The 72089-nt window shown below is 45.4% G+C and overlaps 1 protein-coding gene across 2 annotated transcripts; it reads left to right on the forward strand.

Annotated features, from left to right (window-relative positions):
- Positions 1 to 38144: 38144 nt before the first annotated feature.
- On the forward strand, positions 38145 to 56689 carry serpinh2 (serine (or cysteine) peptidase inhibitor, clade H, member 2). 2 transcript variants are annotated; one of them, XM_030088388.1, is made up of 5 exons: positions 38145 to 38269; positions 38578 to 39188; positions 45302 to 45394; positions 45898 to 46130; positions 55977 to 56689. In XM_030088388.1, exons 2-5 carry the CDS (start codon positions 38585 to 38587, stop codon positions 56280 to 56282), a joined length of 1236 nt encoding a protein of 411 aa, XP_029944248.1. In that variant the 5' UTR covers positions 38145 to 38269; positions 38578 to 38584; the 3' UTR covers positions 56283 to 56689. The 2 variants fall into 2 exon arrangements, with proteins under 2 accessions (XP_029944248.1, XP_029944249.1); XM_030088389.1 differs by having other exon boundaries at positions 38161 to 38275.
- The last annotated feature ends 15400 nt before the right edge of the window (positions 56690 to 72089 follow it).

Here is a 72089-nt window from a genome sequence, read left to right on the forward strand (position 1 = left end):
ATCATCCACCGGCACCACTGGTCCGGAAATCCAGGAAGCTCCTGTCTGTCTCCAGAGACGGCTAAAAATATCGACTTCATATCCCCAAGTGGTGGTTTATATATCGCAGGCCATTTCCCAATCACACTTCTCATCTATACCACATGTTGTAGGGTTTACTAATATCGTGCCATTCATAAAAATTGGGTATTAGGAGCAGTGTTAGACTCTTCAACAGGTAAAATCATGAAAAGTGGGTCTAATGTTTTGCATGGGGACTGTTACTTGGGTTTTTTGGGGTTGTTTGTGGAGTCTCTGAATGAACGTATGGTACCAAAACGCAGGTACTGACGGAGTCTGCTGCAAATAAGATACCCTCTCTGTAAATCAGTCTGGTCTTTTCAATGATAAATCTTGATCCATCCATCCATCCATCCATCCATCCATCCATCCATCCTCTCTCAATCTCGATCCAGTCCAAACTCATTGGATCCAATGTTAGACTCATGCCACTCGAGACGGAGGACGGTAATTCTTTCTCAGTAGGCAGAGTTTGGCCCTTCTTTTCTTTGTGTATTAGATTGATACCATTAAGCTAGACAGAATATGATTCAATATTCAGACTGTAATCAGGCACGTTAAAAGCACAATAGTAGTTACAATTACTTTCCAAAAATGCCTTTTTTCCCCATTTTGGAATCTAATTTCGGGCTTGGCTTTGAGCTGACATTTGGTTTTGTAGTCCCACTTTGCAAAGAACAAAAAAAATTGAGGACAATTTGAGATGTACTCACTGTTCTTCAAGCCTAAATGACTCTGTGTCCTTGCAATTAAACTGCTAAATGCTTGGAAATGTTATTACTTGACGAAAGCTGTGCGCCTGCAATCAGCAATTTCGCTGCTATTGCTTGACTTTGCTTGGCTTTTCATTAAGTGACCACATTTATTTTGTGTAACCGTTAAGGTTACAATGACAGCTCGAAAACAGCTTTAGAGTGAGATTGCCATCATTGTGTCTCAGTTATTTCTTTATTTATTTTCCCCCATTGTGTGAACTCGGCTGCGGCTTTCACAGTAAGTGTCCAGTAGATTTAACACAAGCCGGGATAAAATGAACGTCGGCAGCCAGAAAGACCATCGGTTTTAGCTTCTAATGTCAAGCAGCTGTAGTCTTCCATCTTTTCTTCCTTGATCTTCCTCTCTCCTCCTCCTCCTCCTCCTCTTCACGCTCTCTGCTCCCTCCCCGCTCGCCTCTCGCTGAAGATCCCGGCTGATTGCCGTGGTTGATGACTGCGAGGAGAGGACGGAAAGAGGCGAGATGGAGAGGGAAGATGATCGGGTGCTGTGAAGAAATGACGGGTTGCCGTTCGCCCCCCCCCACCCTCGCCCCCGCCCGCCCGCCCGCAAATTCTGGATTTGGGGTTGTCAGATGTTCACACCATCACAGCTGCGAGACGGATGAGGGGAGAGAGAGAGAGAGAGAGAAAGCGTGGTTGCGGTTGCTCGGTGCTCTCGCCGTCGTTAGCGCCACTTTCGGTCGTTGTTCCCGCAGGTAGCGTGATTCCAACTCCTCCTCCGACGGCTTCGATGTTGCGATCGCCGGCCCTCCGTGTTGCTTTTCAGCCGTTGGCAGTCTCCGCCGACGTCCCCCGGTTGTTTGTATTTGTTGTTTTCGTTGGCGTGACTGCTGTCATAGTCATGCTCGCTGTTGTTGCTGTGACGCTACTATTTTTCATCCGTGTTGATCCAGCCAGCTGGCTGCTCATTCTGTGGCCCTGTGTCAACAGATAGGCCTGAGATGGATGCCCACTGGTCTTTTGTTGAAGAGGAGAGAGGGAGGGGGGGGGAGGAAAAAAAAGAGCTGGAGAGACCCTCACTAATGCCTCCCCTCCCTTTAGCATTTTATGTTTCTCTCTCTCTCTTTTTTTTAACCGTCTCCCCAGGTCCTTTCAGTCTTCCCGCTGCTGTGATTTGTGGCGGCGGGCGGCGGCGGCGGGGAGGAGGTAACCGCGGGGTGGGCTTGCATTAAAGGAGAAGAAGGGATAGAAAGAGAGGCGTGGAGGGACACAGGGCACATCGCTGGGTAAATAAAGGGATGCGAGTTGGGGAACAGCAGTTTGTCAGACCGCTCATTGTGCCAGCTTGTGTGTGTGTGTGCGCACAGACTTCTGCTAAGTCAGTAAATCTGCATGAAGCACGCATGTGTGTGTGTGTGTGTGTGTGTGTGTGTGTGTGTGTGTGTGTGTGTGCGTGTGCGTGTTTGTTTGTGCTCATGATAACACACACATGCTCTGCTGTGAATCTTCTCACAGATGGACCGCCGCAAACACACACAGCAGACCTCATTCATATTAATGAGCTCAATCTATACAATGAAAATTTAATGCCAACAATTTGTGACTTGCTGCCCAGTGTACATCAGTGCGCACAATTAGTGGAGGGATTGGTATGGATGAGTGTGCGGGGGCGCGTACAGATGGGTGAAAAATTAAACGCAGAGCCATCATCAAGGTCCCCGGCACCCGGTGCCGCAAAAGCAACGCCAACCGCAGCACAAGTATCTGCTTGTTTCAAACCGAGACACTCGTCATTTGGCCGTCCCACAACAACACTGTTTAAATAGCAAATGTACTCAGGTCCATCTGTGCACCCACGAGCGCGCTGCTCCAAAAAAAAAAAAAAAAAAAAAAGGCAGAGTGGTCAGGTGCATCGCTGGTGTTCATCTGTTTGCATATTAGTGGAAATTAATGGCATCTCTGACTGTGTTGGGAAGCCGTGCCCTTTTTTTTTGTTGAGTTAGCATGTTCTTAATGGACTTTGGTGTTCTCCTGTATGGTGGAATCTTCCCTCATTCAAAAGATATTCATCAAAATTATCCAAAAGCGTGAATGTAAACATGGGTAATGTGGATAAATGTCTTTTGTGGCCACCTTGTGATCAAAACGCGACTTGTTCATGGTGGGTAAATTCTCTTGTTGCCTCTGGCCCCACGCAGTCCTCCTCCAGATGATATGAAAGAGAGGATTGAATTGGCTCTAGTCTGTAGGTTACACACAGAAATGTGAAAAATTCAGGTGGAAAACAACATAAATGGTTCTAAATGTGAAATGCACCTGTGATTGGCATGTTGGGCTTAAACGATAGCATATTCAACTGGATTGGTGTTCCAGTGCTAATTTGCGAGAGTCACAACAAACATATCAAGAGGAAATAGAGAGAGTCGAACTGAAATGACCCTATAAGTAAGTGGAAGGACACTGAGACGTAAAACTTAAATGTGTACTGTTAAACGCCGCTCCACTTCCTGTACCACTGGTTCATAAACTCATCAAAGCGCTGATTGACATTTCGGGCCCTGCATTGAAGTATCGGCAATTGGTATGCTTCTCCACTTCAACTTCCTTTAATTTGTCTGCCATTTGAAGCTTACAGGCTATGAAAAACTCAATTGAGAGTCCCCCTCGAAGATAAGAAAATGTATGTTGAGAGTCTGTCTTTTTTTTGTGTGTGTGTGTGTGTGTGTGTGTGTGTGTGGGCTGAAGAACAATTTGATTAAATAGTCGGCAATGCGATGTGGCGTAATGTTGTGATCAGACAAGACATGTTTTAATTTCTGCTCACAAAGGTTCAAAGAGACTCTGTCAATCCACTCCATGCAATTCAACATGAACTCTTATCTGAGAGAGAAAAAAAAAAAGCCACCACTCTGATGTGCTAACAACAAGACGCTGTGTGCACTGACAGACTGAACAGCCACGCTGCTGCTCTCTAAGTGTTCTTGACATTTTTCTTTGTTTGTCTTTGAGAACTTTGCATGTGAAGCAGAGGAAGCTGTGGAAATGCGTTATATATATATGAAACATTAAACCTGAATGCTGAGATTTTCTGTTGATAAAGTTCAAGCTGAAAGTTGCTCATCTGAAATGTCTGGAGATGTTTGTAGGTTGCTGTTGTTGTTGCTTCTTTCTGGACGGATGTCCTGTGGCGTTGTTTGTACTCTGGTCTGCCGATGTGTCAAACTTGTCCCTGATCACCAGAAACAAGTCAAAACTGTTTTCTTTTAAAAGTACTGAATGTTGTCAACGGATCAACTGAGTGGAAAGTTTCAGCTTTCATTGGCTGCGTATACGTATGATCGAACCGCCAAACATGCATTTTCTGTGATTCGCGGCCTCTCGTGGTCGTAGGACTGATGACGGGGGGTATGACTGGTCTTCTTGGACCAAGAGTTTACAACTTGTGGCCCCGGATCCTCTTTGTAACCTCTGTAACAAAATTACACGACATATAACAATCTTAGTTTTAAAATGTTGCTGCACAGAAGACAATCTTCGGAAGGGAGTCTTATCTTAACACTTGAGCGGTTCGGTGGTTTATCAGCTAAAATGTGTCACATCCTGATGACGCAGGCGATAAGATGTGAGTTTCCAGCCACACCTCCTGGCAAGCTTGAATAAGTCCGAAAAGAAAGAGAAAAGTTCAGCATAGAATAGTTTTGTAGGTCTTTGATTATTCTAGTTGTGTGAGGGCCTCCGTCGTCGATGCAAAGCAGACATTCAGAGAGGAGTCGACTCTTATCGAAGGCTGGAGGAGAGTCGTGTTTAAACGGACTGAATTCTGCATCAACACACACTTCCTGTGCAGAGAAAGCGGCTGCTGTTCCACCATTAGTGTGTACTCGCTCTTTCTTTATTCCGTCCATCCATCCAGCTTGTATCCCGCTTCATGTTGTTCTGAGCCGGAGGGCGAACATACAGTATTCACCATACTGCTCCGGATGCAGGAAAAGCCCTCCTTTTACAACGCTACACACTGAAAGAAAGATGAAATCTTAATCTCGGACGCAAAGTATTGCGTCACATGACCAACTTCGGATGTTTTTGCATAGCAACCTTAACGTTAGGCATTAAATTTCAATTAAAGTTACAATTGGAATTCATTTTTTACCTTTTCGAAGTCATGAATAAAGCAGTAATCTTCAGGAGCCCAAAGAGCTCATCTTTTCAGGTAAACACCGAAAGTGCTGACCTCAGGTGTTCCTCCTGGTTGTACACGTGCACGCGGGTTTGTGTGTTTATTTGTGTACATGTGTGTTTACACGCCTGTGTGAGAATTTCTTGTGTTTTCTTGTACTTTCCCACCAGGCCGCTCGTCTCTGTGTCACCGCCGCCGCCGTCACTGTTTTCTCCCCCTTCCTATTCAACAATAGTTCCGAAAATAAACTGTCAGAAAGTTGCTCAGATGAAGGAATGTGAGCCAAAAATGTTCCGTGCGTGCGCGTGTGTGTGTGTGTGAGTGTGTGTGTGTGATTGTGTAAGCATCCCACCTGCGTTTGTTCTCGGGGATGTGTCACACCACAGTACACTTATGCAGTTATTTGGCAGAGACGGTTGCTCCCATGTCAAAACTTGTGCACACACACACACACACACACGCACACACTCGCACACACACACACCTACCTCAACACCGGTGTAAATGAGACAGGAGGGCCACTCGAACACTGCGTGCACGCAGCTCGCCGTGTCACTGTCACCGCAAGAGGAGCGAGGGCGAGGAAGCAAGAGTCAACAAGACAGAGAAGGAAGGGTAGAAAAGAGAGAGCGGGAGAGGCGGGCGGAGGAAAGCAAGGGCAGAGAAGTGGATACTGCTCATTGCCATTGTTATTCCCCCCTGAAGAAAATGGCTACCTCCATTAAGCCACTAATGATCCCTGCATTGTGCCATGGCAGTGTCGGGGAGAGAGAGAGAGAGAGAGAGAGACCAAAATGTCTGAGCGGCAGAGTCTGGGAGTGATTCGGAGCAGAGGTGAAATTATGGAGTGAGTGATGGAGAGGGCGAGGAACCGGGAGTGACAGAGGACGAGGAAAGAAAGGAGAAAAAGAAGTAGTGGCAGGAAAGTACGTGGAGGAGGAGGGGGGGAGAAAAAATGGAGCGAAGGGGACGATGAATGAGAGCGGAGCGGAGCAGGGTGAGGGATGGCGCTGCAGCCAGATGTGGATGAACCGTGCACTTTTCCGCACAGCATGGCTCCCCTAACCTCGGCTGCTCTGTCCCCGCCCCCCCCCGGCTCGGCGTCGTGCCGGCGACGGCGTCGGATCCATCATGTCACTCGCCCGCCGCCGCCGCCGGAGCGTGATGTTAATGGGCGTGCACGCCGCAGACAGGCACACTTACTCACACAAGAGGCACAGACATGCACGTGCATTTTTCAGACAGTCCTCACATGCTCACACAACCCTTGAGCATGGCATGTTCTCCACATGGTGCAGCACTCACCAGTATTACCACTATAGTGCCGTGCCACTACTGAATTCAGCTGTCACAGCGGACCACGTGGATTATTCTAGTTGGTAATCTGTATTTTTTTGTGCTACTTTATGCTGAATGTTAGTTTAGTGAACAGGAGACAGTTATTGCCGGCCCATCGTGACAGTACCGGCCATTACCGTCGTATAGGAGTCCTCCATTCTATATAACCCCAAGGTATTGCAGCCTTTTCCTCTGCTTTTAAAATGGTATTTTTTCCTGAAAAACGCCGGTGCCGGTGTATTTTCTTGGACAGTTCCGAGGTATTTCCGTTAAGTGAGCTGTTGTCAGAGTTGGTTGGTTTTTCAGCAGCTCTGCAGCCGCCGGCTAACGTCGCCCCGGTCCTGAAGTGAACCCGTTTTATTGCAATATTTTGTCAATATCTCAAGTTACTACAATGGTCCTCTGAAATCCGATGGTCCATCTTTATCTTCTGTCATTTAAAATGACCGCTGCCAGTTGATTTAACCCAAATTATATCATTCTTATTTGCAATTTTGCAATAGAAATTCATTATTTGCGTGAATTATTGGCATACAGAATAGTTTGTGTTGATTTTCAAACAGCCTGACTTCCTCGAACTCGACCAGGTTTTTTGTGTTCACCTGTGTGCTCGCACCCCCCCCCCAACAAAACACCGTGGAATTAATCTCCTCCCTGCATGCCTCAGCGAACAGCGTAGTCATGCAGCGCCGTCCTCGAGCCAATCACCGGAGAGATCTGCTTACCGCGGAGCGGGCGGACGCCGCGGCTAGTTGTTTGATTTGAATTTGAATTTTAAAACATCTCCCTCATTACATTTTCCATTATTTAATCAATTATTCATGAAATCGGCAAATGAGCGAGGGTGCTCGGGACGCCGAGCAAACACTTGGACAGAACCGAAACTCGATTCACTGTTTCTCCTTCATAACCTCTAAGTGTCTGAGCCTCTGCCTCATCCACAAGTGTCTCCTGAGGACACTCGGAGGCGGAGGAGGACGAGGAAGGAGGGCGAGGACGGCTCGGGCGATGGGAGCCGGAGCAGAAGGAGAAGGCGAGGAAGGGTGGCAGATGGAGGAAGATGAGAAGTGGGGCGCTCGGGAGAGGCAGAAGGATTGGAGGGGAGACGGAACGGCGAGGAAGGGAAGACGCAGACACGAAGAGGAGGAGGAGGAGGGAAGACAGACGGCGAGACAGAGGGCAGAGCGAGTTAAAGGCAACCAACGCAACCGGCGGCATCTGTGATCAATAACATGCCGTCCAGCGTTTGATCGGCGGAGCGCCGGTCCCGCTCGGGGCCTCGGGCGTGTTACATCACCGCCACCCACGGCAAAGAAGCGCACCTCACGGCGCAGGAGATTGGGTTTAGAGAATAAAACGGATTCCCAGCCTCCCCTACCCTTCTTCTCCACATCTACTGTTTCCTCATCCGTCTCTGCACTGGCAAGATAAATAAGGAGATGTAATGAAAAATCTTAGGACGCTGTGCAAAGCGGCCATTGTGTTCTTATATTACAAGTCGTGAATAGTAAAAGGCCCTCGCTGTCTTGGTCAAGTCCAGACGAACCGAGTGAAGACAAATAGGCGCTGGGATAAAATAAAAGGTTGGACGGGGGGGGAGCTCCGAGGATATTGAAAAAGCAACAAATGACCTTCTCCAAGTTTCATCTCTTCGCCCCTTGTCTTTCTCATTCTCTCTCCGCCGCCGCCGCCGCCTCGCCATCTCCCTCTTTCCCACTCACTCACCCGCTAATGGTTATTTACCTTGCTGGAAAGGGCTCCGCTTTCTCACCGGAGAGCTCGGCACAACAGGTTCGTGAGCAACGGCGGCGCGGCCTCGGTAAAGAAAGAGCAGCCGGACGGCGGAGACAGAGCGAGGAATATATCATTCACGCCGGTCTCCCCGGCGACACCGACTCAGCCTCCTACTCTCCCTCACAGCTGTAATGGAAGCGAAGGTCCGGAGAACAGAAGTGGGGGGGGGGGCACGACAGAGGAAAGAATTACATGTCAATATTTGTTCCCGCTGGCCGCCCGGATAGAAACAGATACATTACATGCTCTTAGTCGCCGCCGTCCCCCCTCTCCTCCCGAAGCCAATTGAGAGCGCTACCTTTGTTTGGGATCGGGGGGACTTCAGGGGTCTCCTGGGAAAAGAGTGAACACGGCGAGATGGAGAACAAGGCGACCCAGGAAAAGGTATGAGGCCGAGAGGATGAGTAACACTGACAAACAGAGTTTTTTCTTTTCTTTTTTTTGTTTAAGACTACAGTAGGAGAGGAAGCTCAGGGTGGACATTTCCCATAGCAAGTCTTTGCAATATAAACAATGAGTCAAATCATTGTTCTGAGCCTCTTTCCCTCCATCTCATTGACTCCAGGCTGTATCATCAGTGTGAACAGTTATTGCTCTGGAGCCACGGGGCGTCCCTCTCTTGGAAATTGCGCCGGCTATAAGAATAAACATTTTTTTCTCTTTGTCTTCAGCCGAGAGAGGACGCGTCCTCGTGTTGGTTTTCCTGCACTTCAGTATAAACAGCAGGGCGAATATCACACCTGCAGTTTGCTCTCCGTCACAAAGTTTGCTTTAGGAAGGCTTGCTTCTTCTTTTTTTTTTTTTTATTTTAAGGTCAACGAAACCTCATTACCTGAAACCCATGTTTACAGCGTCCCTTTTTTAGCAATTACTCTCTGCTTCCAACCAGCAAAGTGAACCCACAGATTGTTGCCCTTTGCTCGGGAAGCAGAAATAATACCTCCGTGTTGAGAACCAGTCACACAGATTCATGGCTTTTTTTTTTTTTTATGGGACAGCTGCAGCGATCCATCATCCAGATCCAGCAGAGGTTTTGGCTCGCGCTGATGGACCTGTCTGCGCCCGCTGCCAAAAGTGCTCATCTTTGGCAGTGACACAAGTTGTGAAAACATGTGGAAGCGCCGTGACACAGTCGCTGGTGCAAACATTAGTTTCTGAATTGTGTAACGGCTATGAATGTCGGCTTTAACGCACCGCAACAGTTTTATTTATTTACATTTCACAAAGCCAGCTTTGTCTTTGGAATAAAGTCTGAAGTCTTTATGAATAGCAAGGTGGTTAAAGACATGTTAAAGACTGACTCAGTATGTTTTCTTGTGTGTGTGTGTGTGTGTGTGTGTGTGTGTGTGTGTGTGTGTGTGTGTGTGTGTGTGTGTGTGTGTGTGTGTGTGTGTGTGTTCGCCATGGTTTAATAAAGTATCTTGAGTTGTTACTTCGTCATTGTTGGTGTCTGACTGAGCGTGATTGAATTTTTAAAGCACTTCCTCCCTCTAAGGTGAGAACGTGCCTTAAAATAGCCGCCGATCCTTCATTTAAAACGGTATTACACTCTAATGTTTTAACCGATCTGCTCTATCACGACGGGGGTAATGTCTCCTGAAGAACTGCGATCCCTTACCCTGCTCCTCATTTTCATTAGGATTATTACAACCCATAGATGCTGCTGTATTGTGGATTATCCTGAGCTAATGAGACACTTTAATGAAGCATATTATGAGTATTGCCTCTTTTTTTTTCTTTTAATGTCTCAATTTCAAAGCATTGAGCATCACAAACAATATTTCATTCATTCTGGGACTGAAAACCCTGAAAAATGCAACAAAACAAAGAAATGAATGAAAACGTGGTCATTTCTGAAGGGTGGACTGACCTTTGAGCACAGGTCTGCGTCCCCGGCACCCTCACGGCGAACAGGCCTTCAGGCGATCAGTTTGCATTTTGAGTGCAAGAAAATGAAGTTTGCAAATCTCCTTGGTGGTGATTTGTGCGCGGCTGCCGTTGTCCTTATTTAGCGGCGCCGCGGTTTTGAATGGCATTGTTGCGACCGAGCCAAACAAAGCCGGCCCGGGCAGTAAATTCCGCCGCTCGGGGCTTGTAGAATCTGACTCATCATGTGCGCACGAGCTCATTTACCACAAAAGAAAGAGCAGCAGCAGCTAACGCCCGGCTAATGTCCTTCTGTGTGTAACAAATTGACAGGCTGACAATGTCACTTTCAATATTTCATTATGTTAATACTTACTCCACGAGGCTCCGGAGCTTGTCGAACAGACTCTGTAAGTCGGCGTGCGTGTCAGGCCCGATGACATGTGTGACACCAAGTAATTAATTGGCCAGAGGCAAGTCAGGCCTTCCCGTCCAGCCCCGAGTGGAAAATGCTTTTAAACAGCGCTTAGAGATCAATGCGGCGCCGTCGGCCATATTGAATGGGACTCGTGTTGTCGAGGTCATGTACAGTTCGTAGAGCGGGAGCTTTAACGGCGCGTCCCTCCTGCGCCGAGCAAACATTCGGAGCGGCGGTTAAAGTTATCTGGAGCACAGAGGAAGTCAAACTGCTCGGGTCGCGTGTCGGATCTCCGTCACGTGTTTGACCTCGCGCGGCGTCTCCGCCGCCCTTCCGAACTTTCGATCGCTCTCGGGTTCGTCGCGTCCCGATCAGACAATGATGCTGATTGTCACCCGGGCGTCGACGTACCTGCAGCGGTGAAAGCATCTGATTGAGAGATTGGAGTTGAAGTCATTTAACGCAACCTGAATGGAGGTTAATTATAGCTGCAGATAATGATTAAAAAAAAAAAAAAAAAATTAGCATGGCATTCAAAATAATCTGTTTGGAGTCAGTTGTCTATCCGGCATCGTAATGATTCACTCCTTGCACAGGACCCGCGTCACCTCAGGCGGGATTTAGAATAATTGCACATTCTTCTTAATCCCAGATAAATCTGCAGTGTCTGTAATCTATAAAAACCATCATCAGCCTGTTTTTCCAAACACTGAGATCATTTGATCAGTCCCCCAATCGCTTTCATTCACTCGATGCTTATTTGAAAATCTTGTAGAATTTCCACTGCCTGCTGTTATTCCTGTTGTCTTCAGTGTAAATTACTTATAAAGTCTTCATAGCAGTTCCGTGTTTATTAGCATTTGCACGGTTATACATGAAAGCGGTTTAAAAAGGTGAGAAAACTGCAACAAATTGTGCGGCTGGTCCCCAGAGGTAGCCTCTGTGATTAAATTAGAGCTTGTGTGAGCGAGTGCAGGTGAACACAGGAAACACAGATGTGGATTAGATTGCTAAATCATCCTCCAGAGCAAACAAGGGCCAAACATATGGAAAGTAATCAGATTATGCGGCAGATGCCAACCTTTGCAGCAAGCAGCCCGAATGTCACTGAGGCTACTTCAGTTGTTTTTGTTTTCTCGATCTCAGTCGATAGCTTTGATACGAACTTCCTGTTTGGGACGAAGTGAAAGTCTGAAGTTCAAACCGAGTCGCTCACCTCCGGCGTGAGTTGGAGCAGCTGGCCACAGTCCTGCGTGAGGCACGCCGTTCCCGAAAGCCCTCCGTTCCCGGACAGGGTGCCCTTTTTAAATAATGTAACCTTCACTGTGTGAGAGGTGACCGGTTGCGCTGTTCACTGTACTCATTTTAAACGCTCACTTCAAAACATGGCCCCGGGGGCTTCATTTGAGTATGGACAGCGCTTCACAGCCAACATTTGACCTTTAAAGCCTCAAATACCTTTTTTCTTTTTTTTTTTTTCCTGCTTTCTCTCAGCTATTTCGCTGTTGCATATGCACGCTCTCCCAGAGGATATGGATTGCAGATGGCAAATCGCTTTTTTGGATGGTTTTCATTTAGAACCCTGAGTCCAGTTCAGAACTTGATCTGCAGCCTACTGTTTGCGGAATAACACACGACAAAAGAAAGGAGTTTCTTTTTTTTTTGTCCAATTTCAGAAATCGAGCCCTGCGAATCGTCATTCGTCTCGCAAGTTTGTGTGTTTGGCCGTCACGTTTTGTTTTTTCCATTTTATTCTGTGTTCGCTCCCTGTAATGTCCTCACATCTGCTCAAGACGACCATGGAACAACAAACAGAGCACCCAGCACACACTTTAACACACTCTTTTCTTAAAAAAAAGGAAAACATTGCGCCTGGGTAATGGAGGGAAATCGTAATCCTGTCTCGAAGTTGGAGATAATCATTTTTTTCGTGTGTGTTGGAAGGAAGCAGATTGACCTCTCGGACCCTCCCTGGCATTTGGAGGAAATAAGCTTTTTTTTTTTTTTTTTTTTTTTGGGCTTATCACCTCTGCCCTGGAGAGATTTGCACGCTACTGAGCCATTGCAAGCAGATGATTTCAATCTCCCTCAATGCAGTGATAGAAATCGTGACCAAAAGAAGCAAAACATAACATTTAATACGGCAGCATGCTGGAGCAATCGCACAATAATATGAGATGCATGTTGGGGGGGAAAAAAGCAATCATCACAAAGGGGGAAAAAAAAAAAGTTCTCATAAGCAAAGAAGGTGTTTATTACAGATCAGCAAAGAGAAAAATGGATTTCGAACCGCCGCGGACCGAGTCTGGATGCTAATTTGCCTGGGAGTGTTAACACCAGGCGTTCCCTCGGATTCCTCCAGACAAACAGCCGCCTTCTCCCGGCGGCCTTGATGTACGACGTACACACACATACACACACATACACACACACACTCCTCACAGCAAAGGAAGGGTTCACCAGACGGACACGCGGATATCAAAAGCAGACCCCGAACACAAAGCCGCAGAAAATTACCAAACACACCGAAATACGTTCCTTTGATAGCCGGGGAGGGCTTTTCCAGACGCGCCGCCCGTCACGTGGACGGAGGTGTGTGAGGAGTCGGCCGCAGACGAACAACAAAGGCGGGGTCGGTTCGCGGAGATCACACACACTCTGCTTCTCCGCTGCACGGATGCACAATAATGTCATTTTATGTGCAAATGTGTAATTCACAGGACATTAGTAGAGCACGGAGGAATTCAAACCGGATTAAAATAAGAAGCATCGTTTGCAATTGGCCGTGGTGAGACGGGAGAAAACTGATGCGAAAAATGACAGCTATGCTGTCCACTTTCAGGATCAAACTGCTCATAACCTGCAAAAAAAGGCTTCTGTTTCCGAGAAATGCAATCTTATTTATTAAGTTATTACATTTTTCTAATGCTACTTGAATCATGTTATTGCATTACTGGCAATATGCAGCTAATGGATCAGATACATTATTACACCACTGGCGACGTATTACATAACCGGCTTTATTACATTTCTAACAGCCTGGATCACATTATTGACAGGTATTATGTAATTGGCCATTATTACATTATTGATTCGATGTGAGGTAATTCTGACTCATTTGAAATAACTTTTGGATGTAAATTGTGTTTGAAAATATATATATCATTTGTATTGTTCTAAATATTGCTTGTCATTTAGAAACTAATGTCCTTTTCTGCTGGCAGACTTTAGACTCGGCACTCAGCGAACATAAACTACTCCACTTCAGACTTTAGACACTGTTTTGAAAAACAGAAGCCACTGTTTCCTATTCAATCCCCTCCAGAGTCGTATACATGTTGTTGAGCCGTTGAAAATTAGGTTCTTGTGCACTAAACCAGATAATGGCGCACCTACTCGACTGACGCGTGAATAAATGCTTCCTCTAATGGGTCTTCACCCTGAAAAGCCACCGAACTATCTGCAGAATGACATCCCCATGCAGGCTTCCTGCTTCCGCTTCATAACTAAGACGGCGTTGATTGTCTTTGAGACTCTTTTAGTGATTCTGTTTTGCAGATTTTGGAGATTTAATGTGATTCTTGAAATTTGGCTTCTTTTCTATTCTATAACATTTGGTGATTTTTTTTGCCAACTTGTCTCAAATTAGAAAAAGCTTATTTGTAATATTGGGTAGCTTGACCCTTTAGTTACAGGTCGGTGGCTTTGGTGAAGCCTGGCGCATTGATTTGTCGGGCCTGTCATTAAGTTCAGGTGCCGCGGGACAGATGACTGATTATGATACATTCGCACCAACAAAGCGTCGGCGCCTGTCGGGCGACGCTGATTGGCAGAGTTATAAAGAAGCTCAGGTGCGTGCCGCTCCCGTCCCTAATGAACGGGTTAGAGCGGTGTCAGATGCCCGTCAGGGCACAATGGCGGGGGGCGACGGGGGCCGGGCCGTCCCATCAGTCACAGAGCAGCGGGGGGTCAGAGGTGACCCTGGCACCCCATCTGGTCGGGAGGAGAGGATGTTGGGGGGGGGGGGGGTTTCAAGGAGCTGCGGATGTTGCCGGCTGTCAGGTCAGTTCATGGGGAGACGCTCAGACATATGGAGCCTCCTGGAGGCGCACCAACGCAGACACGTTCACTGGTACATCTGTAGTGTGTAACAAGAGCAGCACACGCACACACTTTCTCTCTCCGTCTCTCTCCCTCCCGGCGGGTTGAGGTCAAGGGTTGTCTGTCACACAACGCACCTCGATTGTAACAGATGGACGCTCACACACACACACATACACACAGACACACACACACACACACGCCGGTGTCCCGGAGGCTGGCAGGGTCCTGACCTGCGTGATCAGACTGGGAGGCCATGCAGGCATATGGGCCAGGAGCACCGGCGCAGTGAGACGGACAAAAGAGCTGATTGGCAGCGCTGGAAGATACACACACATCGTTTACCCAGCTTTTAAGTCAGGAAATGAAGTTTACACACCTTTTTTTTGTGTGTTTTTTTCCTTTTTTTTTTTGTACAACAAATTGTTTCTTTTGGAGATAACTCCTCAGCTGTGGCTATCGAGCTCCCGCCTGCTCCGCGCGGCCATTGTTCGCCTTGAAAGGAGAGCGTCAAGCAGAACCCTGATATGAAAATGTTTTGGTTTGGTCCGGGCGGGAGCCGGGAGGAAGCAGGTGCCGCTGGAAGCCTGGCATTGTCGGCTTGGCCGGGGAAAGACATACACGGGCGGGCATGGCTGGCTCCGAATCGACACGGCCGGCGCTCGAGCGCTGCAAACTGTGTAATTTATATCCCACATCAGTGCGTCTAATTCCTTTGTACTTATTTTATGTATAACCATTTTGTTTTTGCCTTGGGGCGGCGGAATTGGCAGATGGCTGGAAGCCGCGCTCGCCTGTTTTCTCGCTAGTGTTTCTCCAGTTAAAGATGCATAAGCATGGATACAACAGCAGTTCCTGTTGGATTTATCTGAGATATCTTTAAGCGACAGGAAAGTAGATTATGCAGGTCTGGGGAGGCTAGATTTCGACGGCAGCGGTTTCAGTCTGAGAAAAGAAAATCCTACAATGTTTCAAATGGAGGAATGAGCAAAACTCTCCGGGAAATTCAAATCCCTGTTACGTACGAAAGGACTAGAGGTAAAGCCACATCGTTCACCCAGTTTGGGATCATATCACTTGTCTCCGTCATTTAGTACCAGAATCTGCCTTCTCATGGTTTTGGTGGTTGTTTTCTTTTCACAGAACTCTTAACACTGGATTTTAATTCACTCATTTAAAAACTCCCAACATTTTCTCAGCTCTTTATTATCGCAGGCTTTCCAACATCAAGACAGCTTAATTGTAAATGAACGCCAGATAAGACCAATCAACATGTTTTACCTCCAATTTGGACGCTTAAATACTCACATTATGGGAATTATAACATCCCTACAATGCAGCTCATAAAACTGTGAGAAGATGGACAGCCGTTTGTTACACATGAAAGCATGAACAGATGTGATCGATTTATCTGGATGTGTCGATGACATTAATCTATTTTATTTGGGAAGCAGAGAAAAATCGGGACTTTAATCAAAAGACGTGCAAACGGATTGACTTTTGACTGCTTGTATTTGATGTTTTTTGGTCCACGTTCTGCTAATCGCTATGCAGGGTAGATAAATTTTTACGTCCCTCCCGTGATAGAGATGATTAAGCCGAATGGGAGGATAAGGAGTGTATCCCTCCCATCCCCATTCAGCTAATTGCACCCTGGGTTCGATTAGAGGTTCGGACGAGGCTCGAGGAGTTCTGGTTTCCCTGCAGAAAAAAACAAAAACAAACCTTAGTCAATGCAAAGAGCACTGGAGTGATGGTAAGGCAGCGCGTGTACAAGGTAACATTCAGGGTTCGGACTGTATTATGTCAATGAACGGACACTTTAAGCCTTTAAATTGACTTTTTCCTGTTCTTCAATATTCCATTTAAAGACTTAAAGTTTTGACTTAAAATATTTGTCAGACATTCGGGCTTTCCCCAGATTCAGTGTTCGTTTACCTGCTTTCATTTGTACATTTAGTGTCTCGTGTTCAAATTCTTTTTTTCAGGAATGAAGTCGGTCTATCTTCCGCTGATCAATTCTACATCAGCGACCTTCACCGGCGATCTTTCCTCTCTCGTCGATAGAGATTAGCCTTCTCCTCACATTAACCCCTTTATCTCGGCGTCCATTCTGCATCTCTGCGCCACAAACACGCCGATTCCCCACACCCTTAATTCTACATGTGATATACACAGTCGAAATCTCTTCACTCCCTGTTTACTTACACTCCGTGCACGCGTGCAGTGCACGCACGTACACACACTCAGACCTGTGAGATTGCACGCGGGAACAAATCACCAGCTGCCAGTCGCAAATGAAGATATAACCACTCCGGGCCGCCGCGTACCTGCAGTGGCGCCACTTAATCCCCCCGCAGGATTTAATGTGGATGGACACTCAGTGATGGAGAGAGACGTGCGCTAACAAACACATCCACTCCGGCTAACGGTGACTGACACGGAGCCGCCTGTCTTTTAACACACGGTCTCACACACACAGAAATACACAGCAGCTTGAGACGCAAACACAAACACACGTCACAGAATAAGGGCCTTTTGTTGTAAAGTTGCACCGATTTCTTTTTCCTCAGCATCTCCCAGATTTTCCCAGAATGCCTTCTTCCCTCTGATTTTCAGCCATGTTTTCTGTCGTGTTTTAGCTTTTAGCGAACTGTTTTCTTGTGGGCTTGTGCACCAGCTAGAATTCAAGCAAGTGGGAGAAGAGGAAAGGGGAGCGAAGTTGAATCCATGTACAAAGACGTTCATTTGCACATTACTCGTCACCGAGGCCCAGTAATTGACATGATGCGTTCCTCAGCCCCTCAGCCTGACTCTAATCCTCAATTTAATTCAATTATATTTATAAAGCACCACAGTCATCTCGGGGAGAATTCTGCTGAGAAAAAACCAACAATTCCAGTCGCGTGAAGGATTGGTGACGATGGAAAGAAATCTTTCTGTATTAACAGGAGGAAACCTGCAGAACCAGGCTCAGACTTTCTGCAAACAAAAGTTTCGAGCAAATTTTGGCGTCTCCACATTTAACCCCGCCCGCTACAGAACTTCTGGCCAATCGCACAAGCGTGCCGAGATCAACCCGCAAGTCCTCACAAATCAGGGCTGACAGAAGAACGATGGCGTCCTGTTCTTTTCCCAGAGAGCGAGACAGAGGGGAGATTTCTCTGCGGAGCACGGAGAGACGTTTTAATCTGACTGTGCCCCTAGCCCACGTCTTAAACCTAAGAAATATGCTAATGCACTTGCTCCCTACAAGTCAGGTTGGAGTGTGCTCTGAAGTTTTGGACGGTTTAAATGAGGCCACACATGCTAATAATTTGCCAGCGAGATGACACCCTTCTTTGAAACGCCTATAGCGATTTGATGCGGACCCGAACGGAGGATAAAGGCGTCGCCATAAATCTACGCAAACATCTCCAACAGCTGTATGTCCGCCCGGATTCGACCCTGACAGAGCGTAAATCTCATTTTTTTGAGTAAACTAAACTCCGCAGCTGCGGCCGTTCGAACCAAACACTGGCAGGGCAAGACGCCCAATGTAGAACTTTTTTAAAAAAATTTTCACAGCAGATAAATGTCTGTAATTAATACCATCAATAACAACTGCACGTCTTTATAAGTTCGAGGTCCCGGGGCAAACGGCGTGCACACACACACACACCAAAAACAGAAGCACGTGCCGCTTCCACCCGTAAACACTCACACGTACTGTATACTTGTGTTTGGATTACAGCGGTGCAGACAGACCGACACCGTCCTCCGAGGCCAGCTGCAGGCGCAACGATAAGGAGAAGATTAAATTTAAGATGAGAGATGTAATCTTATTGTAAATCTTTGTTCAGGGCTTCTTTTTTCTTTTTTTTTTCTTTTTTTTGCATGTACCACTTTCCCTGGTGGTGCTGTTATTTCTAAGATCTGTACAGCTATCGGACAAATTGATTGAAACTTCCCAGCAGCTTGTTTACATTAGTTATTGTCTTTTAATTTCATACATGTTTGTTAAGGATGTTTCCATATTAGTCCATTAAATTACTCATCAAGCACTGACTTCATTGACTTTTTACAAATGTTTGCTAACAAATATGTGGGATAACTTGAACATGAATAAAGTATCAGAGGGGAGGACCGTTGCAGTGCTTTACATTATTCATTACATAGCGTTCCGTGTGTTAACATTGCATCATTGCTTGATTAGATTAAAAGTATAGCATTATTATCCTTAAAGGTGCAACGTGTTCGTTCATTTGGTGGCAGTAGTGAGTCATTTTTGTCTCTTTTACTTCAGAGTTTTGACAGTTTTAAAGTTTCAGATTCTTTATACGTACCTGAATGTTACCTATACCTAAATTACCTAAATTACCTAAATGAAACATTTTTACGTTTATAGTAGTCGTTTTTGATTTTTTAATCCTAAATGGTGCAGAAATGTGAATCATATTTAATTGGGGTATTAGCTCCAGATGTGATTAACTGAATAGCGGCTCAGGGACGCAGTGGCCACCAGGACTTATAGATATACATTTTAATGCCTGCGTTAATTATACAGAACTACATTAATATTAAATTCCTATAAAAAGTGTGAACCGTGAGCGGCTCAGTGAATTTGTGTTATGTGTTCACATTACAATCTGATATACCAGAGGAGGAAACATTCTTTTATGTGCTTCTATTGAAGGGGGGGGGGGGGGGGGGGGGGGGGGGGGGTTCACATCTTTGTGTGGAAATATAGAAATCCAACCCTTTCCTTTAATTTCTGCTTTGATATCAATAAGGTGGTACCTAAAGGTACATGATCTGGGAGTAATACCTGTCCATCTCAGACATGGGCAACAGGTGGCTTCAATTTTCACCCAAATTTTTTTTTTCAGTACTCTATCGTTTGAGTTGTAAATGGTTGAAAGTTTCACAAAATTCTTGAGGATGAAATTTTCCTCTCATTGATCAGAATCTCACACCCTCGGTCTGAACGGTGCTTTATTTTTTAAGGTATATTTTAGGATACGAGTGAAATCTTGTCCCGGTGCTTGAGAAAAATGTGTTTTCCTGTCCATTTTCTTTGTCTGTCCAGCAAGTCAGTGTGAAACAAACCGATTCTCCTTGCCATTCGTCCGTCCGTTTATCTTCTTTACCGTTTCGTCCAACTTTAAGGCTGCAGATGACACTCTGGACGGGTCAACAGTCCATCACAGGGGCTCCTCTAGGCCAAAGAACAAATGGTTCTCTATCCAACACACAGAGCATTCTCTCTCTCTCTCTCTCTCTTTCTGCCTCTTTTGTTCCGGGCCTCCCTCTGTCACCGCCGCCTCCATCCGCAGAGAGCAGTGATCACTGTTAATGACAGGCGGGCTTTAATTAGCCCACAGTAAACAATTAACACAACAGCCCAAAAAAAAAAAAAAAAACATTTCAATGCAAATCACATCCTGCCACGATAAAGTGCCGCAACAATATCACTGAATACATTTGCCTGTAATTAGGAATACCTTCCAGGTTGGCTCCGGCGCGTTCGCATGCATGCAAATCTCCCCGTGTGCGCGTGTTGTCTTAATAAATTCCTTGAAAACCCGTTTTTCTTCCCCACTTTGCCGGCTCCCTTTTGTGCGACTCGCTCATTAATGCTCATGGAATTGCTATTTCGGTAATGGATGTCTGAAAGTAAAGCCATAGAAGCTTCCAATCAAAAGAGGCTGAATGGGCGGCGGATGAATAGGGAAACAGGATACCCTGAAATAGCTCCCTCCTCACGTCTGTCTCCCTTTACTTGACATGTTTTTCAACGCATCCTGTTTATTATTTTCGCCGTTAAGACAATAAGTATCTGTGCGGAATCAAATAGACTTGACAGATCGTGACAGAAGAGCGCAGCCGCCGCCGCCAAGAATAGCTTCATCATGACACCGGTTGCGTCGCACGCGGAAACGCATCCAGCCGCCGGATTGCAATTACATTGTTAAGAGCAGGACAAAGAGTTACAGGCGGAGGGAATTAAGTCGCATTAGTCCATCTGTCATTTACGGCTTGTCAGACTCGGGAGAACATCTTCTCTCTGCTGGCGGCCGGGTAACGGCGAGCCCCTCCATATGCGTCGCTCTCCACGGATCCGCTCCGTCACGGATGAAATCACCGGACGGCGGCGTCGCAGGACGACGGCCGGCCGGCAAATTAAAGACAAACGGCATCGATCCTGGAACGCGCCGGCTTTGTGTTAATTGCCACGGAGTAAGTAATGGGTGACTAAATCTCCACTAAAGGCTACAAATGATCAGAAATCCCACGTGGGAAGAAACCAACCTGCACGGATGTTTTACACTTTGCAGGCCCAGAAAGAAAATCTCCTCTTGACACAATAAATGTTGGTGCAGTGATACTGTATGTATTTTTTTTTCTCTCTCACCACCACCACTCGTAAATTGAAACGCCGTCCGTGCTGTAACAGTATAGCAGCTGATAGCGGCCCGTTTCCCCACCAGACCAGCGGCAGAAATGTCATTTTGCAGTAAACGGCCAGCGTGCTTTATCTGGGTCAATCAACCCAACAAACATGGCACCTTGTTGTGACCTGTAATTGTGGAGCCTCCTTTGGGCCCGTCACCGTGAGATAAAGGAGGAGGAAAAATAATAGTGGAAACCAGATGTGTTTGAATGAAAAGAAAAATGGCTTTCTGGGCCAAATCTGATATTTAATGTAAAAAAAAAAAAAAAAACTGCATACCTTCACGCCTGCTGTACTCCACGTGTGACACTTCATTTGATACCGCAGTCTTTTCATGACTTCACAGCTTGTGTAGAATAAATGTGCGGACGAATTCCAGCTTGGGTAATTTGTTTATATCATCACCCGGCCTGCACTGCGCAAGACTGCGGGAATAACAATCACGAGTCGGACCCACCTACACGCCACATTATTCTTATTTGTAAACTGTCCGGGGGTCACGGCGTGCGCCGATGCGGCACATGTGGTCGTGCGGTTGGATGCCGAGTCTGGGTTTGCTCCGAGCGAGATGAAACATGCGGGTGTTGACATGAAATCTATGAATAATTTGGTGAAAAACCACGTGCAAAAGTTTGCACATATGCAAACACTTTTGTAATGACTCAGATGTGTAAATCTCACACGGAGCGTTTTGCACATATGCAGATGTTTTGTCCGCCCCGATGTTGCTCACGAGCAAATGGATGCGCTGATGAAGCCCGAAATGCTTGGAAATGAAGTAAATTTTTAAGAGGCTTTTGTGTGATTTTCCCTTTTCGAGCCAAACCTGTGTTGTTTCCGCCGGGATCCCTGAGCCTCCAAATGGATTTTGCATTGTCAAAAATTACCACTTTGATTTTAGCCCATATTGACTTCATCCCTTTAAGGGCTAAAATTACCCTCCTTTTCTGTCTCTCTTCCTTTTTATGCCATGTTTTTCATGGCATCTCCATTTTGGCCCTATTCTCCCATTTTACCCCCCCCCCCTCCACACCCACCCACCCACCCTCTCTTTCTCCATTCTCTGGAGTAATTGCATTGATAGTGAACAGTGCTGCTAATTAATTATGCAACAGCCGAAAATTGAGGTGAGAGCGAGGGATGAGAGGAGGAGAGATGAGGTTTGTGCCAAATGGTCTACAGTAGAGAGAGAGAGAGAGAGAGAGAGAGAAAACACACGTATGAAGTAGAGAGAGAGAGGGTAGGGGAAAAAAAAAAGCCAGATGGGAAGTAGAACAAAGGAGAGCGCGCAAGAAAACGAGGGAAGGGAAAGATGATGAGAGGCGAGGAAACGTAACAACCGAGAGGTTATGTTTGTAACGAGGATCTGTCAGAACGTGGAGATCAACGGCGCCGAGGCAAATCAGGGCCCTCGTAACGGAGGAGGATCAGAAAGCGCAGATGCAAACAGTGGTGGGGAAGTCAAAAGATAATATCTGCCTTCCACCGCGACTCCCCGGTGGAAAACACAGATGTGCCGCTCACACTCTGCATACGTCCCCCGTACCGTACGCTACGCCCGCCGCGCGGGAATACAACATCACATGGAGCTGCTGGGGTCACCCTGAGGACTGGGAACACGGAGGAAGGAAGTTTGCCTGTTCTTCATATATAATTTAATATTATATATATGATAGGTTGCCATGGCAACTCTTGTAAAAGGCAGCATCCAAATACACACTATGTACTATATAGAAATTTTAATTTAATCTGACTTTGTTCCAGAACAGGATGAGACTGTCCAGGTCAGAGCGAGATGTTGCAGGATGCTGCACGTCCTTACGGTGCAGTCATTCTCTCTAAAGGCCTTTTTTTTTCTTTCTTTTTTTCATCTGGAAACTGTGTTTTCCTTCATAAATATTCCGAACTCAGTGCGTTAAAATTCAAGGATATTTCTCTAATGTGAGAGAACATCTAATAACCTAATGGGCCTGAAAACATGCGGAGCTGCCCTCAATCAAACTACTGTTTCGGGGGTTTTATTTTAAATATATGTATATATTTAAAAATTCCTATTTTTCATCATTGTATTTACTCCACTGCTTTCTCTAAGCTTCAGTCACTGAGCTCAATCTTAAAATTGCTCACATTTCTTGATGCTGTTCTGCTCAACCTGTTGCTCAGGCCATCATGTATCTCCTGAAAAGCTACTGAAGAGTCAACATTCATGCTTTTATCCGGTTTCAGGAAAACATTTTAAAAAAAAGATCATGGTCATGAAATTTTCATTAATTTGATGTGCTGTTGAACTGATCGATTAAAACTTCTGTCCTCAAATCCACTCAATTTTTTTTTCAACTTCTATTTATTATATTAGCACATTTCGTTAATGCAATGGGGAAACTTGGCCTGAAACTGGAAACCAGACTCGCTGGGCTCCATCTAAAAGCGCCAAATAAAAGTGATGTTAGTGTGCACGCCAGCTGCAGACTGACTCACTTGTCATTACGCTCATCTGGAGCCCGCACTGTTTATATAGCAAATTTACTCGCTCCCATCTGTGCACTCCGGGATGTGTTGGACTTGAAATGAGGTGCAGTGGGGTGCACTGCCGTCAGGATGCAAAGCGGAGTGACATCTAAACTGTTTGAGTTTCAAGTTAATTGCGCTTGTCGTGTATGTGTGTGTGTGTGAGTGCACGTGTGTCCAAATGTCCAAAACAGGAGGTTCTTGAGCATCAACAGTGAAATCAGTAATCTTCATTATTAAAGGTGACTGTTATCGTGCTGTTGCTTCATTTTTTTCCCCTTTAAATGATTTCCCTCTTGAGCTTGTTGACATTTTAACAGGTTTTCAGGTGCTTTCGTCTCTCTGTCCTATATAAAAGTTGTGTTTACTTGAATCATTGTGTTTACTGTTTGCAACGAAGATTGAATCTTAAAGATTGAACGATTGAAAGATCCCCCCACAAAACCAACCATTATTATTAAGAAAGTATGGAAGATTACTGCAGATTATTCAATGATAAAATCAGTAAAAGTACAAAAAACGATGTTAAGATTAGATTTGCACACATCAAATCAAAGCCCGACGTCACTTATACTCTGCGCCACAATAAAGGAAAACTTTAAAATTTAAATGTAAGCATTATTACCGATCTATTTTACTGGTCCGGCCCACCCAAGATGAAATTGTGCCGTTTGTGGCCTCTGGAATGAGACGTGTTCGACGCCCCTGATCTCCAGACTCCTGCTTTTCTATGACTGTGGGTGTGTCTCATAGAGTTCGGCTTGATTGTAATTTTTGCAGCAAATCAGAGCAGGTCCACTGCTTTTCTTCAAACTGAAAGAAACAACTTTAGACTCCGCTGCAGCAGACTGCTAAGATACGGTTTACGGTGCAGCGATAAATGCACCTGGACCCCTGTGCTATTAGATAATCCTGCAGGCGAGCTGTTGGAAATCAAAGCGAAACCATTACGCGTTGGATTTTTCTATTGTGTTTCTCTCTGTGGCTAAAAATAAGCCGTTTCCGCCGCGGCGCGCCTCAGATAACTTCTTTTTCCGAGTTTAGATTTCACTTTATTATTCAAAATAGTTTCCATGATTGCAATATTTGCCCTCATTTGGGTTGGCAATGAACAAAGCCTCGGCTTCCACGTTCCCGCCCAGTAATTGCTTGCTGAGTATTATTTCAAAAGAAAATTTCTTTCATGAGTCTGTGTCAACTGTTTTAAAAGAAGAAAAGAAACGGGGGCTCAAAATCTACGAGCGGAATCAGTTAGGGATAAGCGGAAATCTGTAAAGCTCCTGGTCAGTCTTACATTTCAAGTCTGTGATTTTCTTTGGCGCGTTCTTTAGATTTCAGTGATAGTAATTCATTCCATCCATTTTCTCACCTCTTCTCGCCTTTTCCTCCGAATGCCCGGGCCCTCCACCCGTCTCTCCCGCCGTCTTCTCCATCTCTGCCGCCCTCTCCAGCTGAAGTGCTGGCTCGACTAATTAAAAGCCTTAATCAGGATTCATAATTAGGTCTAATCAGCGCCTTGTACGTCGTTCTCCCGCATTCTTTCTTCATTGGTGGCGAAGGCCGAGATGCTTATGAAATAATTTGGGCAACTTAACTGTGTCCAAATGCAGAAGCCGGGAGCGAGAGCTTCAGAGGAGAAGACTGAGAGGAGAGCATGATTGGGACCGGGCGGCTGATTGCTTCCTCTCCTTCCTCCCCCCTCTGCTCCTCCACTTCACACATTCAAATTTGTTCCCTCTCTTTTTTTGGCCTTTCTGTTCTTTTTTTCCTGTGTGTGCATGTGTGTGTGTGTGTGTGTGTGTGTGTGTGTGTGTTCCCATGATGAGACTGTGGGGTAATAAAGCAGACAGCCTTCCAGATTAGCGCTCCCTCCTCTACCTCCGCTGCATCCACCTGCTTCATTACAGCTGAGGCCTCAACACGCTGAACCCGAGCACCATCCTCCCCGCTCTTTACCGCCTCCCGTCCACCTCAGCTCTCATCTGTCTGAATTAACACCAACAAAAAAAAAAACAATACAGTACGGGGGCAGGAAATTACAGTGTGTGTGTGTGTGCTGCAAAGTAAAGATCCTCAAAAAAAGAAGCTTCTTTTTCTTTTTTTTTCCTTTTCTGAATGTTGTGTATTCTCGTGACTCTCTCTCTTCCGCCTCCGTGTCGGCCCCCCCGCCGTCCGGGTAAGGGATTGTTAAGGAGGAAAGAAATTAAATCGCTTTCAAGAAAAGAAAACAGCAAACAGTGGGAGTCTGAGAGCAGCGCCGTTGTGCGCGGTGCATATTCTGCCCTCATTGTCTGGCCTGTCAGAACTAGACCACTTAAAAAATATACACCCGGCGCCCGGGGTACGCGCTCACGCTGCGGCGCGCACATGTAAGCGCAATTACGGGTGACAATGATTTTTCCAGCCAGCCCGTACAGAAATTTGTCAAAAATTATGACGTGCATTGTTCTGCGAGAGCCATTAGGCTCATAATGGAGTGGTTACCTTGACGACCGTAAATCAAGCCAGGTAGTGCAACAGGACGAGGGCTGTCGAAGGCAAAGAAAACCTGGAATTGGTGTCATTTTCTATAATGGTTGCTTTTCTATCAAAGGGTCACGCGATGTCTTCAAAAGCGGCTCCCAGGATGTGCTTATGTGTTGCCGGGAGAGGAAAGTTCTGCGACGGGCGAAACTGCAAAGTAAATGAATTAACTGTGACTTTCTTCCACAGGGAAAGAACACGAGACTAATAAGACGGGAAGATGCGTGTATTTGCAGCAGAGAAAGGTGAGATTTAATGATGCATTTTGGAGAATTAGACTGTTAGGAAGAAGATATTATGAATCTGATTAGAAACCATCATCAAAAAACTAAAATAGGGGTATTAAACATAAGGCTCGTGGACCAGATGAGACATCACATGAGAATCTGAAGAGAGTTTTGTTGTTATTATGCAATGTTTAATGAAATTGTCCATGCCTTATCCTCTTTCAGGACAACATGTACAGTAAGAAAAAGTAAAAAGCATAAATAGGCAGAAAAACTGCCTCACAACAGGTTCCAATCCATCAATTTTCTTTTTTTTTTCAACAAACTTATTAACAGAACACAACAGAACACTGAAACTCAAGCTGAGACATCAGAGATGCTGGAATAAAAGCATATTGTAGCGAACTGGCCTCACAGCCACACTGTCAGGGTGAGTTTTTGTAAAAACATGCGTAATGCAACAGCTATATTATAAGTTTTATTTTACCAGATTTCACTGTATTTTATGGCAAAAAAGTTTTATTAAAATTTGTGTAAAGTTGAGATTGCAGTGATTTTCCAGACTATAATTATTTAGTCTTGTGAAAATAATTAAATTTTAAAATATCATGGTTCTATTTTACCACTCAAGATGAAATTGGGCTGCATGTGAACTAAAATCTGTTGAGATAAAGACAAATGTGGACTGTTACTGTTCTGATATTGCCGATTTAGGCTAAAAAGTGAACCTAAACTACATAGTTTTTTGACATATCTGCAGGTTTTCTCTGTAAAATGAGTCAAACTTCTCGAGAACAGTGCGGTGAACTCACTCTTTGCAGTACCAGCCTCATAACTAACTTCCTCTTGAAAATGCAGACGACTGGATGCACCAACTGTCTGTAAGGAAAAGCCACTTACTGCAGAAGACTTTGCCATTTTTTAAAAGTAATTTCATGATTTTACTGTTCTATTGCATCCTGGAGCAAATCTTTTACCTTTCAGAATAAAGCCTCCCATTTGGGACATTATAGCTCAGCAATACCGCGTTCGCAGTAAAAAAAAAAAAAACTAGCGCCAAAAGGCAGGCGGTGTTATTAACCAGGAGGAAGTGGACAGCTTTAGAAAGATCAATGAGGGGGAGGCCATTCTCGGGCCAATATGGGGTTACCATGTAGCTGCATCAAAGGATTTGTTTTCGCTTTAATCATCTCTCCTGTCCTTTCAGGTCATTAAAAATCTCGTGCCTATGTCCTGCAGTGCAGCAGATACAGAATGGAATCCAATCTATTATTTCCCACAGCAGGATCATCGCTAATTCAAGTGTCATGTGAATAGAAATTGGGTGCAGGTTGTGTTCTTTGTAGCTTCAGATGAAGCGGAGAATGAAGTTTCTTGACAGGAGAGAAAAATGAAAGGTGTACTAATGGCTGCACCTGTCCAAGACTGAACCCTGAGCCCGAGCCAGCTGCATTTCCTGAATAAAAGTGAGTATTAGTCCAATGTCTAGTTTTTTCCTAAAGCACTGTCTGCAGAGATGAGCAATGATTTTACTTTGCAGGTCTCCAATTGACTCATTTGCACTTTTGCATTTACCTGCATTTACGCCAGAATATTTCATCCTTGATGGCTTTACTGCAACTGTTAATTTGAATGATTTATGACCAATCAAGTCGCCTTTAAGGGTTTTAATCATTTCCATAAATAGCGGCAGTTCACTGGATTAAACCTCTTTTTGAAAACCAGAGCTGCAAATGTGTTCGGCGCTTTAATTATGTAAGAGGAAGCCAAGACATTTCCTTTTAATGCTTCCCATTTAGACTGTGTTTAAACAACATTTTTGAGTGAAAATGAACAGATTTCGCAACAGCATTTGTGTGAAGTTCTTTTATAAAAACAAACAACAGCACAGAAACCGATGCAAACTCCATATTTTTTTTAACATTTCTGTCATTGTCGTGTCACTGGGGTCTAAGATCGCCAGTGTTAAGGCTCCATCCAGCCCACTGTGGGATGTTTAGCTTGCCTGACACACTCCGAGGTGTGTGTGCAAATCATTTTTCTCATGAGGGGCGAACCATCCCGCTGTACACAACTAGTTAGATTTCGTCTCCTTTTGATTAAATTCTGCGTACATTTAAATTCATTGCTAATTTAATACCCTGAAAGGAGCCACTCTCCAGAAAGAGTGCTCAGACTAAATTAAATGAACTTGCTAATACATTTGTCCTTTTGAATTGAATTTTAACTGCAGGACTTGAACTTGTGATGAAGTGTTTTTTTTTTTTTTTTTTTTTTTTTTTGCATTGTGTTAATGCAATGCCGACTTGAATGAAATGAGAAACAGAGCTGGTGGAATCGGAGCTCCACTCGGGACAATGCCAATCAGATAGACCTTGTGATAAAGAAAAGCGCCGTCCAAAAAAAAAAAAAAAAAAAAAAAACCAGAGAAAGGAAAGTATTGTTTTCCGAGTGGCGACGTTCAACAGAAACCGCTGCTACTTTTAGTGCGCGCTGCACATGCGACGCATGTACAGTACCTTCGCATAAATGCTGTAATCAAGCAAGACAATAGCGGGATAATTAGCACCCTCCGCCTCGTCTGACTCATTTTAGCACATGTCCACATGGCCTGTAATTGCAGTTACTTTTTGTTGCATAGACAGTGTAATATGAAGCACAGAGGCCAATAAAGGCTGCTCTTCTGCTCTGCTGGGCTCTTTTTTTATTTTACTTTATTTTTTTTGTTCAGGATAATTGCTTCTGTGTCTCAAAATTAATGTGACGCTGAATTATTGATGTCCCACGCTGAACCATCGATTCCGCTCTCAAGAACAAAGACACATATAAGTCGAAGCTACAAACACCGACAGCACGCCTTCCCCCCGAACGTCCTGGCGAGTCATCGAAGCCTCGCTGCAACGGGATCGGGCCGAGAGATGCCGACTGAGTCTCCGGATCGGCATCATCGCACGGCGCAATTCAACAGTTTAAAAATTGAAGCGCCGCTTTTAATAAATGTATGAAGGCTGCACCTGTGGCCACTTTTGGAATTACATTAAAGTGATATTTACAAGCCTCTCGGTGTACGCCTTTTGACCGCGCACACTGTTGATGCAATTTTGATGAACGTAAGCCGAAGAAAAACTTCGCTGCCCGCTTTTTGCCCCAAACAAACAGAAGAATTTTGCAAAATCTCCTGAAAATGTCCCGTCAGTTGATGACAGGTGGCTGAGTGCAAGGTGGTCCACTAGCCTGTTGCTGTGACACACACACACACACACACACACACAGACACACACACACACACACACACACACACACACACACACACACACACACACACACACACACACACACACGGCTGTCTGAGCAGTCATTTTCAGGGGTATTAGAGGCCCTATAACACTGTGGGGCCATTAACAGCGGAATAATATCACAAGTTGACCCTTGACATTCGCAGCAGCTTATATCTCCTCGCTGATAGGATGCAGCCTCTGCATACGGCGCGCCGGACTGGAAATGAACTGACACGGTGGGAGAAGAGGGCAAAATCCTTCCATCTTAAGCCTCGCCGAGGCGAATAGCAGAGCGGCTTAAGACAGGCGAGAGGGGGTGGCGAGGCAGAAAGCGAGAGGGAGAGAGAGAGAGAGAGCCGCTTCGAAACAGGGGAGAGAGGAGAAGATGATGGGATAATGAGAATGGTGAGAGCAGATTTCTCCTCCTTTTACAAGGCTGCAGTTACACCTCCTTGACGGATGACGTCACCTGTTGATTCAGTCGCCGAGCCGCGGTGATATATCGCTCCCTCACTGTTTTATGTGTGTTTCCTGTTCTGCCCGTGCACGCCACTCACCTTGTCTGTCATTCCTCCAGCATTGCTCACGTGCTTCAAAACCCTCCTCTCAGAAGCGTCCCGCTGCCTTTCCTGTGATTAGATTACCTGCGCGGAGCTCGCTCGACCCCGCTCATTTGCATCTCCCGCTTACCCCGTGTTTTGACCTCCCCCCCCCCCCCCCCCTTTACCCCGACGTCAGCTCCGGCGTGCCCTCAAGCAAGTGGTGGAACCAGTTTCCCATGAGGCCGGCGAGCGGCCTGACCGACAGCCCACCTCTGCCCGACTTCATCTTTCCCTCCGCTCCCCCTGCCATGAGATTTCCCCACCATTTCCCCTCCATCCATCCATCCATCCTCCCACCCAGCGCGAATGACTCAGTGCCCACCTGCCCTGCAGCCATCATCTATCAGTCAATCTGAGCACACACACACACACAATGGACGTGTTGTGCGCTCCGTGGGACACGCGCGGTACAGTAACGACTGTGAAGGGCTAAAATGACAGCCCTGGCCCCGAGGGACAGGCTGAACTTCTCCGTGCGTGCGCACGCTCAAGGGTGTTTGTGTACATGTAAATGCAAACCGTCTCTATAAATATGTATGGTAATGCACGGGGAGAGGCCGTGAATAAAACATGGGGCGGACCGCGGCACTCTTTAAGGCTGTTCATCTCAGAGGCTGTTACCTGGCTGCGATTGTGAGGAGGAACTCAACAATATCCTGCTGAAATGTCAGTCCATCCTGCGGGCCGCGCCGAATTGAACATGCTGTACAGGAATCGCATCCCAATAACAATGACCGTCAGAGGGAAGGAAAAAGGTGGACAGCTAATATTAGTGGCAAATTTTAACGGCTACGATAAAAAGTATAAAGTTTCACAGTAATTAAATGGCAGACATTCGGTCCCCTTCATAATAAAGCTATGATATTTATTTTTGCAGCGGAGTTGCTTATAACTCTGGAAACGTCACTCATCTTGACAGACTTGTGTTTTTTACTTGATGTATGTAAACATCATAACTTGCTTATATTAACTCAGATGAGGTTGTCTCAGTTATTAAAAACACACCAGACATATATATTATTAAGATCATGCGTTGAGCTAACATTTGAAATAATGAGCCGTTCAGAGAGGAAATTAAAACAAAGTTTTGCTCAAAATGAGCAATTTTGTTTTATTTGTTTGATGCAAGTTTGGGACAGAATGAAAATCTCAACTACTGGATGGAGCCCTATAAAGTTTGATATGCATGTCTTGGGCGCTGTCATTCCAAATTAATGGTGCTTTTTGCTACTCAGATTTGGACTCATCAGAGCAAAATGCACACCTGAGACTCAACTGAGGGTTTGCAGCGCCTCCTTGTGGTCATAGCTATTATGAACGTAGCTATGTGACGTAGAAGTGCAAGAAAATGTTATGCCCACTTTTTATGCACGGGCCAAAATGAAGCTTTAGAGAGCCACAAGTGAAAATAATAGTTTGAATTATTTATAAATAAGTGAAGCACATCACATCTGAAGTGCTTTAGGAGCCAGTTTATCCCCATAACATCTATTGCAATCATAATAACTGTGATCCTTTCAGAAATCCTTCTGACATATTGGTGCTTAAACCAGCGGATCGATAAACTTTATAGGTCAAAATTTCATTATAAATAAATATCATTGATTGGATGGGCTCTGTCCTCAAATCAGCAAATGTTTCTACGCCAAGCAAAAATTCTTGAACTTGATTGCTTTCTGGTAATAACATTCTCACAGTATTCATATTTGACTAAACAGAATATTTTGCATTGGCTAATGAAATGATTTTACATTCAACATTAATCAAAAAGCGCCTTAAACACAGCTGGTTAAAGTTTTGTACGCTGACATGAAAATTAAGAATAAAAATTAAAAGTTTTGAACAAACCTGAAAACACTAAATCAAGTCAAGACAATATGAGCCAAACATCTCAAACTGAGTTGAAACCAATAGAGACGAAACAAGAAGTTAGCCAGCTGGCCGGCCCGATTTGAAAATAATCAACTTCGGAACGACCAACAATAACTGCTCTGCTGACCTGAAAAAGCGTGAAAGAAGTCAAGGCCATGAAGACATTTAAAAATAAAGAGAATTCTGAAATTGATCCAAAACTAAAATCGTGAGCTGATAAATTCAAGTTGAAATTGGAGTAAATGTGGGCACGTCTTCTTGAACCAGCTGTTATCGAGTTAAAAATCTCTGAAGAAACTACAAAGCACTTAATTAGATTAGACGTGGGCCCTGCTCATGTAAACAGAGCAACTGGTACATTAGCAGTTTGGAGTGAGGCGGTTATACGAGCCGCTGGATTTCAAGGCCCATTTGTTTTCAACGGACTGTTGGTTTTAAGAAGCCTGTGACCTTCATCAGCTCCCGTCTCTGTGGCTATAAACTGTCCAATTCAACTCCTTCACATATCCACAGTACAAGGTGTAATGTGCAACCGAATGCAGAGTTCTTTGAAAAACACTGTGATAAAGTTTTATCAGCCAATATGTAAGCAATTTATAGTTTGTTGTCCTGATATGCATTATTTTCATATTATTTCGTCTCGCTATTGATTTTTTTTTTTGACTACAAATATTTGCTTTGACATAATTACCTAAATTGGTACGAAAACATGTCTGGCATTATATCATCACTGCACCGTTTATCTCCGACGTGATCGCGTTTAGCTTACAAAGAAATACAATTAGATTCAAACTGTGTGCGGAGAAATGCAAATCGCGGGGTCATCCGAGTGAACGGAGCGAGAAACAAACAAGTTGCGTAGCTCGCCGGGATTGGGACGAGCGATGGGAAGACGCTCCCCGCGGACCCGAATCACACAGCGTAATGAGTCGCCGGGCTTTGATACAGTTTTCCCAAATCGGCAACACACTCATCCAGACAGACAGGGCCTTACTAATGCATTCTGCTGTAGACGTTTTCCCAGCTTGCCTCCCTCCTTCCCTCCTCTCCTCTGCCGGCCCCGTCTCCGTCTCTGTCTCTGTTCCAGCCTATCAGACATGACAGTACCAGCTGGCTGCTGGCAAACTCACAGCCAGAGGATATAAGCCTGGTGTGTTTGTGAGTGTCTGTGTGAAGAGGAGGAGGAGGAGGAGGAGGAGGGAGAGGGGGTGAGGATGTCAACATATCTGTCTTTTGTAGGTGTGTGTCCGTACTTTCTGACTCCAGTCTGATGCAGCTGGCCGCATTATGCACAGGTTTGCGACGCGTCAAGGAAAAGTGAACGTGTTGATTTAACGTCAACGCGTCTGGCTGATCCTGAGTCACAGGTGTGCGGCGGTTACCAGGGGTGGGGTTCAGAGCAATATTTAATTCTTATGAAGATAGTTGTCAACACTCGCTCGCAGCAGCTGTGTACTCTTGAGGGTGCTTGGCATTTGCTTCTGTCTGACTCACCGAGCACATTAAAAGCCACTTTGTTGGCGTGCGGATGCGCCCGGCAGACACAAGTATCCACGCTTTGAAAACTTTACTGCTTTTTACTGAAGTATTTAAGTAATTACTATAAATACCTACTTTCAGAACAAGGTGACAGACCACCTTTTTTTTGTTGTTTTTTTTTTCTTCACACTAGGAAATCAAACACCAGTGCCCTGTTCTGTCTTGGCAGCTCAGTGTGTATTCACGGCGCTGCAGGAAACATTTAGAGCTTATTGGAAACATTCAAGATGAACAGCAGATGTGTGTGTGATTCTGGTTGCTGTTCAACATGTTCACCCCGACCCCGAGTGTCGCTGGCCCCTCCTCACCTTTCCCTCAGTGCCGCCTCTCTCCGTCTTCCCCCCCCCCGTCGATTAAATACACATAGTCCCCTCTTTCCATCTGTCCACCGATACCTCCTGTTGCTTCAGAAAGTTTTGCCCTAGATTTAAATCAGGGAGGGGAAAGAGAATCCCAGCGGAGGGACACGCTCATCCCCAACTCTCCCAAATCTTGCAGAGAATGTGTATTTTTAGAAGTTCAGTGAAGCAAAGCTCGACATATTTTATGGCCGTTGTCTTTAGCTGAGTTTGTTTTCGTCCATTTCCCTCTGCGAATGTTTGCTGTCCGCTGCATTAGAGGGAGTATGCATTGCCTGTATAACCTTCATAAAAAATATCCTCAAAAAGACTGAAGTTAGGTTTTAGTTCGGTTTTTAAATTGAAAGAACAAAAGCATTTCTTGTCCAATTTATACGAATTTTCAGAAATATCAATATGGAGTAGTGTCACACTACTCTATAGGCTATAGCAAAGCTGGAGCCTCTCTGCATGCATATTTTCACTTCACTTTCCTACATCTTGTGCACATTTTGAAAAGCAGAATCCGCTCAGACGAGCGCTCGCTGATATAGTGCTGAAAAGGCAAGATCTGCTCGGAGACTTCAGACGTTTGTGGAGAGTATCCACCAGAGGAAATCGTGTTCCTGTAAACTCTGAGCCTCCCAACGTGTTACGTCAGTCTCGGAGTGAGATAATTTACAGCGTCCTGGGATGAGAGGGAAGGTTTTGCACGGTATTCCAGTCAATCACGTCCAAGATGACATCTCCAATCCAAATCTCAGCGCTGTTATCAATTCCACATTCTCTGAAGGAAACTTTCCAAACTGAAGCCTTGCAACTATGAATGGATCGGTGTTTGGAGGTCACCAAGAGGACTTTTGTTAAAAAAAGATGAACATTTTAAGGCAGAGGTAGGGTAGACGCTCCTCGTCCTGACAGTCCATAATCCTGCATGTTTTCAAAGCATTCCTGCATCGACACACCAGAACCAAATAAATAAAGCTCTGCAGAAAGACTGATGGAGGGTCACTCTTTGCAATCAGATGATTTGAAGGAGAAACTCATCAAAACCAGTGAGCACCAGGAGCAGGAGTACCCAGCTCTGCATTGGAGGCTCATCAGAATAGAATTAATGTAGTTTTCTGACGGTAGTTCTGTGTTCGCCCTTCAAATACCTCTTACAGTACATGTATTTTTACAATAAAGACAAACACAAATCCACAAATCCTTCAAGTGATTGGTGGCAGGACCTAGTTATAACCCATAATACAAAGTTTTGGGCAGGTGAACAAAAACCCATCATCCCTGTTGCTCAACAACAGCAAAAGTCAAGGTCCTGATGACATGAAAATGCTCATGTCATCCAGGGAAAGCGCTCCAGCCAGGGTGCGGATAGCGTAATGCTTCAGTCAAACTCTTTTTTGCAGCTTAGCAGCTCAGCCAGACATTAAGTCAGAGCCGTCGTTTTAAAAGAACCACAGTGGAACTTGATGGAAAGCAAGGGGATCCCGCGGGCCTGTCCAGACAGGGCCTCAAACCGCCTTCCTATTGGCTGCGAGGGGCCTCGAGCTGATGACAGACAAACGCAGACCCCGGACTGACGAGAACCGGCGGCTCACGTGTTACGACGCTGTTTGTTCTGAACAGATTCCAAAATATGTGAGACACGGAGGCATCGGGGGTGAGATTTCAGATGAAGAAGGAGAGGAGAGATGGGAAGTGAGTAGGAGTCGGGGTGAAGAAATGAGAGGAGGTGAGAGGCGGGGAGGAAACGGGTTGACACTCGGTAAGAGGAGAGAGGAGATGTTGCAGAAATCCTGGAGGCGGGAGGACATTTTTACATAAGTTTCAGGGTTTTTTTTTTTTTTCTGTATAGCAGAGGGTCTCTGTCTGCTATATGCCCCAAAGTACAAGTGCCACGATTCTTCCAGGAAAATAAAGAGGGATAAAAAGGTGTGTGATTGCAGAGGCCCCGGCGGTAAGGAGCAGTATAGGGAGATTGCTTGATCCTGCGGCACAGCGACATGGAGGGAGAGATGAAAAGGGAAGAGAAACAGGAACCGAGCATTATGGAGTGAAAGGGTTGCTAAAGAAAGCTGGGTTAATGCAGTGTGAAGTGAAATATCTAATTCTGGAAAGAGCAAAAGGGGAAGGAAATAGTAGAATGGAATAAATGCTGCAGTGTGTTGAAAAGAAAGCAGAGGGATGATGAGAACACAAAACAGGGCACGGGGCGAGCGGATCGCTCTGGGCCATTTGGCAGTGGCCGTAACGGTTTTTCATTGCGAGGTGCTGATTCTGCTGACGAGCCCTTGAGCCAGGGGCGTTTGACCTCGGCGGCAGCCAAAAACAACAGCTAACAGGCGCATAAACGGATAACATGTGAAGTGAATTACAATATTTACTGCCAAAGACAATGAAATCAAGAGCTATAAAGCCGAGTGGAGAGCAGCGGGCTGAGGACGGAGTGTGGAGGGGTGATGGCCGGCAGAGCAGGGTGCAGGTGAGGCCTTCGGAGAAGGGGAGGGGGAGGGGGGTAAAGCGTAAACATGTGGCTGCGCCGTGGTTAAATCCCCTCACACAGACACAGAAGCGAAATCCGCTGAGTGAGGAGCTTCTTGCCCCGTTCCCCCCCCCCCCCCCCCCCCCCCCGACCCGGGGGACTCGTTTAAGCGCGGCACAGGCCCGGCTTTTTATGAATCACCTACAACGTAGCGCATGTCTCCGCTCATTACTGACGAAACCGACTGTGATGCGGCGCTGGGAGGTCCCGGGAGGGGGCGGCGACTCCTCCGGTGAAGGTTACAACCTTTCGTGGTTGCACACATCGACTCATCACCACCACACAGACTCAGCCAGGGCCTCAGCATCATTAGGAGATGTGTGTACACCTCCGTATACACAGTTTCTGTGTCTTTTTCAGTGTAGTAGGTCAATAATTGCATGATTTGTCTTTTATTTCCAAGGAAGTGTGATAACGAAGTGCCTGTGAGGGGAAAGTGTGTGCGCGTGCTTGCTTGTGCGTGTGTGTGTGTTTGCAAAAGAGACAGAGAACAAGAGTGGCAGCGAGCGGAGTGCTCGGAGCGTGCTCGTGCTTTCTGCTGTGAATGTGTTCCAGATAGTGCTGCTGATGGCTATCTTTCGGAGAGAGCTCTATTGATTTGGCTGGGGTAAATAATTGGTTGGGTCTACAAGCTGTCATGTTCGGCCTGATTGCCGAGCATTGGTGGTCTCGAGCAGTTATCTTCCCCCATATCCCTCTCTGATCCTTCTCCAGCCTCCTTAGTCTATCTCTACATTTATCGATCAGGACCCTATATGACCATTCTCCATCCTGAAATTTGGGGCGATAATCCCTGTCCTAAAGCAGTGTGTTACAAGTTATCTCCTCTGCACTCCTTGTTCTGTCGTAGGGAGGAGGGCGGCAACGATTTAGGGGAAAAATGAGGAGAATACAGAATGAGGGCATTTGGAAGGGGTCAGGCGTATTGCAGGCATCGCATGGTCTGGCCTAGTTTTCCTTGACAGTGGACTACACTGTTGCAGTTACTGAGGCAAGTGTGTGTGTGTGTGTGTAAGTGTGGTCTCCAAATGTAATTTCATTAACATCAGCAGACTGTAAAACAGGCTCTGTTTTGAGCATTTGTGACACTAAATCATGACCAAGAAAAAGAGGAGAGGAGTCCTCGGATTAAAGCAATCAGGGCCTGCTGGGAGGGGCCGGGGGAGCCCAGCTCTTCAGCCCCCCCCCCGGCCCCACATGCACAACCCTCTCACGGGGGTCACTGAGCCGAGGCCGTGAGAAGATCATTAGCGACCCCGCTTGAGTGGCTCCTGGAACTACAACTCCCACCGAGCCAAGAACAAGAGGCTTTATTATCCCTGTGAAGGAAAAAAAAAAAAACAAAAAATAGAAACCCACAAAATCTGGTTTTGAATGTATGGAGGACGCCTCATTTACTCCAACTTAAAAAAAAAAAAATCCTGTACCAACATTAGATATACATAACTCCTGCCAAACTACAGAGGACAGGCTGTAATATACTCCTGGAAGGACTTCCAGATATTTAATTATGGCTTTGTAAAGGCAGAAATGCGAAAAAAAAACAAAAAACAAAAAAAAAAACAACCTGTGGAATAATTTAAAGAGACCTCGTGCATGTTTTTTTTCCACTGTTAAGAATATATTTAAATGTAAAGACTATTTACATACGATGCGTTTTGACACTTTCTTTCTATTTTTTTTTTAAGTTTTGTGGCTCTCCTTCGCTCCTCCGTGGAAGCAGCATAGACAGCGGGCAGAGCGTGAACGCGCAGCGGGGGCTGCGGGCGCGCGGAGCCCGCTAAACTTCCTCCGGAGCGCCGGAGAACTTCCTCCGGGGAGCCGCCACGTCTGAGCCCGGCTCCAGCCCCCTCCTCCTCCCCGACACCACCCGCAGTCGACCCGAGGCGCGGCGGAGGAGGAAGAGAAGGGGACAACCCGCCTGAGAAACACCGGTAAATGTGAATGAAAACGCGCTTTTTTCTTCCTTTTCTCTGCGCGGAAACTTGTCGGGAGTCGTAACAGAAGTCGCAGACTGTGAGGGGCAGAACTGAAAAATCCATGATTTGATGATTTCTCCTTCATTCTTAAAGCTCCATCGTAGTTTATAGGCTCACTGCTGTGCCTGTAGGAGCAGAAAGTCGCAGTGTTTCTACTGCTTCATCCCAAATGTAGATCAGTCTGTCTGAATATATGATTCCAGCTGTGAATGATCAGCCAGATGTGTTCTAGCTCATAGTTTGCATCCCCTGCTCTCTTCCAGACCTGCCATGCTGCTCAGATTTCCTCTCCGCCTCCTCCTGGCCGTGCCCGTCCTCCTGGTGGTGCAGGGCAGCACGGCCGGCGGCGGCCCCCCGCCCGGCCCAGCCTCCCCCCTGGGTGACCCCAGCTGGGCTCTGGGCCTCCGCCTGTACCGGGCGCTCCGCTCAGACTCCACCGCCTCCAACACGCTCTTCTCCCCCCTGCTGCTCGCCTCCTCGCTGGAGGCGCTGGCTGAGGGGTCTGCGGGGGCCACGGCCACTCAGGTCCGAGACCTCCTGAAGCCCCCCGCCCAGACCGCAGGGCTGCAGGTGGGGGAGTATCTATCAGAGGCCCTGAAGAGGTTGACCACAGCCAACGGGACCGGCTTCCACGTGCACGCGTCCTCGGCGCTGTTTTCCAAGCAGGCTCCAGCTTTGGGCTCCGCAAAGGAGAGACTCACCAAGTTCATGCTGCAGCAGCGGACGCTGGGGAAGGGGGGGGCCGCAGAGGACCACAAGCAGCTCCAGGACTGGGCCGAGGCCGGCTTCGGCCGGCTGGACGGAGCTCCTGTAGAGGCAGAAATCAAGGCCAAGGCCGGAGCCCTGATCCTGGCCAACGCAATGCGTTTCAAAGGTGAGGGGAAAACGGTTCAAATGACTATAATTTGAGATAGTGGAGAGACAACATGTGAAAGCATCAGCTTGGGTATTTCTCTGTCTTGGATGAGCTGCTTCAGCTTTTCTCCATTCAAACATTTACTAATCATCCTTAAAAAACACAAAAACCCTGTCACAAGTAAACTGTGAGCCATCTTTATCAGATATGGAATGAATGAGTGGTTCAGCTGTGGTCAACACACACACACACACACACACACACACAGAAAATACACACACCAACAAATACTGTTCACTTTAAATAGTTAAGACAAGGAGTAGACTGAAGCCAGTGGCTTATTTATGAATAACCTTGTACATTTGCATCAGCAAAAATCCAGAATAAAACCAACAGCAAAGATCTAAAGACCATAACAGTACCACAATGGCTGATATTCTCCCATCAGTCTGAACTGTAAATCTTAATTATTTTGTATTTTACAACTTTTCTAGTAAGTTGAGAGCAAACTGCTTTATCTACGTTCATCACGCCACAACGGAAACACATTTACTGTGTAATTAGTTCTCGCTTTAAAAAATAACCGGGTCTCTTAGATTTCCTAGCTTATAAAACACATTAAAGTTTCCTAATTATTGATGCACCTATAACTTTTTGAGAAATTCATCAATTATAGATAAAAAGTTTACTAATACCACAGTGTTTGTTGTACCTCAACTACAACTCCAAAAAAGGCGTGAAAGACGATCTTTATATAATGTGATTTTCGGTTGTTTCTGTTTTTTCCCCCCTTATTTTGGAACTCAATCACGGGGCTGCTTTTCAACAGTGACTGGAAAAATAAAGTCCTTGTAGATAATGGTCCTTCAAAAACAAGTACTGAGGTCATCCTCTGTGTGAAATCCACTTTTTAGATTCTGTCTCAATTTTACCTCCATATTTGCTGAAAAGCTGTCATTCGCTGTTTGGGAAGCGTTTCGTAGAACCGCACCGATTCTGTCGGACGTGATTTGACACCAGCATCACCGTCCTGCTGCAAAGCTCAGACCGTGGGCCACATATGACAGAAAATCAAACGCAAAATAACCTATAAACAGTGTGTTGCCAAAAAAAATATGAGCAGATTCTGCAAATGCAAATTCAAAGCACTCTCTTATGAAAAAAAAAATCTGTTATGAGCACCATGAAATTTTGAAAGTGCAATTTCAAATCCCTTTCAGGCTGGTGTTGGAAAAGGGCTGTTATTTATCAAAACACAGGATTTTTGCAGCCAAGTGCATTTTCACAGACCCGCCCTCATGCTATTGCTTTAGGAGTAATGCTGCTTTAAGACAGGCAGATGTGGCTGAGCCCGGTGTCGTCTTACTGAGACGGTATAGTATTAGTATTTCATTAATTGTTGGGCGCCATGAGATGAATGGATGAAAGTGATCTCCCTGTCGTCACTCAAATGCGCGGTTGACACCATTACTAAACCGTTTGGCTGTATTCACTCCAAACTTTGCGGCATCGAGCATAAAATATGGATGAGTTGAGCGCAGTCGAGCCATTTGTGTCATAAACAGACCTAACTGCGGCGCCTGAATGCAGCATTCTCAACCCTGTGACGTTTCCTGTGATTGGATGCAGCGACTCGTCTGGGCTGAGCGATGCTGGAGCAGATTAGTGTGCTTGATAATTGCCGAGTCATTTGGAGCGCCTCCAGCGTGTGAATGTGTCAGAGCCGTGCGAGTTTTTTGGACGAGAAATCCTCCGCCGTCGCGAGCATGGCAGGCGCAGGCGCGGCTCCATTTCCACCCCCCTCCTCCGCCCCCGTCGGGCCCGCCTGTTTTGCCCGCTTCGCGGCGCGCCGCCAGCCGGCCCACCTGCGTGCGGCGGCGGGCACGTCGGACTCCAGCTGCTTGGTCGCAGCAGATAAAGAATGATCCGGCGGTCTGTCGCTGAGAGCTTATTCATCTTCCATTGCAGGGGGGGGGGGGGTGATGTGTCATCTTAAATAATTGAGTAACAAGTGTCCAGACTCTTCCCTCCCCCTCGGTGTCACGGCGAACATCTGTGCCCGCATCGCTCCAAATCTGCGGTGGCACGGCTCTGGCTCGGCTCGCCTCCCTGCGACAGGCTGCAGTGGCTGATAGTAGTCAACATTTGTGGACCAGCGCGGCGGTCCATGTGGCGAGGAGCTCCATCTGTGATTCGCCCGTCGCTTCCCAAAAAACAGATCCGTCTCGTCCTTATCTCAAATTCATAAACACGCCGCCGTGACTTTTCTTGAAGGTCTGTCGTTCCCGTTGCCCGGCTTGACTTTAATTCGTTCAAAGAAAGCGGCCCGTCTTCAATTTTGAGGAACGTAATCTGCCATCTCTCGGGTTTTTTTTTTTTTTTTAGAGTGCAGCGAGTATTTGTGCGCCCGCTGACGTAGGATCTCATTTTTATTGGCAGCTCCCCCCCGAAAAAACATGATGAGGTGTTAAATATACCCTTCTGTTTTCACTTCCGCTCCTCTGTGGCGTTTGTCGGCTTATTTTTGTGTGCTTTTGTCGTCGTTTATCGCGTCTCTAATCTAGCCCCCGTCTCTTCTCCCTCCCCTCTCCCCGCATGTCCTTATCTGAGTCTATCTGCCTCCGTTCCTGCAGCTTCTTCCTCCTGCAGGTACCTTTTTTATTTTTTTTTTTTTTGCTTTATTATTAGGTGCAAAGCAAGCAGGGCTGCTGAAGTGAAAACAGGTTGCCAACAGATAGAAGCCCTCCCGAAAAAAAAAAAAAAAAAAAAAAAACATTCCCTGACAGACTATACATTGATAAGCAATTTAATTAATTTCCTTTGTTTGATGTTTTGACTTCATTACAAAATGAGTTTTTTTCCCTTTCCTGTGAAACGACCCTCGTCGGTTGGTTCATTAATTTTTGCGCTGGAAATACACAAATTAGATTACGCAGCAGATTGCGGCGCTCAAATTAGATTACAGAAAATTGGATTCCTTTAGTTTTGATTCATAATTTGAAAAAAAAAAAAAAAAAAAAAAATTGGTGGATAGTTTTGCTCCTCGCTCAGCCGCCGCTGGGTTTTTGTTTTAACTTTGTCATTTGTTTCTGGTTTCACCTCCCCGAAGAAGCTCCTCGCGGGCGATAACGGAGTGGATTCCGAGGCTGGGCCGGGATTCTCTCTGGCAGGGGACGGGACGTTTGCCTCCGTGCCCATTTTTCTTTTCTTTTTTTGTGTGTGTGTTTCGCTCTCATTCCCTTTAGTTAATTATTGAAGAGGGCGAATTAAAGAAGAAAAAAGCTCTTCGCCGTCCCTCCTTCCCTTGGCTGTACACAGCATTCAAAGAAAGGGAAGGTCAGGGCCAATTAGCAGTGGAACATGTTTGGAGTCGGGAGATGTTAAAAGCGGAGGGAGATTTCTGGAGGGGGGGACGGGGACAAAGAGGGAGAGACGGGAGGAAGCGGTGAACGAAAATGGAGAAAAGTAACTAGAGAAAGGGCGGCCTGCTGAGAGGGGGAGATAAAAGATTGACAGACAGAGCGGAGGGATGTAAAAGGCCTGCTCTGGGACTTCTCGTCCACGCTGGTTAATTAATTCAGGCTTTGTTTTTGTTTTAAGCAAACACTGGCGACAGAAGAAGAAAATAATATTGTGTTGGGAACCAAAAAAAAAAAAACAAAAACGAAACGGCCAAAAGGACATGATAATGCAGCAGCACGGGGGATCTAAAAATGGCGAGATAGAACAACAAGGCGGCATATTTAACCTCTAATAATGGCTTCTGAAATCGCGCGACTAAGTGTAATCAAAAGTTGATGAGGGAGGAGAGGAAACCTCGCGGGCTCATCGATTCTCCTCTGAGTTCTGCCCTGAGTTTACAGTACGGACTGGGAAGCGTGCGCGAGCATTGGATTTCTCGGCAATGCAACTGTCGGGTTGTTTGTTGCTGATGGATATTAATGGATCCGGGTTGCAGAAGCGCCGTCTCGCACAAGGAGGCGAAGTCTGAGCGGTAAACGAGCCGCAGATATCCCAGACTCGCTCCGATCCACAAGGCGGGCCGGGGTCGTTAAAGACCCGCTCCAGGTTCCCGCGCTGCGTGCAGAAAAAAAAAAAAAACGCTTCATCATCGCAGAAACACGGCCGCCACTGGATTCCAGACGTCGCCGACGTGTGTGAGCAGGTTCGAAAAAGCCAGAAACGCGTCGCTTTGCAGGGATTTAGGTATTTGGCCCAGGTCCAGTTCACAGAAGAGCCGCCTGAAGTGAACCAACGGGAAGAAAGCGGGTTTTCTGACGCCGTCCACCGTCTTTCAGGGAGAAACAGAATACAGACGTCGGCGGGTAAAGATAGAGAAACATAAATATGATTGATTTTGCTTTAAAATAAATAGCGTGAAAGTTCTCCGCTAAAACGTGTTTTAGGAAGAACCGTTGCTTTAAGCCCTTCCTGAAAACAGACAGTTAATAACTTTTTTATCTGGTTCATTCCACACCTGAAGGCCTCCGCAAGCAGCGCTAAAGCGCATACATTTAATTTTCTCATCTTGTAGAGATGCTTTTTCTCAAGTCCCTATATATATGTGTGTGTGTGTGTGTGAGAGAGAGAGAAGGGGAGTCAGAACAAGGTCACACTCCTGTCGAGGACCATATAGTGAAGACTACGCGATGTACAAGCAGCAAGAAAAATGTTACATTCCATAAATTTTTTTTTTTTTTTTTTTGAAAGACTCGTGGATGAAAGGCTAAGAAGATGCATTAACCTCGCACGCTGATATGACACATGGAATGTCTGCAGTCTGGAATTCGCTCGAAATAGCATTACACCGTGTAACATGACAGCCGCGTAGCTGAAGCTCTCACGAAGACTGATGGAAACTTCAGGCTGCGAGAAGCTGCTTCTTTTAGTGTATTCCAGCGTCGAACTGTCCGTCCTGCGACTCATGCTTCTCATAATCTGAAGATCAGCTTCTCCGACAAGTCGAATGGCATGTTTTTTGCTGCAACAGCGCTGATTATTGCAGTGAAACTTTAAGTTTTCTGTAAAAACATATCGTTTTTTTAGAACTTCTACTAAACAGAAAAGAACTAAAGTTAAATTTTTCAGGGTTTTATGCCATTATTGTTGAAGGTATAGTTGAATAATTGACACATTTACATTGACAAACCTGTAAAACACCACTGCACCTATGTTTTCAGTCTTTAGCCACACATTATTCATTGCTAATTATCTAATGACTGGATAGATTGCTATTAAATGTTGCACTTGTGTCCATGGACCCTAAAGGATGGAACTTATAGACACTGATTAGCTCCAGCTTCTCTTGTAGCACAAACACAAAGTCAGACAGGTTCCTGATTAGTGAAAATGCGTTGGCGTTCTTTACTGTTTTCGTTCGACTGAGAGCACCATCCCTCCTGCCATCTGTCTCCAACAATGTGTGCCACAGCTCTTCTAAACTTTCTCTAAAGAGCCAAATGTAGTGTATAGTACCTCGTTCGACATTTATCTTTAAAATGTTCCAACTTTTTAGATTTCACTCCATCCCCATTTCACACTTTCTCAGTGCCGGTCTTCGTAATCAGTCCACACTTTCATGTCGGCAATCAAGACATTTCTTATTTTTTCAGCCCTCATTGCGCCTGAACACTGAGTATTATGCGCTGCAATGTTTTTTTCTTCCTCCAAATGATTCATCAATAACAGTATGCGTTCAGTCATTCCTTACGAGACACATCTGGCAAGAGAAAGACGAGTCTAATCTGCCGACCTCCACTCGGCGTCCGGTGTCCCCCCCGCTCCGTTGAAAGGGCCGTGATGGGAGGTTATTACCGCGGTAATTCGGCGACGCTCGGCCCCTCTTTAATTGACAGCTGTCAGGGGGTTAGCGAGGCCAGGCGGGACGAGGTGAGGAGCGAGCGCACGCCGCTCAACACTCCCACTCAGCAGCCCTGAGAAGACAGTATGTTTTTATTGCTCTGTGCGCTTTAATGATTCATGAGCGTATGAGGCCTATATGTATTTCACGAACATGACATCGTTTAAACCGACTTCCCCCCGTTTTTTTTTTTTTTTTTTTTTTCTGATTGTTTTTTCTTGTCCCGCTCAGTCAGAGCGCTCTGTTTTATAAATGGATCTGTTTTGTTCAGGCCTGTGGGAGCGAGAGTTCGGCCAGGACGGCACGGATCGGCGCACTTTCCTGGGAAAGAAATACACCAAAGTGGTGATGATGCACAGAGCAGGTAACACACACACATACACACACACACACACACACACGCACACACACACACACACAGTCTGTTGCTGCTGTACTCCTGCCAGCACATAAATGCCGTCAAAGGAATCAAGCTCAAAGAAAGTTGCTCGAACATCTGTAAGGTCCAATCTGCCTCCCTTCTATTTATCACTGCGTGTATCATGATTTATTTAACATGCTTTATGTGTTTTATTTATTCTCCTAAAACAAGATTCCGTCCCTTCAGCAGGAAGACATGTTGCGGTTATATGTTGCATTTGCTGTAGCGCTCTACTGAAAGCGCTGTGATCTTATGTCGTTGTCGCCTCGCTTCACTTCCGAAGGCGATCCATCTGTGGCCTTCACACCTCAGCAGAGTTCACCGAGGCAGGCGAGACCTCAGGTGGCACCGAACGGCCGCAGAAACCCTCCGCCGACCTCCAGGAGAGGTTCAATTACCGCGCCGCTCTCCTCTTCCGCTCTCTGATCTCTGTCCCGACCCCGCAGGCCTGTACCGCCACTACGAAGACGTCAACAACATGGTGCAGGTCCTGGAGGCCCCTCTGTGGGGGGGGGAGGCCAGCCTCCTGCTCCTGCTGCCCTTTCACGTGGAAACGCTGGGCCGCCTGGAGAAGCTGCTGACCCTGGAGCTGATGTCCGGGTGGCTGGAGAAGGCCGCCGTCAACAGCGTGGCCATCTCGCTGCCGACCGCCAACATCAGCAGCGCCCTCAGTCTGCAGGTTCGTACAGGAAACCCTGAAGCTTGTCTTATTCAGAGATCGGTCATTAATGCAGATTCAAACAAGTGGTAATGTATTATTCCTGTGTTCCGTGGCAGGCGTGGAGAAAGATATCTGACTGCTCTGAAGTGCTTAGAAGTACTGACACGAGATCCAGTTGATCTTTTTTTTTTTCTTCCTCTCTCTCACTCTGAGGCCCACAGAGGATAATCAGACTCGCTCCGTCACTTTGTTCTATCTCAGGGTCGAGAAGATCTAGATTCCGTCTTTCTCTTTAACTATCAGGCGCTGAATCCACACTAAGCCTTTTCACCAGAGGAGTCGAGCACAAGACCTGTGCGCCAAAACCGGCCCCCAAGACGCTGCAGTCTGGATACCTACCCACCAAGCAGCGTTTCACAGATAACATTGGGTTGTTGTTTTTTTTTTTCAAACAAACTTCTAACAAGAATTTCTGAAGACACAACAGTGATTCTCATGCTGAGCTGTTCTTGGTGAGGCTTCCAAAGTCATCCCCAAAGTCATATTATCAGGTAGAGTTTGTAAAACATGAATAATGCATTAATATTTCACTGTATTTTGCACCATAAGGTTCTGAAATTTACTTTTTGTTGAAATTCTAGTAATTCCTGGCAGTTATTGCAAAGCATTTAGCAAAAAAAGACATTTTCAAGACTGATACTTGACTCCACAACCAGAAAAATCTTAATAGTTTTCATTTAAAGGTTATTATGGGACCATAATGCCGGTCCGACTCACTGAACATAATCCTTGGGCCTGAACCGAAGTGAGTTTAACACCTTCGCTCTACACTGTTTTGGCCTGGAATGCTTTTAGCACTTTGTTCTGGGCCAGTCAGGGTTCACTGTCTGCAGCTCGCCAGTGTCACCGCAACGTCACCGTGTTGAGATTTTTCAAGAGGAAAAACATTTTTACATATGAAAAATAGATTTATTTGTGAAAAATGATAAAATATGCTTACAATAACAACATATGAAGTGATTTATGTATGAAATGTGCTTTTCTTTTATTCCTGAAATTTTCACTTCATCTCTCTTTTCCTGTTTATTTGTAAAAGTGACCCTCAACCACCCCAGACACTACTCCCCCCCCCCAACTCCTTGTATTCCTCTGTGAGTGATGCAGTTTGACTGTAGTCTGTCTCATGATCCACGCTCGGCAGACCAGCAGACTGAGGCGCTCCCACGCTGCATTGTGTGCGCAGCAGAGAGCAGACAGTCCTCCCGCTCGGCCAACACTGTAGTGGAGTTTGACAGAGTGAATCCCCGCGTGCCGCCTCCGCGATCCTCCTTTTCCTCCCTCCTTCATTTCCTGCGTCCGCACGGCGCATCATTTTTCACCTGAAACGCTTCCTCCTATCACCGCGCGATGCAGTCATCACTCTCATTGTTTCTTCACCTTCTTCATCCTTTCCTCTGCTCTCTTCCTTCTAGATTTTTTTGGGCCGATTCTCACCTTGGTTTTTCTTTTTCATACCCTTTTATTTATTTATTTTTTTTCTATTCATATCCATTTCTCCTCTGTCATTCTTTGACCTCTGTTTCTTGTAGAGTTTTCTGTCGTCCCCTTTTTCCCTCCACCTGAAGCGTCAGTCCAGACTCTGACTTGTCCTCGTCCCCCGGAGGCGATGTGCATCCAGCCGTATACGTGGAATCAAGCCTCGGCAACGAAGCGCGCCTCTCCCGCCGGCGACCGTGATTCCCCCCCCGCCACCCCCGTGAAGCCTCCCACAGACGTCCTATTTGGAAGAGCGCAAAGGTTGCGTCTGGGCCCCAGCTGGCGGTCTGGATCCCTGCTCCCCGTTGCCCCCTGCGAGTCAGCGGGTAGCTGGAAGCAGTCAGGAGAGAGGAGGCAGGCAGGCAGCGGCTCAGTGGCAGCTCATGCTAATGCGAGTGTGCTAAGGTTCACGCGGGCCAACCAAGAGACCGTGTCACGCCGCCGGCCGGGAGGCCGGGGGAGTTGTCGGGCTGGAGGATCAGCACGTATTTGACCGGGCCGCGGGGTCTGTCACGGGGCGGGGGGGGCAGGAGGACGCGCACGTCGCCAGACACAAACAAGCCGTCGCCCGCTCCCGAACACTTTTTAAAGGGGTCATGGTAAAAAGCACACGCTTGTATCAAGGGTAACTTTATTGGCAAGAGTTGCTTTTATCATACAAGTCAACGGATTTCGTTTCCAGGTGCGAAATGCTGCATTCAGTGGAGACGTTCCAATTAGGTTGTTTTGTATTCAACAGCTAAATGATGATTCTCTCCACGAAAATTCTCCACAAACTACTTGATCCAAATGCTGCCGGTCCTGAATAGAACTTCTCATAGTATTGGTGTTAAAAGTACAGAATTAGATACTGAGTGCACTCCTTTGCCTCTCAAATATTCTTTGGCAAAGTACAGACACGAGTTTGCACAGAGCACAAACCTGGCAAGAGACGGGTTTAATTTTATTCTGTCGTCAAGCTACAGATTCCCTCTAAACAAATGACGACTGATATGACCTTTCTAACGAGATGTTTGCTATTTAAAATGGAAAAAAGCTGCACTTAGCTCTGGCTCAGAGTAAAAAAAAAAAAAAGAAATCTTCTACATGGATGCTTATAAGATATTCATGGATTCAAATCTACGAAAATCCCCGTCAGCCACTTGGAAGAGACGAGAAACAGTTCCTCTAAAATTCACCTGATCTTTCCATGCTTCTGTGCTCCTGTCCATCACTGCTCGAGCTGTTTCAGTTGATCGAATCTGCTCAAGCTCACGCTATAAACATTAATAATGAAAAATAGATATACATACTTTTTCTTTTTCAAAGGCGACTGTTGTCATTCAAAGTATTTTTCATCACATCTTGTTGTTTTCGGTGTTGCGTAACATCGTGATGGACAGCTTCACATGGTAAAGTAGTCATTTGCAATCAGGTGAACTGGGCGATGTTAACGCTGCCGTTCCAGCGCTTGGTTCCTGCAGTGCAGCGTGTCCGCATATGAAGCTTGCGAGTTCTTGGCTTTGGTGTGGGAGCGAGTGGAAACCCCTCATCCATTTTTATATACAATCTATGGTCCAGATTCGTGCATGCAAATCAGCTCGACAAAGCAGGGAAATTATATCAATAATTATGATTGAAGCAGGCAAATAAGCAATCAGTTTTCCAAAGCAGTCTAATTAGCGATGCGAGAAGCCCCAAAAGCAAGGCGAAAGACGACTGAACGGCTGAGTCGACACAATCAGACAGAAAATGCATTGTGCTGAAATACCAGTGGTGAGATACAAGCCCACCCAAAGGACGGAGTAAACAGTGGAGAGCAGACATTACTCTTTCTCTTCATTTCCTCCACTCTCGCTCCTTTTTCATCTGGCCTCTGGACGGTTACAGAGCAGAGCCGTACATGACTGCACTGATGCTTTTGGCTCCACTTAGAACACCTCCACCTTGAATGGGTTCGTCTTCGCCCCATTTCCCTCGATTCGCGTGTGTTTGCATCCTCTCAGGTCTCTCCGCCGACTTTCTGATATCGCGCCGTGCTTGAAATCTGCATTGCAGACGGTCTGAATACGTGGGATACAGTAGAGTACAGGGTTACGGCTGTGGATGAGTGAGTGAAAAAGGCACAGTAAGCAAAACGGAGAGACGTTAGTTGGATGTATTAGATGCAGAGGGTATGCCAGTAAAGCCCCTTTCCCCTGGGGAGGGTACGCTGACTGGAACTTATTACCATGTCCTCTTTATGTGTATGTTGTAACCTCATCATGGACTGATGAAATCCTCTTTCCCCTCTCCTTAGTTTAGCAAACATCTCCGCGGAGCAGCGCTGCCATGTTACTCTCCCGCCATGCCCTAAAGAACAAGCTTTTGACATTAACATTGTCAAGGCACTCTGGGGAGGAGGCTGTAATCTAGGACTAAAGCTTGAAACAACTCCTTTTGACACGGCGGTGACTTTGCAAGGGAAGGAGCAGAAAACGTACTGTTGCACAAATCCTCCTTTGTCGCTGCGAGGGAGTTTTCTATTCTGAAGGGGGGAAAAAAAAGGCTCTGAACCTTGTAAATAACTTAAAAGTAGCTGTACAGTGCTCTTCTTACGTAACCTAATTATGTTTAAGCACGTTAGCGTATTGGCCACTGTCTGTCTGACTCGTCACGCGTCGTCTCCGTCTATTTGGCCTCGGAGGAATAAGAAGTGCATTTCAGGAATCATTAGGAAAAAAGGCTGAACCCCTGAACAAACTCCTCAGCCCAGCGTCGTTGCCGTCGCGTCTCCGTCCGTCCCGGAGGTCAGCAGCAGCCGACATGTTCTCTTCGACGATCATTTTTCCAATTGGGTCAGGCAAATAATTGCTCATCACAGTGCGTTAATACTGTTTACCCCTCTGTCAGTGCCTGGGATGGCCGTGGAGTCTCGAGATTAGAGTGCAGCATCTGGAAAAACAGAAGATCGCAAGTGTGTGTGTGTGTGTGTGTGTGTGTGTGTGTGTGTGTGTGTGTGTGTGTGTGTGTGTGTGTGCGTGTGCGTGTGCGTGTGTGCGTCAGACCTCACTCGTGCCCTCTGTACGAGGCAAATGAGAACAAACAAAATCAGACGCCTCCTGTTGAGTAGATTTAGCACATCTCAGTACACCCATTCCCTCCTTCACCTCTGTGCCCTCAGGTCTATCTTTTCCAGGGATCTAAATCCTTTCTCAGGTCTCGGCTCGTGCTCTCTAATATCACCGAGCGACCACGCCACCGCCTCGCCTGACCTAAATAGGAGTGACATTCGCCTGGGAAGTGAGCACGAGAGGTGGAGGAGGACGAGGGGGGTCAATGATTGCTCGGGGACAAGGTGGAAAGCACAACCAGGACTATAAATAGCTGATGTGTTTGGCCTTTTTCTCTCTTTCCGTCTCCCTATTTGTGGTGTTTTCCTCTGGTGAAGGGCAGACTGTGTCGGGATCTGTAGCCGGAGACGGAGAGCCCTCTTAACAAGCCTTGCCCAGAGGTCACTGAATAAACCAACCTCATCCCTCTCTCTCTCTCTCTCTCCTCTCTCTCTTTCCCTCTCTGATCCGCTGCTGACCATGCCATGCATTGATACACACACATCGAAGCACACACACACACACACACACACACACACACATGCACACTAATGGCCGAGCTCGAGCTTCATTCTGGCTTTATCTCCAATTGGTGACTAAGACATATGAGTGCGCACCAGAGAGCTCACTCAATCATGGCTAATGAGGTCAAAAGGCCATCAAATATTTACAAGAGCACACTCCGCGGTATACAGTGTCGAGGGGCAGCTGTTTTTACGCAGCTGCCATCGCCCGGCATCATATGAATTAATCAGACACGTTTTATATCCATTAGTTAAACATCTCACTAAAAGCAAAGGGTTCTACTTTCTTTTTTTCTTTTTTTTTCACCAGTTTTATTCACGGTAAAATGACCTTGTGGAATGAAAGAGCAGTATATACGGATATGTGGTCGAATGAATGAAACGCCGAGCGCATTGACCGAGCAAAACAGGTAAAAAGCCCATGTAAATAAGACACCAAATAGATAAATAAGAGTAATGCTGATAAGCCTCAATAAAGAGCCGGAGAGGCTTTGAAGCCCCTAAAAAGCCGATGATGTTAGGAAAAGAGAAATCTTCCAATCTGTCCATGAAATGGAGCCGCGTTGATGCCAGTGCCCCACGCTGCATGCTGGGAAAACACCCACGCAGGATGTTAACGGCGGTAATGAATTAGGCATAACGTGTCTGTAGTTGTTTATGATGGCAGGAGCTTGAAAGAGTTGTGCAAGGCGCATTGTTGTCGAGCCAGGGGGAACAGGGGCTTGAAAGTGCTCAGGGCTCACAGTTTTTGCCCCACTTAGTCGTGATGGTCGAGCCTGATCTAATGAGCCTAATGTGGCCAGCTGGTGTCCTCAGTTTGTGAGATCTTGTGCGATCAGTCAATATATGGAAATGTTTAGAAGTGGAAATAGTGATCCAGAGTTTGAATGGGAGGAAAACACTTAGAGACAAACTATACCAACAAAGCCATCGGTTTAGTTTGTTTCAGTCGCCAATATTGAAGAGTTTTATACCTGAAACATATTCTGACGTCGTCACTCGAGCCACCACTGCCAGTCCGATCTGTTAACACCCAGTCTTTCCTTTCTCTCTGAGTTGACCACGTGTCGTTTGGTTGAAGAGGCTGCAGAACCCTCTTGAACGAAGGTCAACACGGCCTGTGTTTGTCCCGATGCATGAACTGTCAAGCGCGTCGTGCCATGCACACTCACAGGGTGTGTGTCGATGATAAACAGAAACACACACACTGCGTTGGTAGCTATGACTCACTGCTGTTTATTCATTCAATTGAAAATGTAGCTGCTGAAACATTGCTGTGCAACAAGAAGAAGATCACGGCCCCGGAACAGGTGGGATTTGGGCAGTACGAAGACAACTCTGGTGTGATTTGACCTGCATGCAGATGAAGCACGGACCAAAGACTTAACCGAGCCCAGAATCTTCCTGAGTGTATGCAGAAGAAGTACAGCTTGTCTTTTTTGGCTTTTTATGTGTTTAACAAGCTCTTTATTGGCTGTCAGCTGTTGGGTAAGTATAAGAAAGAACACAAACTCAAATAATAATGGGAAAAAGTAGTTCTGCTCTGCTTGGTTTCAAACACAGAGAAACCAAACCCAAGATGTTTAATCGTGCATAATATGACTGACATATCATCATTGCAAACATTTTCTTGCAAAAGTAATCACTGCAGTGACTTTCTGTTTTTTTCCCAAAACAAAAATGCCAACATTGTGATGTGCCAACTCCCCCTTTGGGGTTTTGCACTATTCCTGTTTTGAAGACGTGACTATGAAGTACTGCCCTCTGCCCATCATTATTGCACTCTTGCTTTTTTTAAACACACAATAGAATCAAGACAGAGAGATCGAAGTTAGTTGCAGGCTTTAGTTCTGCTGAAGTTAACCTTTTTGCCTCCTCTCTCAGTATCTTCTTTGTCTAACTCTGTCTGTAGTTTGTATCCCTTGTTGCCAGTGTGTCCTTATCTGCTATCGCATTCAAATTTATTGTTTTCTATTTGTTTTTCTGCCTTTTCTTTGCTAATTGTGGCGATAATTAGCAAGGGAGATGGCATTTGATTGATGTGAGTTTCTGTTTTGTGCTGAAACTCAAAAACCTGAGTTCTTGCAGGATTAAAATAGAAACAAATGTACTTTATTGAACCCTTGGGAAATTTGTGCGGGCTCAACTGCAGTTCTTAAAACAATAAATGCAATATGCGAATTCACACACACACACAAGAATATAATGAGAAACATTTAGACCAGCATATTCAGTTCTGCACACAAACAGGGCTTTTTGTGAGATTTCAGACAATCAGTCTTCTCGCTGTTTTCTCTCTGTACGCTCACTGTGTGGATATAACATCGCTGTGTGTTGGTGGAAGTAGTCACACTTTGTTCTATTGTGTTGTTCAGATTTTAATCGTCTTTAGGTCTTTTCCCAGTTCAGATCTTATCATTGTCAAGCAGTCGTCTCGCTTTTCCTCCCATCCCCACGTCGCCATTATTAAAGCTCCTCTGCCAGTTTTCAAAATCCTCCGTCAAGGCTTATGGATAGAGCCGTTACGTGCCCGAGCTGCCGTGAACTGTCCCCTTAAAAACTCCCACCGGTGCCCCCAACAGCTAGCGAGTGGGCTCAACCATCAGGGTGAACTAATGTGATGCTGAGTGTTGCATGCCTCAGGGTTAATGCCACGCTACCTCAGGCCTGGTTAGGCTGCACCGCTGTAGGCCAAGTGCACACACACACACACACACACACACACACACACACACACACACACACACACACACACACTGAAACCTCCAGCTGACGATGCCTGTGGCTCTCGCTCGCAGACAAATAGTCCGTTGATGTTGCGTATGACGCATCAGCAGTCCACCCTGTGCTGTTCGATCTGAGATTCATGTGGCGAACGGCTGATAAAGGGCAGGCAAAGAGCACCTCCCAGAGGTGCCTCTCCCCATATAATGCAGTGTCACAGAAGGCCTCAGTGGGATGGTCTGAAACCCCCACGCCCCTTTCCCATTGTGCTGCCAATCAGTCCCCTGCATTTTTACTCTTTGGTTATTTTTTTTTTGCTGTAACAGGAGGAGTTACAGTGACACAGAGAACGGGTAGGAGCTGGTAAAGAGAGAGATTTAGATTGCCCAATAATTGACTGAAGGTGTGTGTCTTCCTGCATTAACTGTGATGAACTGGTGACCCGTAAAAGGGTGAAATGAGTGTGTTCCATAATGTGAGCTGATACCGTCAACCCTGAGTTCAACACAGCGCGTATAGATGAAGGATGGACAGATAAATGTGGAAATCGGAAAATGAAATCAGTGCTTTTATTACATTTTCACAATACGCCGTGATCATTGTGATCCCAGTAATCTCGATATGAGATTCTCTTAACCCCTCGTCTCCGCTCAATAGATAAGCAGCAAATATCTGTAAAATACGGCCAGTGGAGATGGGGAAGTTGCAAAGAGCAGCGCGCACTGCTGGATCGGGCCTGTCAGAGGGGTAGAAAGATGAGGCGAGGAGGAAAAAAGTCTGAGTTAGGAATAGAATGGGATAAAATAGAGGCACGGTGAGCGATGGGGACGCCAGGCGAGTGGCAGAGCGGCGGCGACAGGCAGTGATGTAGTGGTAGAGAAGAAGAGGAGTGGAGGAATAATGAATGAGGACAATAGAAGTGCATTAGAGCGGGAGGTGGCGTGTGTGTGGAAGAGGAAGGAGGGAGGGCTTCCTGCAGGAAGACACTGTAGTGGGAGTGACACATGCCTTACAGCTGGGTATACATCCACTTATTTCGCGTTTAGTCATAAGCTGACATGATCTAGTGTAATTTCCTCTTCTGTGCATGTCTCTACTATTAAGCAGGAAAGCAGACATCCTACGTGGATTATCACGATCGTCCGTTAGCGTGTGGTTTTCTGATCTAAGCCGCGTTACGGCTGGGAGCCGCAACAATGTGGTTCTGCGAGCCGAGCCAAAGCCAGTGAGGCATCGCCCACAGAGCTTTTACATTCGCCCGGGCAGCGCATCCAAATGATTTACCATCACGCCCGCCAATAAAGAGTTTAGCCAGGGAAAGTTTAAACAGCGCGAGGAAACGCCATCGTCAAACACCCGTCCCCTCCGCGGCCCGCTTCCGGCCCCCGGCCTCCTGCTTCATCCACACACACAAGCGCGCACATCCACACCCACACGTGCTCTCATCTGGCCCCTGGAGGAGCCTGTCACTGTGAGTGGCCCTCTGCCACGGGAGGATAAACTACCTGTCACGACGACGACTTTCTGTGGAATTCATATCAGAGGCAAAACAAAGGAGGTGCCGAGGTCACGGGGCATCACTCTTAAATTATTCATCCTCTGCTTCCTCCTTCCGTCTCCTCTCTGCCTGTCGCCCACTTTGTTCTGCCAACTCACAACAAGGGCAACTGTCAGCCTGCTTCCCCAGCCTCGCATTTTTGGGGAAATCAACATTATGGCCAAAAAAAATGGAAAAAAAAAAGAACTTTGGAGAAGTTAGTGATTGACTGTTTCAGAGAGTGTGTGTATGTGGGCTCTGGTAAGGGCAGTGTGTGTGTTGTCTTCTTGCGAATGTCACAGCATCATGAAAGTTTAAAATCGGCTTTCTCTCCCACTCCTTGTTTGGTCTGCTGACTTGCATAATTGATCAGCTGGCACACACTGGCAGGACGCTCTCACGGTTTTTACAGAACTTGAGGTGGTTCTTAAGTTTTCTCTGCCGTCTTCTGTTTTTTTGTCCCCGATTCCAGAAGCAGCTCTCCGCTCTGGGCCTGACCGACGCCTGGGACCCGAAGGCCGCCGACTTCTCCGGCCTGGCGGACCACGGCAAGGGGAAGCTTCACCTCGGCGGCGTTCTCCACCGGGCGTCCCTGGAGCTGACCGCCGAGGCCGGGAAGGGAGAGACGGAGCTGGAGGAGGAGAAAGTGGAGAAGCCCAAGATGTTCTACGCCGATCATCCCTTCATCATCCTGGTGAGAGACAAGGCGAGCGGCGCCCTGCTGCTGATGGGATGTCTGGACCACGCTGAGGGGGAGGCCGTACACGACGAGCTGTAGCAGTCTGCAGCGTCTGTTTCTTCAGTCTCACAGGATTTTCTTCCTTTTTTTTTTTTTAAGTCTCTTTCCTCTCACATTCCTTCTCAAAGGCGACACACTGGTTTCCCAGCCGAGACATTGTCATTCACCGTTGCACGCTATCACATCACACCGCGTCTGGCTGTCACACGTCGACACCGACACAGTCTCCCGATGAGTGACACTGACACCGCCAATCCCGACACTCACACGGCAACACCCACCTACACGGCACACACAAATGAAAATGCTGTATGAGACATTACCGAAGTTGACGGCTAATAACCCCGTTCTCTCACACGTGCACGAGCACTCAACGATCAAGTCGACGCAAAACAAAAACGACAAACAAGAGCCGCGCTGACAACGTGCCGACAAGCAGAAGTGGCCACGTCGACACAGACCTTACAGCAGCATCAACGGAGAAGTTTAACAAACACGCGCTGGCGGTGACACCGGAAACCTTCCCGGCAGGCAAACAGCGCCGCAAGTGTGCACGAATTTGTGTGTGTGTGTGTTTGTCTATGTGTGTGTAGTGGCCGTTTGGATGCAAACGCAGGAGCTCTCGGAGCTGGCAGGCACCGGTGTGACGGGGGTCCCCTGGGCTACATCTGAGGAAGAGCGATGGATCAGCCAAGTGCTTATTGATGAGCCAGCTTAATGCTAATGACCGTGATGCGTTACGGCGCTTGTCAACAACACGGGAGGACAGGGAACCTTTTAATCTCTTAATGCCATCAGGAATCAATGACGCCATTATGCATTTGAAACCAACACAAATGACTGACTTAAACATAAAAAAAAAAATCCATCTAGAATAGGATAATTACAGCAATTTGAAGGGATGTTCATTCTAATACATATATTCATCTTTCTCTAGTTACTAGCTACATAATCTATACCACACGCTTCGCATGTCTGACAGAAATCAATCAAACCCCTACTATTTATATCATGTGTGTGCGTTGCCACAGCTCCATCTTCTTTGGCAGCAGTGACAGAGGCAGAGACTGTTGTTTTGTTTTTTTTTGTTTTTTTTCCACTTCTACCCTGAACTGACTTGGATAACACTAAACCTCAAGGGTACATTCAAGTAGATGTGAATCCCTGAAACCAGCATTGATTTATTGAGTTTCATTGGCAGCTCATGATAGAGCAAGTGCAACTGCAACTTTGTCAACACAGCCGACGCTTCACAACAACCGCAGCTACGACTTGTCCCTTCCATTTCCACCCATGAATTATTGAGGAATAAAATATATGTGTGTGAACCAAAGGAAATACTTCCTCTTTGCCGTTGCTTTTAAAACCGTGTCAGCGTTTCGGTATCTCGGCCGTGAATATTTTATTTAAAATGCGCAAAACGTTTCAGCGCGACTCCAAAGCGGTGCTTTCGTGTCGTCGCGGCCGTCCACCTGTCCGCGCTCACAGAATACTTGTGGATTCAGTGGAACCAGCAACAAAGCGAGAAAACAAGAAATGCGACTTTCTTTAAAAAAAAAGGAAAAAAAAAATGTAAATGTGTGCTACATCTGTCCGTTTAAAACGCTCGCTGTCTGCATTCAGACGCACAGCTGGACTGTCTGATTCACAGCATCCAACAAAATCTGTTCCTGGAACACACCGGAGCACCAGCTTTGTTCCTAAATTAGCCCCTTTGCACAGGTCTGCTCAGCAACAGTGTGTGTGTGTGTGTTTGTGTGTTCACATGTACAGTTCAGGTGTGAAGTGTTGGTAAGACCAGTACAATAGCCTCTCTGCGGAGGCCTCCCGTGCGGCGCGGACCTGTAAAGGGCACCGTACTGCAGGTATACTCCGCACCGAGCGGACCCGAGCACTCAGTCCAGACGAGCCCCGTGATGGATCCCAGGTCGTCCGCTGTGAGCACATCAATCCTGCTTATTCTGACGCCGGCTCCCCGCCGGCTCACCTTCACGTTCTATTCACTTCAGAACACTGGCAAAGCACGCGCCCGTCCACATCTGCTCACAGAAACCTCGACAGCGTCAGACTTACAAGGAAAAGGTAAGAAAAGAGTGTCGAAGAGCTGCTACATGTTGACTTTATCGATGGAGAACAGAGCTGAATGACCAAATAATCATCGAATAAAATCAGTTTAAATGTTTGGTTATAATAATATGTGAAGTATTGAGGAAAGAAATTCACTAAATAATTTGTCTCTTTTCAGACAGATACCACTTGTTGCATCTGGCCTACATTTGACACTGAAGCACTTTTTTTTTTGGTGCCGTAATTAAGTAACTTAACATGTTCTGTCATATTTAATCATGAGTAAATATGATGAATGTCCGTGTGGCTGCAGCTGCCTCACAGTGACAGAGTCCACATTTCCAGCCATTAACCGAAGAAATGGAATTATAATTAACTTCCATATTTCTTCTGTTGCTTCTCAAACAGTAATTGCAAAACATGATTGAATAATTATGCTAAGCTTAGGTGCCTGCAAAGAAACTAGTGTGTTTTCATTTTAAACGTCTGATGCCTCTAGGAATTCTTATTCAGCATGTGTGTGTATATATATATATATATATATATATATATATATTTTTTTTTTTTTTTTTTTTTTTTTTCTGCAGAGGTTTCATGATATAGTGGGAAAGCAGTATTTAATAGCCTGTAGTCATTTTTTTCTAACAGATTCCAGTTAGATGTGATTGAATAATTAAAGGAACAGCATGAAGTCAATTACACTGATTACACTGGAGGCAAAATGTTGAAGAGAAATAACTAAGACCAGTTGACCTGATTGAATTGCTTTGAGACTTGAACAACTAAGAAATATGCACAGACATTCCAGGTTGAAATAGTGGCGAACTTGTATGCCATTTTACTCAGTTCATTCATCAGATTTTCTTTTATATGAATGGTGAATTAGCGCATTCATGCGGCGTCTGACGTCTTGAAGTCGCTTCTAATCACTCGGAGTATGTTGATGAATGGCCTTTGAAGGTTTAACACCTTTGATTACATTCCTGAATGTCTTGCACAGACAAACACAACGTCTCCAGCAGCTTCAGCTCGAGAACAGCGCAGGTAGCTCTTATTTGCATCTTAAAGAGATGTATTGAATTAATTGTGCTGTTTTGAGAGTCGACGTGCTTGTAGCAGCATTGTTTCCATAACTAGAAAGAAAGAAGATCAGTCTGTGTGTCCTTTCAGGGATGTCTTTACCTGCCGGGCTTCAAACGTACTGTTAAATACTTCTAGTTAAATATGTAGTTAGGATAGTTTGGCCTGACTGAGATCACTAAACGTCTCAGTTTTGCTGCTTTATGTTGAGAATAAATTTTCAATGCACTGAGCCTGATTATCCTCCATGAGTTTTACCATTTATCTCACTGCATTGGGCATTCAAGATTTTTCTTTCTTTCTCATTGGGCTGATCAGTCTGACAGTGAATCACAAAGTTTGTAACTGGTGGTTCATACTACTCCAGTACTAATCTCACATGTTACAGGAAGGGAATCTGGTGGTGCCAGAGATTAATAAAAGCTTTTTTTCACGCCAATGCCGTCTGTGCATACTCTTGTTTGATCATTGGTGATTTTTTTCAAGAGAAGTGCTGTAAGAAGATAGTTGAAAATTGCATTGTAGTAATAAATTGAATTGAAATTAAACAGAATCAATGCCAGAAGTAGTTTACTGTCAATATATTAAAGATCAGACATCACTGCAAATAATTTCAGGCAGCACTCCCCGAGGCGCCTCAACATTACAATTTGTTAAATTGAATTTTTATGAATTGCAAAATTAAAAAGACACTATTTTAACATTGGTGGGGAAGACAGAACTGCAATTAATATTTTAAGGTTGTGCAGAATGTGAACACGCAGAAGATTTTCAGTTTTTCAAGGCGGACTGATTTTCTCCTGGCTTGTGTCCTTTTCATTTAAAACGCAATCAGGTTCTGTTTAGATGTGAAATTTCTTGGAGTTACACGTAAGATCCCACTTTCAGCCAAGTCTGAAATCAGACTGAATCTGGAAGCTTCATCAGTCAGACCTGCAGAGGATCAAGAGTGCCGCTCCATTAAGATAGCACCATACAAATCTAATACAGACATGGAACAACTTGTGGGAATATCTACTTAGATTTATGTGCTTTATGAAATTTTGTAAGTTAACTTCATTTTTCTAAGCCAACAAATTGAGATACTTACTCGCTTTAATTAAATGATAACGCGATAATCCAAACAAACAGTGCCATAAGGCTGCGATACTTGTTTCAAGTCCAGAGTCGTGACTTTCTCCCACCGCCAGAGGTAGAGGTTCCCGTCGTCTTCTTACAGGGGCCGAAGGGTTTTTAAGGGAATTGAATGTTTAAACGCTGTTTTTAAATAAAACATGATGGGAAAGTGGGACCGTGAACTTGCAGTCTTCTCCGCTGCCTCGTTCCACGGGTTCAACTCCTGGACAATCCGAGTGGTTAAAGGAGGGAGTGAGACGGCGAAAAAAGCACTCAGAGCACAGCCGCCCCAGTCACAGAACGGTACTTACCCTTTAGAGGGGATCGTAGAAGCGACTCTGCTTAGCTGAGGGTCAACGTGCCGATAGGAAGACGACGGGGGCCCATCCATTTCTGACTCGCCGTCGTTAAAAGCCTGAGAGAGGTCGTGAATAAGAGGCAGCCATGTGATACACGGAAACCAAGATGTTTGGTGTGTTTGACCGTCGGCGCGACTCGCTGACATTCTGCAAATCTCCCTGGATAGTCAGCCACTTCAGAGCATTCATGCTCACGTCGGTATTCAAACCTGCGCTGCGGAGGAACGGCGAGACGGAAAGATGCACGAGTTGAGAAAAATTTGATTTTTGCTTTTCTTGAAATAAATGATGGCTCTGACAGAAATATAACATCAGCCCCTACACCCCTAATCTCTGCTACACTTGGAACATTCCACTCAATTCACTATAAAAAGGACCAAGGACCTCCTACTTCCTGTTTGCCAGTCACACCTGCAACCTGCTGATGAACTGAGTCAACGCTTCCGGAAGGAATTACCCAACAGCGAGAACAAGGTAATGTAAGTATCTTATGATCTTTGAGGCCAATATGTTTAGATTTCAGTGGGTGTAAAAATGATAGTGTTTATTTGCAACCACTTGTAACCACTTGCAACTTAGCCCATCACTCCCACCCAGCACCAGGCCCAGAGCCGGAAAACTTATGGAGAAACCTTCAACCCACTCATAGGACATGAGTTTTCCACCGCTGCAACCTCAAGCACCAGGAACAGCAAATAATAATGATCTCTGTGGTCACATGACTTCAGTTGTGTGAAACTTCACAGTGTCTTGGTTTGCCCATTAGGCTCAACTTTAGCTGAATCTGTTTCCATAAAGCTGTGGAGAAGCATTACTCATGAACAAGAGTCGGTACATTTCACCCTCGCTGATGATGAATGCCATCCAGAAGTGGAAAAGGGTTCACAGTTCACAATCCACTCCACACACTGCTGTGGAAAACCGCAGCGCTCCCACTGACGTGATGACATGGGAGTATCTTTACTCGCTGTAGTTCTTCACTGTTCCCAGCAGGAACTTCTCAACTAAGATGTCTCATGTGCCAAAACAATTTGGACTGCGAGGTTTTACAGATGTACATTGAGCTTAAATCCTGTAATTGATGTGGGAAGTGGGATTGCCCCGAGAAAACCCCAGGCCCACAAAACCCTTTTGATGGCTGGATATCCAAGCAAAGCTTTACTCTGTCACTGCTGTGTATTGCCTTTATCACTCGCAGCTAGTTAATCTGCCCGAAGTCGGCTGTCGACTGCAGCAACCCATATTAATGTAATTGATCATTGTCAACTTTTGTGTTGCTTCCAACACCAGATCTTGCTGTGTTGTACCACGTCCTGGCGTCTCTCTTTCCAGTGAAGCTCCCTTTTTTTTTCATTAGTCTCTTTTGGTGTTCTCTTCCCCAATAACCTGTCTCCGTTATTGCACCCAGTCCTTAGAAAGTGACAACTTGTGCAACTGAATCAAAGTTACAATAAAGTCTGGACTGCTGCAGGCTTTGACAAGTAAGGCGGCTGGAGTGGAGCGGCGCAGAAAGACACTGAAGGAGGACATATCGGTTCCAGAAAGATAAATAGTTCATGAAGCTGTTGACTCCGCCATTTTATTACTTTTGTCTAAGATTTCCCCGCCTGCCTGCAGCTCGCCTGCCCACAAATTATTCATTGTGCTCCCCAAGGGCCTGAACTGTCAATCCCAGGATTAGGAGCTAGAAAGTTAGGGACGATGGGAGTTTGCTGTGAGCTCAGGTGCGTGCTGACTCATCACAAACCTGCATAAGCAATCGAATAACATCTCGTCATTGGAACAAACCCTATCCGTTTTCACTTTAAAACATTGTGTAAATGGGGCTTTAATTTAGATTTGAGGTTATTTATGGCCTCAAAGTCTCTGGTTGAGGGTAGTACATTTCGCAAGTTCAGAAACTTTTGTGTCAAGTCTAAAATACTGGACACATCTGCTTGCCGTATTTTATCTTCCAATTGTGCAGCCGAGTGACGATCCTGCAATTGAAGTGTTTTATAGTTCCTTCAAGTGAAATACCTGAAACAAACCAAAACTCCCTTGTACTTTTGGTTGGAATGGTCTATTCATTCATCAAGATGTGTAGATATATATAAATATATATATATAAAATCATGAGTAGCATTTTGAGGATATTACTTCTAAAATATTGTCTTTACATTGGAGGTTTCCAAACTTTGTGCCACGCCAAGGACCCTCATATATGAGCTTCCAGTTTAGGCCCCTGTTTTACATGAAGTATTGAAGAATTGCCATCAGCAACACTGAAAATGGTGCTTTTGTTTGAAGCTTAGATGGTTTTAAACACTCGCTTGAGAGGATCTCGAGGCACTAGAAGGAGGCTTTAGAGGCAATCATGGCGGCTGCTCTGTGCACCGGTAAATCCATACTTTATGTGTTCTGAGTTTGACTTGGCTGGAAGTTCTTCTCTTTTATTCGCAGCTGGGGTTTTTTTTTCTTTCTGGACTCACGGTCCGCACGTCAGGTCTCCTTCCCTTCTTAAAAGCTGCGGTTCGAGCACAGACTAGCTGTATTTCAGGAGCAGAGCAGCTTTGGCTTTGCAGACCGGTGCCAGTTCAATGATATGACAGTTGGTTTATAAAGACATTCAGAGTGGGTGGCAGTCAGGTGGGACAAATACGATTTTGACAAGAAATATATTACTATGAGCTGTATTTTTTTATTAACCTCACGCGTAATAATTCATCTGCAGTCCATATTTTCAGAGATCCTTTGGCTGAAGACTAGAGGGCCAGGGAGCATATTGTAAAAGCTTTGTATAAAAAATTGATGCAATAAGCTGAAGGTTAGTGATTTATCTTTGGCTTTTGATCGTTTTATCTTGAAATAGAATAGCGTTGATTTAGTGTAACGTCAGTTAGACGAGACCGGTTATGGGTGAAGGGAGTTTACACATGGAGAGTTTGAAGTCAATCTTTGAGAGAACTCATGCATACACAGGGGGAACATGCAAACTCCTTACCGAAAGGTGCGACCTAGATTTGACTTGGAAGAAGGAAAGGGCACAGACAGTAGAAACCAGTTCATATTGTTACGATCAAAAATGCTTGCAGAGCTTAAAATGGAGATGAGAGCAATTATTCTGACAGTATAATCCAATGCTGTTGATAATATCCTGCTGTTTTTCAAGTATTTGCTCATATGTAAAGCTCCATTTTGGGAATAATCTGGCATTCTCATATATTTCACTGTACTGAAGCCACTGTTTGATATGCAATCCTTTGAGCAGGGCTTTGCTTTGCACTTTTCAATATGATTTTCTAAAATTTATAAACAATCATACCACCTTAGTTAGGTAAACAGCTATGGTTATCAAAAAAAAACTGCTAATTTGGGCTTGAGGTAGTAAAATTCAGTAACTCTCAGCTATATCCTATAAAGAAGTTCTCGTTTGGACAGTAAGGTAAACCGCAATCGCAAAATTGTGATTTGTCAATAAGATTATCAATGAGTGAATTGGTGGGAATACAGTGTTTTCAGGACTTCATCCTCAATAAGTTATTTTAATATTTAATGTCAGACTCTAAAACTATAGGCAGTTTATACACTGAAGGCATCAGAGAAAGTGAATGGAAATGCAGAAGAATCTGGCAGCTTGTCTTTACATTCGCTTTAATGGGAACCGTGTCAGTCGTGAAGGATTGATGGTTTTGGTTTCCCAGCCACTGACAGTGACCCTCTGCAGGGCTGGAACAACATTATCCGCACTGTAGACCAACATTCAAGCTGGAATACCACTCAGCCCAGGACATGTGTTATTCTTGTGATCCGCCTGGATCCGGCTCATCTTCAAATCCAGAAATAACAGACGTCCGGGACTCACCTGCTGCGTAAACGAGTCCGACTGTTGCAGATCTGCTTCCCAGGCGCCGATCAGTTTGGCTTTAGTCAGCAACCAAGTGTCTGATGCTCTTAAACAGATCTCTAATTACTGCAATGTTGTATCAGAACATTTGGTTTCATTCTTTGTCACTAAACAGATTCCTCCCCACATTTTTCCCTAACCAATTAAATGAACTGTGCACAATATTATTTCAGATATCAAATGATTTTCACGTCATTTTCTCAAACAGACTCGGCTTTTGCTGATGCATGGGAGCAAAATAAGTAACATCCTGTCATTAAGCTTTATTTTAAAGCTCACGCTTGGATTCAGTACAGTAGCAGGTCATCAAGCCGAGGCAGGAGGCTTTATGAAGCAGTGTGGGCCGACGTCCTGCAGTTCAGCTGAGGGAATGCAGGTTGAGAGGTCACACTGTAAATTTTTAATGTTGTAGCCATCCGGTGGTTTATTAAGTGAGCATGTCAAACGAGACTAAATATACGCTCATTTTTCATTTGTACACCAGAAAAAGTGTTAAAGAGGAATTATTTTCTTATTTTCAAGCATTCTGTTTTAATTATTATTATTGAATAATGCAGAAGCCCATCAGTGTAATTCACTTTATGTGGAAAAAAAACATAAAAACAACTCTACGAGCTGTCTTCCCAAAACAGGCCTCTTACTGCTGAACTCAATGACAACAACTCAAGTTGACGACTTGTCATTTGTCACCAGCCTCATCGATCATATTGTCAACTTTAAGCAATGTTTAAAGTCAAACTCTAGTAACTTGCCTGGCCTTCGCATTTTGTAGGATCTTAATGCATTAATTATTTGAAGAAAACAAAATGTAAAAAAATGTTTAATCATGCCTTATTTTGTTCATTCCATCACACATAGTTTTCCAGTGCTGCTGAGACAGTTCTCCTTTGCTTGAAATGTAAATCTATCTTATATTTCGATGTTTATTGACTGCTGGAGTGGTTTCAGTATTGCTGCCATATCGGATGAGGATTCATTCACTACGATCAGTTTAAATTACCATTACTCACTGACTTAACACATTTATACACAGTTTGGTATGCAGATGTGCAGCCTACATAGGTTCTAGAAGTGTGTGCTGACGAACTGTGTTCTTACCTAAAATAAACAGTGGATTGTATGAATGCCGCATTTTTAGGACCACAAACACACTGGATCATACGTACATGTGCTTAACTACACTATTGATTTATTCCCTCTTCGTATCTCATACTGAGATGCAATCAAAATGTGATTAATGACCGCTAATTAGTTACAGAGCCCTGAATTAATTAGATTAATGTTCCTAATCACATCCCACCACTAATATGTTTTTTCCTGTATGGGCCTCTCAGTGAAAAAGACACCGCAGCATTAAGGGACTGAACTCAACATGTGTTCAGGAAATCTGCGTCCAGCACAGTAATGAACGTTTCAGGGAAACATGCAATGGATCACATTCCAAATTGAGATTATAACTTTAATTATGGAAGTAAATTTGTATACGATGGTCTGCTCTGTCATTATTCTGGAGTGGCTGTTTTCCTACCAGGGTCTCCTCACCAGATTTCAGGCATTTTTTTTTTCTCTGTAAAGTTGTTTTCTTGATTTTGTTGTACAAATTAAAATATTTTTTTTTCTCTCTTAAAAGCCAGATTTGTGGAATATGGAGACCAGATTGAGCTCGTTGCCACGTGCTCAGTGAACCTGTGCAGTCACTGTCCTCTCATCAATTGAATTAATAGAATTAATTACCGCTCTCTGCCCGGGAACATGCGGCTGGCATTTACATGCGGTGACCCATAATCTCCTCTCTGCAGTGTTTATGTATGCGTTTCTGTGTGTGTGCACGCCATACCCTTGAAAAGAACAGCTGCTGAGCATGGGCAGTGATCACACACACACACACACACACACACACACACACACACTCTTGCACACAAGTTTTGCTATACGTGCCTGTTAGCATTATTTGACAAGACAGCTCGCCGTGTATAATCTGCATAGCGATATCATTTCGGTAATATCGGGGCGCCACTCTGGCACCACCTGCTTCTGTGTTTAAATTGCCGCTGAGGAGCGGGGCGGGCGGGTCAGCGAGTGCAGCCTCAAGATGTTATGAAACAACCTTCAACACTCGTCGTATAGTGGAAACAAGGTGGCACCATCCAGTGTTTATATTACATAGTTTTACTACAAATTAAAGGTCATTTGTTTCATATAACAGCTTTGATTGACCGTGTTTTGCAAGGGGAGGGTTTGTGAGTTATATAAGTAGAATAGAAGGTGGAGTTTACAGTATTTCACCTTCAAACCAAACAGACTGATGCTTTTTTTCTTTATTTTCAATTGACTCAATAACTGTACAATCACTATCTGACTACTTGGCTCTTTCCAACGTCTGTCATTATTTTGTTTGCTCCTCAATTATTTATTGGGTCTTACAGTGCAGCCTTCAAAAGCCTTCTATTACCGCCATATTTACTATTGTTTTGATGAGTTAATGACACCTGGAAACATTCATATTAGAAGCTGCAGCAACAGTATTAATGAATAATTAACCTTCGGGAACTGAAATGCCTTCTGCCAGCCACTTCTCTGTTCATTAATTTATCTTGGTGTCGGAACTGTACCACACATTTATCATCGTCAACAAGGTATTGTAGAAATCACACAAAAAGAATCCATAGAACATGATTTGCATGTTTTTATGATTTACATTTACGTTGGTACGGTGGCAGTAAGAAATGAATCAACCATGTTTCTAGATCATAGGTCCCACTTTATCTAGTTGCTTTGCTGATCATGCAAAAAGAAAAGATCAATATATCCCCAAACATGCCATCTGCAACCACCAGGTGTCACTGTGAGACGACGGAATGCTGCGTCAGTTTTCGTCAAAAATGTTACCAGAAAGAAAAAGCAACAAAACACAATTTAATGTAAAAGGTATCGGGGAAATGTGTTGCAGAAAATAGAAGCGGAAGAGAAGAAACAGTTCAGTGTCTGAGAGTGTTATTGATAGACAAGGAATAATATGAATAAATGGTTACAACTAGGTAATGTCTAATGGTTCACATTTGTTATGTAGATTCATCTTATTTCTTTCTTAAACTGATTTACTCATTGAGAACCAGAAAGATGCTGATTTTCTATTATATAGCTTGTTTTATTGCTCACATTTGTTTAATTAACAAGCAATAATGTAAAAATCCTCCTAGCCAGAACATCAATCCTGACTTAAAATTTCGAGTGAAAACCTTTAGAGTGAGCTGCAATCCGCTCCTGCACAAAGGTCTCCTGCAAACTTAAAGAGCTTGAATGCATCGCTGTGGAAGAGTGTCAGAAACAAGCAGCAGACAGGTGCTAAAAGCCTCCAGATGGATACAAAAATCTTTAAAGGCTTTTGCTCTTGCCAAAGGTTTTAACGGATGCCAAGAATTGTTTTTTTTTTTTTTTTTTGTCCTTGCTATTAGCAACATTGGAATTTTCTTGAGTTTCCTGCTTTTTTTAGGACAAAATAACTGGAAATTCTCCCATTCCAATTCTCTACTAAGTTAATATGCTAGCTGTATAGTTGGCTTGTTTCGCCTTCCGATGCGACTGACCTGATTGACTAATTGATTGATGGAGATACCCAGTCAAAAAATGTCCCGGCGAGCGACCGGTTTCCGTCTCGTGTCACTGCACCCACCGTCCAGGAGGAGCTGGCGTTATTTCTGCCGATCGCTCCCGGTTTAACCGAGATCCCGTGCGTGAAGGACAGGCGGACGGAGCCGTATAACTTCATCGAGGACACCTTCCCCGCATCCTCCGAGTCCCTCGCAGGACCAGACGACCCCCCTCCCCCCCTGCCTGCCCGTCCACCCACTCCTTCCTCCGGCGGCGCCGCTTAAAATGTGGCCGCGGTGGAGTGAGGCACCAACTGATAACGAGTGAACCCCGGCGAGATGTGTTATGGAGCCCTTAATGAAAGAGTTGTGCCCCATTGAGCCCTATAATGAATGTTCTGACATTGAAAATCCCAGGAGGGGGATGCTTAATTCCGACCGGTAGGTTCAAGCAGCTCACACTTTTTCTCGATGGCGAGGATCGGTCCCGAATTTTTGCCGCCGTTGACCTGTCGTTTTTTTTTTTTTTTTAATTGGCTTTTGTGTTGTTCGCGGCGCCGTTACGTGTACCTGAGCGCGCCCCGTCGGAGCAAGGTGCCGGGCCGCCTTTGTTCCCCCTCTTTATGCAGCCATGTCCAGCTTGTCTGATACCTGTTTAGCTTTCATCCCGGCTAATGGAAATGTCAAAAACAGTGTAGAGGAGCCGGACTGCCCATTCTCCTCAGAAGCCCAAAAGATGTGAAGCAGAGATTGCTGCCGAGCCTTGTCAAAGACACACACACACTCGTATACACATCTACACACAGGCACTGTGCTGTGCAGTATTATAACTGATAAGAGCTTTTGTAGATTTTGGTAATGATGTCCCTGAATACCAAGTGAGCTGCATCTAAAGAGACCCACAGGATTTAATAAAAATGTCTCCCATTTCATGGCCGCAGTGGTTTCCTGCTTTTGAGAGATCACAAAAGAGAATCACTGAATGCCACGATTTAATTATGTATTTCAGGGTGTCTCTGCATGTATTGCTCCTTTTGGAAATTTTGCATCCCTATTATGGTCCAAACTCTTTGTCTTTCCCCTGTCTCCCCTCTCCACGTCACTCTTTTTCATTACTCTTACGCTTTTCTCTTTCTCCGAGCGCTCATTTCCATTTCTTTCCTTTTTCTTATTTCCATTTTCTCATTCAGCCCTCATCCACCGTCCTTTCTATCTTGTCTTTAATTCCTGCTCTCCCCCTCCTTTTATCCTTGTGTTCTCTTTTATAAGGCTGCCTCTCTTCACCGTCACTCTGATTCATATCTCCTCTCTGCTGCACTTTTTTTTCCTCTTCTTCTTTCTGTCTTTCTTCCGTGGACAGGTGGCAGAGCAGCTGGCCTACTATGTCCACGTGTCAGAGCCTGTAATCGCTGAGGAGATGTCTGATGCGGCCGTGCGGCTTGGCGCGGCGCGGCGCGACCCCACCCAACGCCGAGCAGGATGACCTGTTTGCGTGCCCCCGCCGCCGCCCTCGGCGCCCGCTGGGAAATGAGCGTCAAGGACGGATCCGCCGCCGGCGTGGGCTAATAACTCCGCAGCCTCGCAGGTGAGTACCACAGAGGAAGAGAGTTTCACCGTCCAATAACACAAAGCTGCAGATCTTTTTTAAACTCCCACAAAGAGAATCCCTCTTTCTAAATCAAACCCAAACTGCACAAGTCTGTGCTGGTTTTGAGAGGACGGCGTCTTCATTTACGATCCGTTTTTATGGTTACTCAATGAATTCCACTGTTGACCTTTAAGCACTGAATTTTTCATCATTTTTGTGAGCATTATGCACACATGAGAGTCTCTTAACGTACATATACTCTTCCTGTAACGGAATATTCTCTTTGTTGCTTTGAGCTGATTCTTATCAAACGCGCTCTGGAATGACTGCACTCTTCCCGTCACGGGCTTCTCCACATGTCATCTTCTCACTGGTTAACATCCATTTTTCTTGGATCCTCCAACAGATGAAGAGGTGTGGACCTCCACTGGTCTCTGATTGGCTGAAGACACACCCATCTGTAGAAAAGCAGGATAACATTGGCGTTTCCATAAAGACTGTGGCGTTTTCTCTTTTTAATTAACAGAATTTCTTTAATAAAGTTAGGAAAGGACAACTTGAGTGAGCTTTAAAGTTTACGTTGTTTTTCAGTTGTAATGGATAGAGATACATTACAGCGTTTATTGTTATTACCAATCTGTGAATGCACAGTCGCAGCGTTTCAGAAAAGTTGCGTTTTCCCCCGTTTACACGGAGGCAGAGTCGGAGTGTTTATTGTCCAATAAACGTACCCATAAAACGCATCAATAGTTTTCAGTTCACATGATAATATCTTGTGCGTGTAAACAGGGCCTGAGAGATTCATCACAGTGTTGCCATCTGGAAGTTTTTTCCAAATGTTATTTGAAACGATTTCAGTCGACTGCTGTTGTATAAACACAGCCCGAAGAGCTGAGGACAGGTTTCCAGGCCGTCACATGGCAAACACATATGTATTTAGTATCAATTATGCACATTGTTTCATGCATAAGTCACATAAGATTGAAATATTAATATATAGGAGAAGCTTGCTTGTGTCTGCAGCATTTAGGGATTGTAAATAATCTACACACACATGCACACACTCGCGGTTTGGAGACACTAATTACCTCCTAACCATGTCTTCACACTGCACCAATAAGCCTCTCCAGGTACAGTCTGAATTTCAGTATTAAATTACTTCAGGATTGCTCTTTTCTATTTTTATTTTCATTTCATTTGAACTCCTCTGTTATATATGACATCCGCAGCAAACCGTTTATGCTGCCGAAGTGAAATCCTCGTTCCCGCCACAACCTCTCACAGCCACAGGACTTTGATACATTTCATCAAAGAAATACTTTGTCAATTGTGCAAAACGTTTTTTTTCTTTTTTCCCATTGAAGGAGACAGAACATCAGAAGAATGGTTCCGATGCTATCCTCCCTGACAAAGCCCCATTTTGACAGCCAACCGCTGATCTGCTTCATGTGGAGCGACAAACACTTCCACAATTTGGACTTGTTCTTTAATGTTGCAGCCAAAGCTCCTCTTGTTGTTCGCGGAGCTCGAAAGGTAAAACGCTGGAGGACTCTCCGGATTGAAAGACACACAGAGGTAATCATACAGTGTACTGGTGCGTCGTGATGGTTCAATTCTCATGCTAATTATCTCAATCAGTGCTCAGAACGCCAGTGCTTTTCAAACAGGCAACACACACACTCACACACACACACAGAGTGGTAAACAGAAACTGCACACCCACAATTACAACCGCCTCTACCTGACACGGCTCCATGTTTCCTGGATAATCAGACAAAGATTGGATAATCCTGACAGAAATCCTTTTCATTCCCCCAGCCCCCCTGCAAATTCTCATTTTGCAATATCATTTTCAGTCAATACACCAACAATCAAATGCATTTCAGGGATTTAAAATTCCTCGACTGTCAAATCTGGCCCATGGGGGTAAACAGTTTTTTTTTTTTCTTTTATTATTATTATTTAAAAACTTTATTCTAAACTTTCCGCATTCAGTAAGAATTAAGTTACTATGATCTACCCCCTGTGACTCCGGAGGGGAGAGTTGCAGCATAAATATGCATGGAAAAGGAGAACACAAGTTATATTATAGCTGGTGGGTATACATTTTTCACTCCCGTGTCACGCTGAGTGCCAGCAATCATGCAAAGCACTCATTTG

Source organism: Salarias fasciatus, chromosome 3 (genome assembly GCF_902148845.1).
Source record: "Salarias fasciatus chromosome 3, fSalaFa1.1, whole genome shotgun sequence".
NCBI lineage: Eukaryota > Metazoa > Chordata > Actinopteri > Blenniiformes > Blenniidae > Salarias > Salarias fasciatus.

Coding starts and splice junctions, on each gene's coding strand:
- serpinh2 (XM_030088388.1), top strand. CDS start 38,585: ATGCTGCTCAGATTTCCTCTCCGCCTCCTCCTGGCCGTGCCCGTCCTC. Junction 45,395..45,897: donor GGTGATGATGCACAGAGCAG/GTAACACACACA, acceptor CCGACCCCGCAG/GCCTGTACCGCCACTACGAA. Junction 46,131..55,976: donor GCAGCGCCCTCAGTCTGCAG/GTTCGTACAGGA, acceptor CCCCGATTCCAG/AAGCAGCTCTCCGCTCTGGG.